At 37.9% G+C, this 72,089-nt stretch overlaps 1 protein-coding gene across 1 annotated transcript; it reads right to left on the minus strand.

Moving 5' to 3' along the window:
• Positions 1–30,294: 30,294 nt before the first annotated feature.
• SLC17A6 (solute carrier family 17 member 6) lies at positions 30,295–60,189 on the minus strand. Its single transcript, XM_032691177.1, has 12 exons — positions 59,703–60,189; positions 56,479–56,731; positions 55,207–55,325; positions 42,571–42,685; positions 40,460–40,547; positions 40,269–40,355; positions 39,202–39,344; positions 37,038–37,187; positions 34,870–35,002; positions 34,051–34,161; positions 32,745–32,872; positions 30,295–32,429 (listed from the first exon to the last, which is right to left on the minus strand). The coding sequence occupies exons 1-12, from the start codon at positions 59,786–59,788 to the stop codon at positions 32,097–32,099; spliced, it is 1,746 nt and encodes a 581-aa protein (XP_032547068.1). The 5' UTR covers positions 59,789–60,189; the 3' UTR covers positions 30,295–32,096.
• Positions 60,190–72,089: the final 11,900 nt, after the last annotated feature.

A 72,089-nucleotide genomic window follows, 5' to 3' on the forward strand; every position in this document is an offset into this window, starting at 1 on the left:
CTTACCTGTTGCTTCTATTGCATCTTTCTGGAAGAACTGTACTCAATCAGTTGTTCTTTTTACCTGTTGCCTTCCCTTGCTCCTTCCTCATCGAATCTACTTTTTTCACTTTTGAAGCACATTGAAATGAAAACATATTTTCTAATAGGTTTTTTTTTCCTGAACAAAAGAAAGAATGAGCTGAGAACGGAAGCATCCTGCTGTGCTTTTTGAGAGGATGTTGCAGATTGACATAATCTTCAAATTTTATATAAATTCTCATACCATTCACCTAATCTTATTTGTGCAACAATTAATAGATAGCTAAAAAAATTGGAAAGAGGGCTAAAATCTACCAAGAAACTATGTGGATATGGGAGTGGTTAAAATGAAAAGGTTGTGTAGGAAAATATGACAAAGACCACATCTGCCATCTCCTCAGTTTATATGCTATTTTCTGGATTACACTGCTTTTTCTTTGGTAACTGTTAATGATATTTAATAGATCTCAGCTATGTTTACTAGGTAGATCTTGCTTATTCATTACACATATGTAATACATCTTTGCAAGCTGAAGGATGTAGTGAAGAAATCACTTGATCTAGGGTTTAAGGTTAATATTTGAATATTTAGTAGAGTAAGAGTATTTTAAGAAGCAGCTGTATCATTTTTTAACACATTACTCATGTTTATTTAGAAAAAAATATTACAACCAAAATGGAAATAAGTTGGATATGACATAGGTATCAAAATGATATAAATGTCAAATAGAACAGATAAGAACTTAGTAACTTGTAAGGGAACAGATAAGAACTCAGTAACTTGATAAAGCTATCCTTTTATCTTGATAACTCGTGTTGGCTCCAAATCAAGTTTTGAGAAGTGTAGGAAAGCTTATATCATTATTTCAACCCCACTGTAGTCGATAATCCCCAAACTTAAAGCCAGAGAAATCCATAGTTCAGAAACATGCACAATATGAGACAAAACTGATAGAAAAAGTATTGTTTACAGTTGTAAAAACAATGATTGAAACAAAGCTGATGGTCATATCATATATCTGTGGTAGAACTAGACATTGAACTAGGGATGTAATCCAACATAATCATAGGAACATAGAATAATACAAACTGGAAGGGAGTTTTGGAGATCATTGGGTGCAACCCCTCTGCTCTCAAAGCAGGGTTAGTTTAGACCTGGCTTTGGTTGCTGAGAAGATGGTCCAGTCAGGTTATGAATGTCTCCCAGGGCAGAGATTTTGCAGTCTCTCTAAGCGACCTTTCTCAGTATTTAAGTACTTGTTTGGTGAAAACAAACTTCATAGTATGTGATGGCAATTCCCATTCTGACAACTTTTCCTGGTTTTCCACCAGTGTACATCCCTAAGGCTTTGATTCCATTCTCCTAACAGGCAGTTGAAGACAGCAATTGAATCCACCCTCAGCCTTCTCCCAAACCCATTTCTCTGAGTACATCTACCTTCTCCTAGAACCTCACATGTGTCAGTCCACTGCCCACACAGCTGGGGAAGCACAGAATTGGACACTGCTCCAGATGGCATCTTGTACATACTGAAAAGACAGGGAACATCCCTTCCCTCAGCCCTCTGGATGCACTCTCTGACACAGCCCAGTGTCGTCGACCTGTTTTGCTGGAGGAGCACGTGGCTGACTCACACCTTGTTTGCCCTCCAGGACCCCCATCTCTGCTTGTGCAAAGGTCCTTTCTAGCCAGTGGTGCCCAGCCTGGGTTGCCTGGGGTTTTTCAATCCCAGCAGCATAACTTTGGATTGGCATCAGATTCCTGCATCCCCCTCAGGAGAAGCCTGGTCTTCCCAGGTGTCTCCAACAGATAAAAAGGCTGATCCTGTGGCTTTTATTCATGTGTTCTTTACAACCACACCAAGCTATTGGCATTTTCATTATTAGGAGTGTCAAAGTGCGTGAAACTAATATGTCTAGTTTCAAGGAAAATAAATTATAGTTGAGGAAGCTGCTTGAACCAGGCCCTGATTTCAACTGCTCTGTATCAGCTTGATTAAATCAACACTGGATGGGACTACCAATAACACTGGATGGGTTTGATTGAATTGGAATGTTTCAGACAATTATGAAATACCTTTTGAGTAATGAAATGTTCTACTTTCTGTCCTCTGCTTCGCTTAGTTTCATCTATGGAAAGGGAAAATATTCTTTCCGTATCAAAACAAACGAAACAAGTCTGCAAATTCACTAAATCTGGTTGAGGGACAAGGAAAAACAATTAGAAATTGGAATTAGATGGATATTTTGATGTTTGGATATGGGTCTGTACCTACTTTTACAGTACAACAAGACTTGAAAATTAAAGAATTCTTTACTCATTGATTTTTTTGTCGGACAAAAAAGATATAAATATGTTCTCTAGCAAAAAATGATCAGAATCTGATCTTTCTGTTTCAGATGTGCTCTTTAATTCTATTATGTTTTCTTTATAATTAGGATGTTCATAGCCTTGTGTCTTTCTCTCAGCCTTCTCCCTGACATTCTTAGGCCAAATGCACAAGGTGCTTTTTCTGTGTGCCATAGACAGCTATGTGACTAGCATGAGAACAAATCTGCAATTGTAACATCATTTTGATCATGCTCAGGAGTCCCAGCAGTCAGTTTGGTTTTCTGTACCCTTTACTTGGAATGAATAGGAATAAAGATGTCTATCTCATTGACCTAAATATATTTCCAACGAGATTTATCCTGCAAAGGAGATTAGAGCATCTTAATGGTATGCTGCTGCTTTTCCTTCAGTGGAGAGAAGTGGTTGGTAAAATAGGTGTTTAAATCCTCATCACTCAGCACCTAGTAGCAGTTAGCAACCTAAATAAGTGTTCAAGCGTGTTACAGGTAGTGCTTGTGCCTCCTGCCAGCTCTCACCTCACTTGGTTTAGGGTTTCAGTATTTTCTTTAAAATGTCAGTAGCTAGATAAAATGCAGGATTTAATTTTGAAGCTTATAGTATAATCCAGTGTATTTATTGAAGCCAAATTTGTTCCAATCAATGGTCATTGGGTTTGGGTACTCTTTGAAATAAATGGAATTTCTGCCCTAACTCCAGACAGATTCAGGCATATCACAGAAATTAACTTTTTGATAACTTGAAACTTAAATCTGTGCCATCACATGCATATATATTTCCCCCTTTTCTACATGGCAACATCATTGTTGCTTGTAACAGTTGGGCCACTGAATTCAGGATCACTTCTAAGAATATCTTTCTGAGCAACTCCTACAAAATGTGTGGAGTTCCTTTCCTAGTGAATTTTCCATTAGTGATTAAACACAATTCACCTAAGGAAAATTAAAAAAACTCTTATATCTTCCATGGATGTGTTGTACAAATTAACTGATTTTTTTCAAAGGCAAACCAGTATTTTTAGTATAAACATTGAGCAAATACCTAATTTGTTGGTGTTTTTTTATTCACATAAACTAGGATTCTGCAACTCATGAACAGTTCTGTTGAAAAGAAAAAATATTTAGTATACAGTACAAACCAAATATGATTTTTTCCATCATATACCACATATTTTTAAGATTCTAATTAACAGAGAGTTCTGCCTTTTTAACTGGTTATTTAGATTTTTGTTGTTGTTGCTGTGTGAGAAATACTGTGCAATCTTATGAAAAGTCCTGTAAAAAGCTAATAAAGAATTTTGAAAATCTCTGTTTCTTTAAGAGACATGAGTCAGGGATCCTAGTGGGTATTGCTCTGTCTGAACAGGATTCCTGCCTTTAAGTATTGATTAATTCCTTGTGAACCAGAGCTGCTGCTCAGTCGGTCTTTTGGGCTGTTGGAGGTTCACAATGTGATGGTACACACAACACTCTCTGTGTTGAACTGTGTGTGGAGTGAATTAAAATTATTAACAAGTCTCCCCTCTAAAGACCATTAGCTAGGCAATAAATCAACAAGGGATACACAGCACGATGAAACTGTTACAGCCCAGGGTTATTACAACACATGGGGCACCGTCAGAGGACTTTAATCTCCCTCAGGAAAAATAATTTATTACACCAACATCCTCTGAACTTCCCTTATTGATACAAAAAAAAAAAAATTGCTATGAAGCATTTGGCAAAGCAATATTAGCATTGCTAAGCACGTTGCATATATTCACTTTTCCTTTATGAATTCACACAGGTATTTTCAGTAACGAATACAATTTTGAACTGAAGACACAGTGAATGAATAAGTCTTGTATTTGATGCAATTAGACAATAAACATATTTCCTCTTAACTTTAATGATAAAACAGTGGAAGTGTATACCTGAACCAAGTATAAAATTCTTTATTCAGCTTCAAGGACTTCCCCAGTAATCCCACCGTGTGCTTGAAATCATGCAGAATATGCTTCTGTGGGCAGAACACTTCCAAGGTTGGGCAGAAGATGTGAAACTGGGAGTCTGCTTGTGCCTCTGTCACACATGTATTTCTCTGGAAGCAGGTGGAAAGACTTCAGTGTCACCCAGTGCCCAGACATTGCACTGTGTTAAGCTGCCACTGGTGGTGGCTGTGTGCTGGTTTCCCACAGACACCGACAGAGGCTCGAGATGCCACTGCTGGGGAGAAGGAGGGACATCGATCTGTCGGGCCAGAGAGTATGTGGGTCACTGTATTTATTCCATCTGGGCTGGAATTGAGTGGCTGCTTTAACCAGAATGTAGTAGCTGAGAGCGGTTGTGTCAAGAAGTACTTTTACTGCCTGAGCAGTCAGGTTTCAAAGAGCATAAAAATGGCTTGGAGTGATATCTGCCCCGTATTATTTCCATATGTTGCCTCTCCTGAAGGGAAAAAGCAGAATATCTTCTAGGCCTTCGGACAAGGCTGGGGAAGGAAATTGGCTCAGAGATCTTTGCCACCTTCTTCAGTATTAGACAAAAAATTTAACCACACTTCCTGAGTGAGGGCTAGCCAAAGCTCAGATGTGGTGTGATTAGGCAAAACAAGTTAAATGTGGACAACAGAGAAATTATTTCTGTAATCTAAATATGCAGTCATTGAATGTATTGGGCTCTTTTTGGGGAGGGCTTTTTTTTTTTGCTGTTTTTTGGTGGGTGTGCAGCACCTTTCCTCCAAAAGCTGTACAGAAAATCAGACGGAAATTTTTTATCTCCTGTATAACTTAGGATTCCACAACTGAGAGGCACTGAGTCTTCACTGGAAGATTTTTGTCTTTTTTTTTTTTTTTCCAACTACTCCAGTTCTACCCAATCTTTAGAGTAAAAGAAAATGCCAAAAGTTACATGCCTACAAGAGTATCTGCTGTGTTGCCTGATGCAGACAGGTACCACCATGCAATGCATGTATACTGGGGCATGCAATAGCAAACACAGAATTATTTTCATAAATACATGGGGTAAAACATTCTCATTCAATGATGTGATCAGCACCTGTTCTGGTCAGGGATGTGGTACTTGATGACCCTTAAGGCTGGATAGGTTGTGCCTGAAGGGCTTTCTGGGAAGAGGGAATTGGAGATCAGGTATTGAACTACATTGGTGAGTCAGGTCCAGCCCAGGGTCAGAGTGTGGACATCCATATATTGCCAAATGTACTCGTAAATGTCGCACTACTCATTTAAGTAAAGTTACACAAATATACGTCTGAAGAGTCACATTATTTTTTTCTTTTTTTTCCTACAGTGGTCAACTTCTAAGAGTTTTATTTTCTTAAGTAAACATTTTAATAACCAGATGCCTCCTGCAACACCTAATTCTGTCTACAGAGGCACATATTTTTCAAATTCATAGCAAATTCATTTTTTTAGAGCTTCTAATTGCATAGACCATTAGAATTCTTGGCCCATACTCTCTAAAATAGACCCAGTTGGGCAAAAGCAGAGAAGCAATCATGCATGGATACACAATCAGATTTTTAAAGTATTGGCCAGGATATGCTTAACAGAAATACCATAAACCTGTAAAAGACTTACAGCTATTCCTGGTAGCAACAGTAAAACTTCAAAAGCCTTTAGTCTACCCTTGTCCTACTATTTCATCTTCTGTTTTTCCTTTGTGTATATTTCTCAGACAAAATGCTAACAGTGAAATCATTCCAGACATGTGTCTTCTATTAACTTGTTGAACTCAAGAAACTTATAACACTCCATTAGAATGATTTCCCCTCTCCCCAAGATGCCCTGCCACAAATCGTGGAGCAACTTTAAGCATTACTTGCTCATACACAAAAATACTGTAGTCCTGAAAAAAAAAACGTTGAAAATCCCTTTCTAAAAAGAGAAATTCAATTCTGAACTGCAGCCTGGAGGCATTGCAGGTTTCTGCTCCGAATTATGGCAGATGAATTCCATAGCCTGGGGTTGTGTTGGTTGTGAGTGATTGAAACATCAGTTGGGCTTAATCCTGCTGCTTGGGAGAAAGGAATATAAATTGCAAGCAGAATGGTAGCCCGGAATGAGATGATCAATACATAAGCTCTCCCAAAAATCTGAGGTATTACATTTCACATTAAATTATTTAATAGAATCTGTGCTAAAATTACTCTGATCCGTATCAGGAGGGAACGATTCATATTTTTATGACTTTTTATTAGAGTAAGTTCAAGTTCATTTTTCAGAACCACGATCACACTTGCTATTTTTACATGGCTCCTTGAAAGTGTTTCCTCAGAATGAACCCCATGAATTTTCTTTTGTGTGAATGGAAATGGGCCTTCTAGTTAAAAAATGATGAACAGTAATTAGAACATAAATTATTTAAAGGTCTTGTAGTTTAAGCAGACATAAAAACTGGCAGGCAATTAAATTCATGGCAAACTCTAGGGGATACTGGTGGAAACAGGTGGAAGCAAGTATTTTATGAGATCTCAGGACAAGCTTGAGGGCTCAGGAGATGGTGATGTGTGGATGAAAACTGGCATTTTTCAATCTAATGCTGGCTTAACAAGATGTATGGGAAACCTTATTGCACTGGTGTGAATGTCCCCTGTGGGTCAGAGCCAGGCTAAAAGCTCCACATTTCGAGCTCCAGATGGGAACAACCAGCCCCCCCCCCCCCCCCTTTGCAAGCTTTCCCTTGCTTCCATCCCTTTATATGCATAAATATCTGTGGTGTGCATAGGCTTTGGAGACCAGTTTCACAGCTACTGTGCAATCAAGCGGAGCAAGGAGCGCTCTGACAAACGAGCCAGGCTCACCAGCATCCAGGAATTTAGAAGAGTAGATGCTGAGGGCTCTAAGTCATTGTACCTACCCTGCCCCCACGGCAGCAGGAAACTTGGGATAGGTAAATATTGCCAAAATCTCTCTGTCTAATGGAAAACAAACCTAATTAAATTTTCAGCAACAGAAAAAGTTGTTTAGTATTCATTTACCTTTTTATGCTATAACCAGCTATTATTTATAGTTTTGTAGAAAATGTTTGCAGACCCAACCTATATTTCTTTTTAAGAAATGTGTGACCATTACGTTGAACCACAAATCTCTTTTTATTAGCTGTATGAACATGCAGTGTGTACAAATCTATATGTCTTTATTCTCCTTACATATGTTTTACGTTTGTAGTAAGTAGTATGAACTCATAGGTGTGGTCAGACAAGCTAGTTTAATAAATGTATATGTATTTAGTATTTTCTTTGTACATTGAGACAAAGATTTCCTTTCATCACCTTATGCTACCTGCCTAATGCTACCTGAGCAAGCTGAAGACACAGCAGAACTAACTACAGGGCTATCATGAGGCCATAAAATGATTCTTTTCAGGTTGCTGAGTCTGTCTTGTTATTTTAATATATCTCAAGACACCATTACTTGGTAGGTCTGTTTGTTTGTTTTTATTCTCTGAGCTTGGGCCTGCCAAACAGCAAGCAGTCATCTAATATAACATGGCAAAGATCTTATGGCTACCTAATGTGATAGCATTTTTTAAGCATTATCAAGACTCTATTGGATGTGTTACTGCCTTGATATTTTTTTTTTTTTCATTCTCCCAGGAGAGTGAAAATTGCAGCTCAATAATACAGGTTTTAATTGCTTCTCAGCACACCAATCCAGTGAGGCTGTAGACCAAAGATGTTCTTTTTTGAGAAGGTGGAACACTTTGAATGCACACAGAAGACAGAAAAAATAGGTAGAAAACCAAGAAGATTTCGGTAGTAATTCCTGTTCCATTTAAGGGAAAACCACCTAAAATTTGGATTTTCTAAAGTGAAAAACACGAGACACAGGTGTTTTGAAATGCTCTATTCTGCGTCCACTCTGTGTGTAAAAAAACTTACAGACTTTCAGTCCAGAACTGCCAAAACAGATTGCTTTATTCTTGACACCTCTTTTGATTTTCAACCGAATGATACATCAACAAAACCAGAGTGCTCCAGATTTTGGCAGAGAGAAATGCACTGTTATGCAGCATATTTCAATTTTTTTTCTTTTTCTAAAAAGCACTTTTGTGTTTATTTGGTTTAGTTGTCCTTGCCAAAAATTCCCTTCTCTTCAATGCCAGGACTCTGCTGCTAGAAGCAACCTGAAAAAGCTTTGGCTCCATGGAAGGCGTCTTCACTGGACAGCATTAATTTTTCTGTATTGCTTCTGCTTCCCTGCATACCCAGATCTGGAGTCCTGAATCATCTGTGAGTAACTCTTTGCAAAGAGTGAGCTTTTCCTTTGCAAAAACATTTTCCCAGCACGTCTACAGATTACTGTGTATCAGATATCCATACCAGGGGCAGACTTGATAGTACATCACAAGCTTTAGACTCAGCTCTGTGATCACCTCTGTGAGAATCGCAAACTTTTGTTGAAAACAAAACACCGACTTCAGGTCCTCCTACATCTGGAAGGAAGTTGGTCAACATCATGTAATAACGTTGTTATGATCCAGAAAATAAAAAGCAAACAATAAATAAAAGATGAAAATCTGATTAAACTAATCTTTGGTTCATGAAAATTATTACTTTTTTTTCCTTTTGCCTCCGAACTCCTGGTTTTTGAGGCTTGACTAATGCTCGTGAATGTTAAAGGGGAGGTATTAAATTCTTGATCCTCAGGTTCCACATGCTCAAACGTTGCACTAAAATAGAGTGATCCTTAATTTGGTGGGGGATTCTTGAAAGTAGTAATCCCTCACTTAGTAGAACGGCCCTGATTCACTTCCAGGAGGTCTCCACACCTCTGCAGCCGAAGGTACACTTGGCCCGTGTGAAAAACCTGCTCTGTTGCACAGAATATGCTAATACTGGACATGTCATTAAAGTATTCTGTAGCCTGAAAATTTTTACAATAGCTTTCTTTATGTTTTGAGCTATTTCAATAATGTTAAAATCAACGAGGACACATAGAAGGGCAGATTTTGGCACTCTGTTATGGAGTGTGCACACTGAATCGTACAATTTCATGATGTAAAATAATATTGGAAGCTATTAGGGCACTGTTTTCTGTTTATAATCCACATCAGATTTCTGTACTACAGAAACAGACCTAAAAGCTCCAGAACTCCCTTTAGAATTGATTACTTTTAGGTCTTTGGAGGGTTCGTGCTCTTTAAATCCAGCCATGTTTCTTTAACTAAATCTGGTTGTGTGTAACTGTTAGTAATACAGAACTATTTTAAATACCTAAAAAAAGCTTTTAGCTTGCATTACAGCTTAGCACAGAATCCACAGCATATAGCTGAGCAAAAGTAGTTCTACCACTAATGAAAACAATCCTATATTTGACAGGAATGCTAAAAGATGAAGTCCCCAGGCTTACCAGTATTTTTTTCTATGCTGAAGAATGAAAATACAGCTAAATACAGAGATAAATAATGCATATTATTGCTGGGGGAAGCAATTTCCTTTTCAGCTTTTTGGACATTGTCATAAATCTTAAGATACACTTTTCAGAGTTGCGCAGGGTATTTGACTATTTCCTTTTTATTTATTATGGGAAATGAACATATAAATGCCACAGGCCTGGATTTTCAAAGCACCTTGAGGGACTGCTGATTTTATTCATGTTTCTTCTTCCCATTTGTGGAAGAAAATATTTGAAGTGAGTATGCTAGCAGTGGCCTCCAGAAATGCCACAATTTAAAAGTAAGACAGAAAAACATCATAAAAATGGTGGTGACTAAAAAGGCTCATATGTAGATAAAACAGGTGGTCATTACATTGCCAATGTTTCTACAGCCCATAACCATGATTAGGACCCCACTACAGTAATTGCACATACAGTGCAAAATAATCCATATCCCCCAAAAAAGCATAAAATCCACACAGAAATGCAGCATGAATGAAAGCATCACCATAATAAACTATACATGTGGGAAAACTGTGTGGAGACTCTTAAAACACTATATATTAGAAGTACTTATTAGGACTTCATCCTTTTTTCCAGTATTTACTTCATTTGGAAATTTGCCATGTTAAAAAATTATTTCCTTTAAAAATAATGAGCCATTTTATTTCTGTTTAGTAAGAGTCTAATAATTCTGACTTCTCTGTTCAACCATAATCCATAGGATTTTCAGTTCTATTTAGAGACTGCAGAGGCAAGGGGACTTTGGGTCTCCTAATGCCACACCTGGCAGATCAAACTCATTTGCTTTGCCACTGTGGGGACACCAAGTCCCTTGGGCCTGGCACAACACAAACAAAGCCAGGCTTAGTGATGATATGTTGAGCAAAGGCAGGAGTTCTGACCAGGGAACTGTAAAAAGCCAAAAGGAAATCATTATGAGAAAGGCATAGCTTGAACTCATCTCCTTTGCAGGAATCAAAAAGCTGACAGTCACACTGATCCATTGCTTCTTTCAGTTCAGTCCCAAACTCTCCCTGGCAATCAAGCATTTCCGCTTTTTTTTCTGAGGTGAGGCCAATCTTCTTTCAAAAGAGAGCAGGAGCAGGTGCTCCAAAATTTATCTAATAACTTAGTAGTACAAAGACTAATGTGAGCTTACAGACTTTAATTCAGCTCCCTCTTTTGACTAATAAATATTAATTTCTCCCTTCTTTTCCTATTCCCTCCCTCCCTTCCCTCCCCGCCTCTCCTGCCCCCTTTTTGTTTCTTTCTCCCTCCTTTCCTTCTGGTTTTAGTCATCAGTCAGTAAAATACTGTAGAATAACACATTGTCAGTCCCTCCTGCCTAAGCTGCCCCACACTGTGTTAACAATTAAATATTCATGAAGGTCTGCAAAAGAGAAGGTATGTTTGAGACAAGGGACAGAGCCTACAGCCTGGGGAGAGCATTCACTCAGGAAGGGTGAGGTATGCTTCTTCTTTCCAATCAATAAGTAATATAAGAATTGAATTATTTAGTGAAGTAGGTATTTGGAATCTGATCTCTCTCCTCCACGTGACACCCATGTGTTACTATTTCTGGTTCTCGTTTCTGGGGTAAATTATTTATATATAAACTATGTGTGAGATTTTGAGTTTATTTGTGTGTAATGGGTTGCAGAGGGGAAGATTGTCCTACCTTCATATATAGTATGATGAGCTATGAGATGAGCATTATTATTTAGGAAACAGGCATTGAAATCATAGCATAGAGATGTATGCTAGGTCCAGCACTCAGCAAAGGTCAAAAAGAAAATAAAACATTAGGAATCACCAGAATAGGAAAAGATAATGAAAGAAAACTGCATTATATCATTGAATACATCCATAATTCGCTGACACCAGAAATGTCAGGGACAGTTATGGTTCTCTGACCTCACAAAATATATATAGTGGAACTAGAAAACTTTCAGAGATAAGGAATTCAAAAGAATGGAATGACTGTTACACAGAGAAAGATGGCATAGGCTACCAATCTTCAACATGGAATTAGAGACAAGTTAATCAAGAAGAAGTCTTGATCATCAGTAGGACAGTGAGCAGTCGTTTGTCTTACCCAGCACAAGAAATCAGGACTATCAAATTAGGGTAGTAGGGGCTGACAGAAAAAAACCAAAAACAAATAAAAAATCAACCCAACAAAAAAAAAACTTCACTCAAAACCAAACCATAAAAAACAAAAGGGAAGTTGTGTTAGGCCTGTGAAATTCGTTGCTTCAAGGCATCTGGGAATCTCGGATGACAAAATATATTGTGCCAAGAGGGGACTAGCAAACATTTGGAAGAGAGATTCATCAATTATTACTTAGCAGACAAATACCAGAAGGCTTTGGGAATTTTCCAAGCTGAAAATTGTTGGAAGCTTGAAGTGTTAACAGGAAACTCCGCATATTTCTACCTTGTCTGTGCTCTTCCATAGGTGCTCGCTTTTTTTCATTGTTGCAGTCAAAGCAGTAAGCTGTGGTCTGACAAGTGTGGTGATTCTGTCATCCTTCCTTGCACGTGGAAGTGCTTCAGCTGTAAAGATGAGAAAACTGGAAACAAATATCCTCATACAGAGGAGAAAGCACAGATTTCCTGCATCATATTTGAATGGTTTTTCTGAACACGCACAAGAACACACAAGAAGCCTGTATGATAACATGGGCCTCAATTTCAACCTTTCAAATCTCAGAATAATTCTTTAATCACTGTCCAACACAGTTTGTTAGTGAAACTTCTGTGAAATCAAGGACATAATGTTGTTACCTGCTAATTTCGTAGCCATGAAAGTTAACAGCAGTGAAACTTCCTGGCATCCACCCACGTGTTCATTGAAATATGTGTGTGTGTGTCAAATGATTCATCTTGATCCTCACAGACCTTTTGATATTCTTGAAAGTTAGAAGATGCATTTGGCTATTTAGAGAATAAAACCTTTCTTTTTTCCCCACAACCAGAAAACGTACGGGGGAAGAAGAGAACAGATAATGTTGTACCTGTCAGCCTGGAACAGCAGTTATGGAAAGCTGCCTGGTGTTACCACACTTGATCTAGAGCTGAAATCCAAATAGACACATATATGTTACCTCCAAAGCACTAGCAGACACACTTAACAGCATTTTAATTATGGTCAGTAATGTTTAGAGCAAGCCTTATTCAATCTGAAGATTAATTTTTATCAATTCTGCCTCAGAAATTTGTTATCTCTATAACAGAATCCAGCTTACTAAAGAAAATAATAATAGCATCATATTGTGGATATCAAGTGCTGTTTAGGCCTGCGTTAAGAATATTTCCCAAAGGCATCTTTTTCCCTTTAAAAGTAATCTTACACGTTGTAGCAAGGACCAGAGACACACTTGTGAATCTAAATATGTACTCTGCTGCTATTCAGGCAAACACACTGCATATACATTTCCATAACATGATCAAGCTTCATCTTAAAAGTATTAAGGTTTCTTCCCCTCAACAACTGTGCAGAAAGTTGTTTTAGGATCTTGTTGGTCAGATAGTTGGACAACTGGTACTCTAAATTTTATAAATTACGAGTTTGTAATTAGTCTTTATCTTACATTGTCCCAGGCTTTGGACATTCCCTGGATTCTGGTTATCTCACTTGGGGATATTGAAATAAGACAGATTTTCAGGTTTCTACAACAATAGAGTATATTCCTAAACATCAGTAAGTGCTGAATGGAGAGTCCCATTTATGCTCATTTTTAACATAAATATTTCACCACTTTTCCCTCACAGTCTTTAGCACCTTAATGTTCACTGTGGCTCATTTTAATGTCTTCATATGATAGTTTTATCATATAGTTTAATCTAGAGGGTCTTTAGAACATCTGTAGAGATTCCCAGATGTATCTCTGTAGAGTTCTGGCTGATATATGGAGTTTTTTTCCCATTCTTTAAGTTTTAATTTTGCTTTAGGCGTAAACCAGTTAGTGTCAACATAGAGAATCAACAGGCAATTTAAAAAAGAAAATATTTCAAACTTTCTGACATGCCTTCTGTTAGTTTTTATCACTTTCCCACTAGCTTGTAGCTTAATCATAACCTTACTTTTTATTCTGGTAAACTGTGGCTCTCTATCTTTCAAAGAGCTAGAATGAAGTACTGATTATATCTGACAGATCAGTGGCTTTTCCTCTTTCTGCAGGGTTCTCAGTATTGGAGTTCACAATGGAGAACCTCACAAGCTTTTTTTTAGATTCTGCTCAGGTTTTAGACCCACCATATATTCTAATATCTTCAAAATTATCCTGGAACATGTCATTACAATAATAAATACTTTACGCTGTCTTCATCAACATTATTATATTCTGTTTCTTTCACAAACTCCTTTGTGGTAAAGAAAGAAAGGGGTAAATCCCCTCCCCCCCCCCCCCAGTGGTTGATTTTTGGTGTTTTTCAGGAGTAAAGCTGGTTTTCCACATTGTCAACTGGCGCTGACATTATGCAGTGCTTTAGGAGGTGTTCTTTTTATGGACAATCCCCTGGTGACACACCCCAGCAGCAGCAGAAGCAGCTGAGGTGGTAGCACGTTTTTTAGTGGATGAAACAGAAGAACTTGCCAAACCTGTGAGAATGTGACCCGTAGGAGAACTTGTTGCCAGCTTTCTCCCTTTTTTACAACTTATCCTCTTTCTTTCTCATTATATTTGACATTTTCCTGTAGTCTAAATTCTGTAACTCCAAGTACCTTATGGCAACTAACAGGAGAAATGGGACCTGCTCTGATATGGAAAGTAGAAAAAGAAAATATGCCCCAAAAAAAGTTTCAATTGTTGGAAAAAGCATTTGTGAGGTGCTTATGGCCCCTCCTTGTCTTTAGATGCTGGTAGAAGCTGAAGTTCCCCATTCCTCCCACAGTTGCTTGTACAAAGAATCAAATGTCATTAATTTCTATCCCTAACTTTTTTGGTTTTCTCTCTCAACCCTTGCTTGACAAAGTGTGTCAAATCAGTGTTGGCTTTGAAATTACCTGCACTCTTTCAGCTGGACTCCCCTGATTTGTAGGTATTTTTCCTTAAAATTAACTAAAAGTTCTGGAAAAGTGAAAAAAGTTAATTACTGAGCAGTGCTTTTACACCAAACCTGTGTTCATTACATGTGCTGGCTTAAATCCAGGTGCTAATTTTTGCTTAAGTGGCCCTGAAGAGTCTAAAGGGGGATGTCTAACAGACTGGGTATGTAATATTAGTTCCCCTTTGGGAGAAAACCAAAGTTTTTGTAGTCTTTTATGGTGATGGGATCTGATCGACAGCAGTAGATTCATGTGGAATGCACAAATGCAGTCTATAGTGTTGTGTGTAAGATTTTAGTGGCTTTGAAAATAATTTTAATAATTTTCCTTCTTAAAATATGTTCCAAAGTGTTATACAGATGCTGCTAGATCTTGAGATGCTCTAGGATGCAGATTAAGAGGTGGGTTCAGACATCGGATGCAGAGAAGTGATATATTTAGATTATTTGACTGAGGAGCCAATATCTTTGGGATTAAAAGGCAACCACTGGATCATCAGGAGATCAGAGATCATTTAGTACTTTTAAAATTGTGATAAATCCTGGTGGCAGATGATAGTGGCAATACCACTTGAGCTGTTTTGTATTAAATTGTTTCTGTATGATTTGTAACTGAGAAGAGGCCAGACCTTTCTACCAAGGACATCTCTCTACTCTTTTTTCTGTGTCTGGCCCAATGTGCAGAAAGATTCTGGGAAATATCACAGTCACAGGTTGTAATTGATGTGAAGTAGAAAAAAGAAGAAGCCCTGTTTGTCTCTATACTGCAGAGAACAGCAACGAGGCTGCCTAATGGGCTTTGCTGCTCTCCATGTTGTGAGTCACACAGAAATCCAGTATTTGCATTAGTGAAACAGAAAAAGGATAAATCCGTGGCCTCCTTCATCTTCTCCCGTTGTTACCCCCACAGATGTAAGCAAAACTTATAAAGAAGCCTTTTGTATTTTTTCCATTCTTTTGTGTCTTTCCCTGGTCACACACCAAGCATTGCCTCAGATGAACCCAAATGAGAATTTCAGAGTTGCTTCAAAAGCAACAAGAGCTCTGTTCTCAGATGTTGAAGATAAGGTAAGAACATAATTCTCAGCTTGAAATGCTTTTTTCTGATTGAGTAACTGGGATATTTTCTTCACCCATTGCCCTTAAGGTTGTACCCAAAGACTAAAACACGTATTAATTAATGGAAATTATTACTTTCATATTTGAAAAAATTTCCCAGAATTTCAAAATCAGATTTATTCTGCTTCTTCTCCATGACTGAATGAGTTTAATTTAACACATGCAGATACCTTCCTACCATGTCTATCAAGTGCTTTCAGGACTTTTTTACAAAGGAAATAATAGGTTAGTTTTGTTACATTTATTTTCAAGGTATATGCAACACTGTTTGTGGTGTTGAAGAAAAATTTTCTGTCCTAAAGTTATAAAATCTAATCATTCATCTGTGCCCAGTGAACTAGTTATGGGCAAATGTGTTTTCACTGTTACAGCTGTATAGCTTGGGAAATCTCAACATGATTTTTTTCTGTGGTAACATTTTCACATCTGATCTAATTTAAGGTGTGTTATACAAAAATGTTTACCTGAAGATTTTTATCTGTTACCTATGTGCACTTATGCATGCTTCTTTAAGAAGATGCTCTATATCTCTGCAACAGTTTATGACTATCATGTGATGCAGGAATTGCCATGGTAACTACCTGTGTGCATTTTTTATTGAACAGCACAAGGAGAGGGTAAGAAGAGCTGTGAAAGTTGTTGGCAACACAAGTTACCCTCAATTTGTGTAGCTCAGTCACTCATTGTGATAAAAGCATTGTCATTGTCTTAGGATTGAATGTTTGTATTTTAGACGTTAAATCCAAAGGAGGCACATTTTATTAGAAAACTCATTTGATTCTTTGTATATTTGGGACTTACGGGACAGAGAAATACATTTGCTCACATTTAGGACAGAAAGTAAAGAAGCCTTTTGCTCATTTTTCTCAAGAATAAACTATTGGGCATTCTGTATTCTTCTTGTGCAGAAAGGAACATATTTCTCAAAGAAAGAAATTCACAGACTGACACTCCTTGAGAAAAATATATAATTCGTGTTTAATGCTTTTTAAGGAGTATGAATGCAGAAAATTCAGTAAAAATGCATTTCCTCACATAGGATTACTGTGCTTGTTAATGCTTTTTTCTTTGAAATGCTACATTTTGAGAGGTGGAGGACCTGAAATGCAGATGTTGGTTTGTAGGAATAATAGTTGTATTTAGAAATGTACATGACCTTAGTAATATAATTCTAATATCTTCCTCTAAACTTCCTCTGTTTGAGTGCTACCAAGACAGACAGCAGCAGTCTGTGGCATGTACTCTCATTCCCTGGCATTGGCTCTTATCCTTCAAGGAGCATTTGTTACTCATTCACTGCATGTCTGCAAAGCTAAGAAGCTCAGAGTGGTTTATTGAAGTGCCCAGTAAAGTTTTGTTTCTTGCAATTCACTGCTTCAAGGGGAACAATAGAAAATAAGTAGAAAAACAAGTCTGTGCCCTTGAAGGGAACCTTCAAAAGCGAGATAGAGAAACATTTTTCCCCATCAAATTATTTAGAACTAGTTTTAAATCCTGTGAGCTGCTGAACATCGTCAGCACTCACAGCTTGATGTTATAGAAGTCCCATTTGCAGAAACAAGGGTAGAGAATTGTTGTGTAATTCCCAGCAGTTCAGCCACAATTTCCAGACTCTGATGAGTAAAGATCAGAATCAATGATTAAATTGTGCTGAAATTAATCAATCCAATTAATCCAAGTAGGTGTCTATTTTTAATTCTTCACCAAAAAGGAGCAGAGTTCAACAGTGCATTGGAGGTAGAAACTGGGTTCTGTTCCTAGCTCTGCCAGGAGCAAACATGTCCTGCTCTTTTCAATTTGCTGTCCTTGGATTTTCCTACCTGTAAGAGAGCACAATGCTTTCTGTTCTTTGTGAAGATCTCTCTGAGATCACTCAGGTAACACATAAACAATCAGTAGATTTGCTGACATCCTGAAAAAAAAATATTAGATCAGCTGTATTGCAGCCCCATCTTTCTTCTTTGCTCTCTGCACTTCTGCTCACCATCGTGGACCCAAAGGGGTGAATCAGCCATTCTGCACGGTCACAGAAGTGAGATTGCTGGACCTTTGGTGATCTCCCTGCCCAGCACATTCCACATCCTATCTCCAAAATGTGTGCCAAGTGACCAGCCATTTCACATAATGGGAGAGGTGCCAAAGGAACGTGTTCCAAAAGCGTAAAGAAAAACATAAAGAAATAACAATTGTTTATATTTTTTCCAATATTCCTTTGAGGAAAAATACCATGAGAAGTGCTGCATTCACAGTGATTTGTGCTTGTACTGGTGGGTTTTTTCTCAGGTTTATCACAATTTCATGTCTGCAACTTGAAAGAAATTATAACAATAAAATTTGAATATCCCAGGTTCCAGAGCTGCCACACCTGAACCTAGAACAATTGCCTCCATGTAAATTCCAAACTGGCTGAGGGCAAAGGAAACAAAATAAGAAAATTTTACATCTCCCTGAATTTGAACAGAGAATTCTGACTTTAAAAATAAACTAGCTTTTTCTTCTAGTCTTTCTCCTTGTCAACATGCCAGTCTGCCACCTGCTAGATTTAAAAGGTTGCATTATTTTCCAGAACTGAGACATGGTCTGATGTTACTCCTTATATAAGACCACAATCAAATGAGTTTTCTTGAGGTAGTTCCACTGTAGCTGTGCTGACAGTGCCCACTGCACACAGAAGCTGTCTCTACTCAGGAATCTCTAACGTATTTCTTTCTATGTATTTCTCTAACAAGTATTTCTTTTTCCAAACCTGCATTGAATTTTATTTAGAGAAAAAGATATTACTACTAATTAATTATTATTATTTATCTTCTCCACCCACTCAAGAATTGGCAGAAATCGTGACATTGTGGGAATTTTTCAAGCATCAGGTTACATACACCATGTGCTAGTGCTTTAAGGAGAAGAAACAAGTGAGATGTGTCTGATGTTTTCTACAGTATTGATCATCCTCTGAGTGCTGCAGGGACCTCTTGGCAGGCTCAGAGTGATAAAAGCATGTTTCTCTGGATGAAAAAACTTTTACTGAATATCAATATAAAATATTGCAAAAAAAATCATGGAAAAATGTATTAAAAATGCTGTTTAAGTAGGGAGTAAGTTAAGTCTTCAAATATTTTAAAAAGCAGAATTTGAAACAGCTTTTGAGCTCTTAGCAATGTTGTCCTTCTGTACATTTTTTGTATAAAATAAATGCAAAATGTGTCAACTGATCCTTGAAAAATGTTACTATACATGTACAGAAAGATACACAAATCAAAAATTTCAGAAGCATCTATAACTCATGTACTTCCCAAATGTCAAGTTCTCAGTTAAAATGTTCTTTCAAGAATATTTCCATTATATATTTACTTGGTATTGGGTACCTTTAAGAGGAAATAGTAAAACTCAATTATATTGTGTGAGATTTTAGCAGACCTTGGGCGGGGTCAGGGGTGTGTAAATCCTTGCTGCCACTAAAAATTATATGTACTACTACTACTTTCAGATTGCCATCCTGAAAGGGGCTCAGCCTGAGCAAAGAGAGACTCGGCTTTTTTCTTCTCTTGCTAAAGGAACTGTGTTCTGCTGGGCATAATGGAATTGTTTCTTGGTGATATCACAGCATATCCCATTTCCCACTCTTGACAGAGGCTTCCAGCAGTTTCCACAGGTTCTATGTATCCGATGCTGCTGGAATGAGAGTGTATATCTATTCCTAGGCTGTCCGTGTAGTAAAATTAGTTGGCTAATTATTACTGGTGGTTGCCAATGTTTGACTACAGCAGAAAAATTAAGATTTTATAGCAGCGTGTGATTTGGGTAAATATGAAAATAATTTATGAACAGAAGAAAGAAAACTTGTCTAAAGATTTTCCTCTCCATGTAGTTAATCCACCACTGAATTATAATACTTAATATTAATGGCATTTTCTTTATTATGTTTCATAATCTTTTCTAAAGACTGCTAAATGCTATTTCAGGTCTATCACATATATAATGACTATGTTATCTACATTTTTATATATATTCTGCACTAAAGAGCACCCAACTCCAGAACTAAATCAGTGATGTTCACATAACAGCACTAGCTATGTGGTAAAGATCTGTGAATATACGTTTTGGAGACACATCTCAAGCTAATAACCTTTCACTTCTCCCCATTTCATCTGCATTTTGGCCTCTCATCTGCCTCCCCTGGGACCAGTATTCATATTCCAAACCACGGGGCAGCTGTCAGAGAGGCCCTATTATTATAATTTTGTCTTTAAAAAGGCAACTTGCCATTAAACATGCCAAGTATTTTTGAATCCTCATGTGAAGGGAGTGATGAGTAGCAGACACAAGGTTTGAAGGCACTTCTTTTCTGAGGAATCCTTAGTTCTCCCTCGCTGCTCCAGTGACTAATCCTTTCCCTTCCAAATGCCAAATTTGTTAGCAGAGCATATGATTGGTGGGATGGAGAGGAAGTCAAGCATGCATACTTAATTTTGATGGTGAAGATTAAAAAATAGGTTGCTATCTATTTGCAAGGTCTTCTTATGCCAGTCCTGACAGTAAGATTTTGAAATGGAGAAAAGGGAGAAAGATTTAGTTTCACGAATTTTTACAATACAGGGGAAACAAATGCTTGTGAGAGAATAAAAGTGAAACTCAACACACTTGCCATATTTGATGTTGAATGGTGTTTAAAATTTTTGGTTAAGCAATTATTTCTCTTCATAGCAATGTAGCCTATCTGAAAATCTTAAGAGTAATTAATCTTGCTGAAAGGAACATCTGAACAGTTGTCACATCAAGCTCCTACCATAGAATCATGGAGTGGTTTGGATTGGAAGGGACCTTAAGTATCAACCAGTTCCAAGCCCCCTCCCATGGTGCTTGTTCTTGGTGCATATGATTCTATATCTTATCAACTTGACATAGGGTGGGTGGACTGGCCACTTCCAGGGATGAGAGATACAGGGTGTGGGACACATGTCAGAAGTGTGCAACAGTAGGAGGAGGTAGAAGTTGAAGAGTTTGGCATATCATGTTGCCAGCTCATTTTTGCTGTTATCTAATACAGTAGCCACACTGCTAATTTTTTGTATACTCAAGAAATGGAGCTAATTTTCTCTTTAAAAGTAGTTGTTTGGAGAAACAGATATTATTAACCAAAAGACAGGGAAGCAACTCAGAAATACCAAGGACAGATAGATGACATAATTCAAGCCTCTAGCAAGCATTTCATTCTCTATGTAAATAAAGGACTACATCTTCAAACTGTGTACTTCACCACTAGATTGGCAGCTGCGAGATAGAAAATTATTTTTGTATTCTCAGTTGCTATTTATTTTATATTCAGTATTTTTCTCAGTATTTGGATGCCAAAGTGTTCTTTGCCAGTTGTACAGTTTGTACAATTTCTCCCTTTTGCTCAGAACCATTCATTGCCTGGATTTGACTAACTATATTTCTCATGAATTTACCAATAACTGAAATTTCTTATACTCTAGTGGCTCCTTGTGGAGTTGCCTTTTTCAGACTGAACTGCAAATGATTCACTGTTTGTTCAAGGGGGTTTTTCCTACATTTGCTTTAATGTGCATAAAGGTTTTGATTTCTAAGTAAATAGCTAGGAAAATTCTCCCAAATATTTGAAGATAGAAGTCTTTTATAAAGTAGTTTGGCAGTTTCATTATATGCATTTTCAAACTGATTTGTTACTTGGTTTTTTGCCTGACCTTTTATTCAATGTGTGTTAACTCATAAAAAATGGTCATAAATGAAATCTTCCAAAATTTAAATGGCAGATGTACAGGGGACACACTTACTTTTATTGAACTGGTCTGAATCACCTGATAGACAGCAGAGCTGCTCTCCCAGATTTGTATGACTATCTCCTTGCAACCCTGTTACTTTGTTTCTATCAATATGTCCCATCCTGTTTTGACTGTGTCTGCAATACACATGAAAAAATGAAAATATTCTTTCACAGATTAAGAAACAAACCTCTCAGAAATTGGTAATTACTTATTTAGACAATTAAATCGATATGCAATACTTAAAACCTTGAAGCTTTTGAAAGTATGCTTTGAAATATTTGGGCTCCAGAGAAGGATGTGCAATCACTTGCCTACTGAAATTCAGGAAAAGATGCCCCACTTCATTGTACTCAAACACAGGAGTATTTATCTGCTTGCAGAGTTCCAGCTCATGGGGAATCCCTGTAAAAAAGATTCCATGGGTGATGTAGACCTTTATGGCTGCTCTGACCAACCACATGGAAAGATTGGGTAGATAAGAGACAACAATTTTCTGTCCTTAACCTCTGGGTTAAGGAATCAAATGAAATTAAGATCGTAGATTTGCACTGGTCATTGCAGTTTGCAGATTTGGGCAGATGGATGGTGAGTCAAGGAACACAGGCTGGGTGTTGGGCACTGCTGTTCTCATAAGATCATTGCTTGATTGATTACACAGAAAATGGTTTCTGTAGGTGAAAAAAAAGCAACTTGTTGCAGTAGTTGAAAAGCGTGTGGTGACTGAGGCAGAGGATTGTCAGACACTTACTAGGAAAGGGAGATGATGTTTTACTTGTGGCTGTTGAATGCCACTCCAATGAAGTGATTTCCTTCTTTCTTATTCCAAAACTTCTAGACTGAAAATAAACAAGCTATTAAACAAAAAGAAGCAGAACATATTATAGATATTAAATATTCGAGGAGGATAGAGAAGAAACAGTCTGATTATGCTCAGATGATGCATCTGATTGATGGCATCAGAGAATTTGTAACTGCAGATGATATGGAGGCTATATTATAAATTTTGGTAGTTTTATTTATCACTAATTGCTCTTAAAAATCAGGATTAAAAGCTCTCCAATTAGTGCCCTATACATTAATTATAATTTTCAGGGTTTGATCTTGTTTCCTATTAAGTATGCAGTCAAAGCCCTCCATATTACACAGGTGCTGAGGACATGGGGATCAATGTCTGAAGCACCAGGACACTGCAATGATGAGTCCTACTGAAGAGTAATCAAGGAAAATAATCATTCTGTCTTCAAATCAGGATTTAAATGGGGTGACAACACTGAAGAAGGAGGAGAAAACAGCATATTCAATAGCTGCTAATTAGATTATGTTATTAATTTGTGTATTGACATGGAGATCTCATGGAAAAATACATTAGTCCATTGTGCATTGTTTCACAATGTATGTGGAGAAGGATTGTACATGCAGATTTTAATTATGATGTCTCCTAACTGCTAGTACTTGTTTTTGCAATGTTCAGACTTCACACACACACACACACACACACACACATATATATACAAATATATAAACATACAGTGTAGCAACCAGAATTTTTGGAGAGTGTTTGTTGCACATGCTCGGTTTGAGGTCTGAGCATTGTCTGGAGGCAGCAGAAGGCAGGAGGAATAACAAGGCAGGTTTATTCTTCTGTCTGTGGACTTAAATCTGCTTTAAAGCCTCAAGAGAAAAAGGAGAGATGATTTTCTGATTTTCTGTTCTTTAAGTTATAATAAATCCAACAACATTAATTAGCGAGGTAATAATGAATGTTAATGCAAAAACCATGAGATGAATTTAATTAGCATTAATAGAACTTTAACAGTTGCAAAGAAATTAGGACTGTTATTTCATGACAACCTCCATTTCTTCTGTTTAATGCGTAGATTATTCCACATTTTGGGTGTCATATCAGAGTGGAGGATCATCTAAAATACATTGCTTTTAAAAATAATATATAAATAAATTACAGAATCACAGAATCAATTCAGCTGGAAAAGATCTCTGAGATCATTGAGTCCAACCTTGGACTGAGCAGCACCATGTCAACTTTTTAGACCATGGCACTTGGTGCCACATCCAGTCTTTCCTTAAGCACCTCCATGGAGATTTAGGATTAAGATTGGTAAGAGAGGATCCTGCTGACAGATGACTCGCTGTAAAATCTAGGTTTGCTTGCTTGGTAATGTGGCACTGATACAGGTTACTCAACACTCGAGATCAAATCCTAATGGTAAAGTGTGACTGTATTTTCTTAGTAAAGCTTTTTATCTACTGCAAATCTAATATTAGTATATTGCTAAATTTACCCCAAACCCTGCATACTGTCAAAGTTGTTATGGACAACCTTTACTCTTTTTACAGATACAGACAAAGGAGGATACCTGCAATCCAAAATGCCCATTCATAAATGCCTTATTAGGAATATGATGCTCATTTGTTGTCATACATTCAATAAATCACAAGAACAACAGAAGACTAATTAAATTTGTTTTTCTTATTGCATGCAAGACAAAGAGTGCTTTAGAGATTAACTGTAAACCTGTTCTAATTAGTGCCCAAAAGCAGATCAATAATTCATCTCCATTTCTTCCTGGACTTTGTTATTAATCTCAAATTAATGGCCACACACAGCAAATGAAATTATGGACTCCAGCATTTTTCCCTGGGAGATCAACACCATTTCCCTTTAGATGACACAGGGTCTCTGTGGCTCCTGCACTGTCTATTCAGGCAACAGAAGCAAAGCCACACTTAATGGAATGTCAGGCTTCAAGCCACTCCGTAAACACTTTTTGTCCATATAAACTCTAACATATTTACTGAAAAAAAAAACTTTTTAAGGAAATCCTAACTCCTAAAGAAAATTACATAGACCTTTTATTTTGAAAGCGAATGAGGTTGCCCAAAAGTGTTTGAAGACATAACATGTTTATACTCCATTATTAAGATAGTTAACTTCCACACATCAGCAATTTTCTAATTGATTTTATTGTGTTTTCTGATGTTTGGTTTTGCAGCCCATGTTGATTGTGACCTTTAAATGTCTCCCCATAGTCAGCTGCAGGATTCTCTTCCGTCTCGTTCTTTCTCACACCTTTCTTTTTCTGTATGCCTTTGGGATTATTTTTGTGAGATTATTCCAGGATGAATCATGTGTTTTGTGATTTCATTGCAGAGCAAAGAAAGCCAAAATTGCTCCAAATGAAAGAAGCAAGAGAGGAAATAGCAATCCCACAGGGAATGGTTGAACCATGCTACCAATATACTGCTGTAAATCAACCTACATATGATACACTGTTTTATTTTTATAACACAATTGAAAGTGATATATTCACAAGATTAAATCAATCAATAGCTAAAAAGAAAATAAGCATTTCCAAGCAGTGCCTCCAGGTTTGCTTATTAGTCATCTCAGGGGTTTTTTTCCTCACATGCCTCTAGGCTGTTTAATTAGTTATTTCATGGGATTGTCTTTCTTGTGTGACTTACCTTTTTCACGACTGACAGCAACTTAGGTGAGCATTAAGGTGTATTACTTAACTGATGCTGGAGCCAAAACATCTGGAACATCTGCTGTGTGGGCACCAAGGCAGGCAGACAGGGATACATCCCTTGGTGAGCAGGAACCACGCCTTGCCCTGTCTGCCCTGTGTCACAAAGACTTCTTTTTTCTTTGCTTCAAATACTCTCACCAGCTCATGCTAAGTAAACAGCAGAGATCAGGAGATTATAGAAGATCAATCCAGTGGCAGAAGGATTTGAACATATTGCTGGGATGTGAGAGACTCGTTCCCTGCAGCCTCAGCCGTGGCCCAGGACTCCTCCCAGGCTGACCCGCTTCACTGTGAAGTCCTGTGCAGGTGCAGCTTTCATTCTGACAGAGAACTAACAAATGCCAGGACCTCTGAGTTTGAGGAAAATACAGCAAGGGCCTTCCCTCTGCTTCAGCCCTTCCATACTTTGAAATGGGGATATAGGCTGAAATCCAGAGAGAAGAAGCACTGTGGGTAAGGTCCTGCCTGGTGGTGACTGTTCCAGAGCAGAATTGCAGTGCTTGCAGAGTGGCTGTCACACAGCAGTGATCAGCCACAGGCATGACAGTGACAATTTTGAGGAACTTGGTTTGTCTTCATTGAGTGACATCAGTGTCTTCCCAACACACTGCCTCCCAGGGAGCAGAACTGGGTGTTTTCATAGAGGATAGCACACGATTCTCCAAAGTATCACGGTCTGTGCATCGAAGTATCGCTTAGGGAATAGATCTTAAAAGAGTGCCAGTTGTTAAATGCTAAATAGTACTGGTATTTCAACACCATGAAAATTATTTCAGCTTGTATATTTTCTGCCAAGTCGTTTTTGGGTCCTCTCACGTCAAATTGATGCACAAGAACAAATAAACCATAGATAATCCCAAAGGATTTTATTCTAAATAAAACATGGAGTACTTACATTTAGTGATACAAAGAGTAAATGATGGTCTGGAATTGTATAAACAAGTTTCTAGGCTAATAAAGATATTCCAAGCCAAGAAAATAAATGAACTAGAAAATGCTTTAAAAAAAAAAAACCGACCTTTTATTTTTACTCATATGAAACACAGACACATACAAAATGTCCTTTGAAGAAATTGGGCCAATGAGGTTATTCTGATTTTCTAGATTTTAATTTGTCTCATTCATTGCTGAATGTGTTTGGTATATAAAAATGAGAGAGAAATGGTTTTAATTGGGAAGTATGATTGAGTTATACGAGAAATGTGGGAAGAAATCAAAAGTATGTTTCCTGAAACACATATTTTAAAATGACATTTAATGTATGCAATTAATTTTTTAATGTATTTCATTTTCAGGTTCTTTAAAATGAGCTGAAAAATTTTTGGAGGATGTATACAAACATGTTATATGAATTGGCCCTTTTTTAGACTTTTTGCTGAGATTATTATTATTCTTTTGTTATTAAAGGGCATATTTCAATAGTAACTGGGATTTGCATGTTCATGCAATGGAGAATACTGACTCACAAAGCACAGACAATCCACTTCATCACAGTCCCATCACATTTCTAGTCAAGAAGTAACCATTGTGAACCATCATCTTCAGGACTCCTAAGGTAGAGTTAGATGGGCAGTGCTGCCTTGTGATTTGCTCTGTGAGACTTGTGCATGCCAACAAACATCTTTTCCAACACCACTTTTAATTTGGTGCTTCACCTGTGCAGGGTAAACAGTTTGTGCTTTGTTGACCCTACGCCAGACATAATTGCACAGAAAACACAACTGAGAAAAAAGGTTGACGTTTTCTTTATCTGATTCAATTTTAATTCCACAAAGCAACATTTACAAAAAAGAAGATGACATGGGAACTCTCCAGATTAAAACTGAAAGCACTTAACAGTTTTGTTGGTTGTTCTGATGTTTACCTTGAAGAAAATTATCATACCTTCCTCACAGATTCATTTAGTCAGGGCCATTGGTGGCATCTAGCCAGGGCTGGCACATTTAATTGATTATACAACACAAACTCTAATTAAAAGGCAGCCTTCCAATTTTAACAATGCAGTGCTTTATTGTTTAAATGCTTTCTTATCTAGTTCATTTTCTGCTTCCAAGTATCATTTCTGTTGGGGGTACAAGTGGGTGTCCCAGAGCAGGAGGTTCAGGGCAGTGAAGGCCTGTAAGTGTTTTTCTGTTCTCACTGTCCCTTCCAATCCAAACCTCACTACATGGAAAAGTGACATTTATCATCTCTTCTGTAAGCTTTTCCTTAGATTTCCTAAAATGCTTTTATTTCCTGTAATTTCTAACTTAGCCATATATTTTATGTCTGACATTACATCTCTTTCATACTTATTCTCTACCCACTTTCCTACAGATAAGAGCCTTCCAGAGATTGAATTCTTACTCAAAAGCTGATTTTTTTATTGTTTTCTTATGTCTCACCTATGGTGTTTGAGAGAACGTAGCTTCATCTAAAACAAAAATTGCAAGGATTATATGTTTCTAATGTTAAAAGTCCTACCAAGGAGGCATTTGACAACAATCATTTTGTGGCATTAATTCCCAAACATGAAAGATGCTGCCTAAGCACTTGACATCAGTATAAGTAAGTACACAAGCTTCTGTAGTGGTTCATAAGCAAATATATAATACCTTTCATTCTTTGCTGTGGTTCACTCAGCTGAGTGAGGAGGTGTTAAGCAAAGCTAGAATAGTGACATCTGACACACTAGCTGGATAGAGAGGATATACATAGATATCTAATTAAAATATCTGACTTTAGTTCTAGGTCCTTTGATTATTTACTCTTAAATCTCCCAGTGCAGTGAAAATTGTTCAACCAAAAAACACAGACAAGTTCCAAATAAGTACAAAAGAAGCTGCTGCTAAGTAGTTAATCTAAACTGAGACTAGCCTTTAAATTCTTTCACAGCTTATCATGAAAGGAACAAAACATTTCATCTTTCAGAGGCAGCAACTGAGACTGTGATGTTATCTTTCTTACAGTACAGCTTTGAACTGTGACATTTATTCTGACTTCCACCTTCATTTCTATTCCTAGCTTCATGCTGAAACAGAATTTCATTCATATTTGCAGATATTCTTTTGTAACTTTTATTCAGCCTTTACCTTGAGGTTTTCTTTTTCCCCATAGAAAAGTGTTTTTATGAAATTTGGTCGATTGAATTTCATGATCACCTCTGAAAGAAAAGAGCACTTTGTGATGGCTTTATCTCTGCAACAAAGAGTATGTGTTAACAGAAGGGATCCCACTGATGGAGGTTCTAATATTTTAAAAATTGTCACAATTTCACTGGTCCTGTCTATATGGAATCATTTGAGGACATAGAGGTGAACATCTGAGGTGTTATTCTAGCCCATCTGACTGCAAAGCTTTTCTAACAGTTTTAGTGGAGCCTGGATTCAGCTCCTTCCTTTTACTTATGGTTCTTCACTGAAAAGATAAGTAATCAATAAATAAAAATATGAGTAACAATTCTCTTCCTTTTTTTTCAACATAGTAAGCGAGCAGGGAGTACCAGATAGTGGAACAGGACAGAAATCAGTGGCAGGACAAAACCACCAAGTGCCTGTGAGCACAGTCCAATAAACGGAGGTGATTTGAACTGCTGAGAGTCCCAAAAAGGGAACATGACACTGTACGAGTGCAACACACCTGCAGAGCAAGTCTTTGGATTTGAGTGCAGAAGAGAAACCTCTGACCAGAAAGGGTACAGCTCAGAAGAGGCTGAACAGGTGTATTTTAGCAATGCTACTTTATAAAACTGAAGAAGCAAGGCAGAATCATAAACCTCTTTACTGAGAAGAAGTATAGGAGTTTAGATGAAGGGTCATGTCCCCTCAACTCTCCTTTTCCCTAAAGCAGATCCAGCTTTTGCTTCTTGTCTTTGAAGAACCCAATTATTTTCTTCATTTCCCCCTTCTTTCTCAGTCATGTTCCTAATGATTGCTTGCTGTATTTTCACACAAATAGTTGGTGAAAAAGTAAAAATCTTAAAACCTATCATGCTCCTATTCCTTCCCAAAAGAATGGATTCTTCTGCTCTGCCATTGAAAGAGGAAGTGAAAGAGTAAAAGCAGAAGCAGAGAGTTAAAAAGAGGATGTGGAGGTTCCTAGAGTAGTGTAGCATTTACAGGCAAGTGTTGAGTTTTCACTGAGTGGCAGATGCTGAACAGTGCAGTGTCTGATGCCTGGGTTAAAGTCTCTCCTTTGTTCTAAGTGATTAAAAGGTGTCAGGCTAATAAGAAAAAAAACATTACCTACACTTAATGAAAGGAAATTATTGAAACAATTCTAAAATTAACATTAATTAATTCCAAGACTCTAAGATTAGACTGAAAATTAAGACGAATGGATTTTAATTTAGTTTGCATTTTCTGAGCTGTCCACTCACCACAATAAATACAAGAGTAATTTTACAGCCCCTATTTATCCCACTTTTGAATCTTTCAGCAATCTCCATGGCAACGTGACACCAGCCCAGCAAAAGAATTAGCAGTAACTTTGCCTGTTAACTGACTCAGCCTCTCCTGATAATCAGCCTACGGGTGAAAAACGCTGGGCCTGGCTTTGGTTGGTGTTTTGAAGCCTTCTGTTCAGTTTGGTGTTTTTACATTATTCTACTTGGTGAAAGAAAATCATTGAAAAGTAGAAATTTTAGTAGAAAAACACTTACTTTTGCTACAGGATTTCTTAGTCACTGAGTGCTGTAGACTCTGTCTAAAAATGGATGGAAAGTAACACATTTCAGTTAAGGAGTCTTGTTACACGATCAAGAAAAGGGAAAAATTCCAGGAGCAGTGGTCTGTGTTGGTTTTCTTTTTCTTTAGAGAGTGCTGATCTATGCCAGCTCTTTAGCTAACACAGATTAGTCTGTCTTTCCCAGTTTCGTTGCACTGTCTGTCACACTGATCCTCTTGCTCCTTTCTCTTCCACACCTACGCCAAGCCTTCCTCACAAGAGGAGGAACAAGCAGAATTTGATATTTGATAGAATCTGATAGCAGAATTTGTTCTGCAGTGACTATCACTTTGATCATCTATATTAAAATGCATTTAAAAATTACAAGAAACCATGGTGGTCCTTTTTATATAAAAGGATAAATAGAGCATTTTATTAACACTTTTTGCAGCAACGAAAGTGACACAGTCCACATCTTTTTCATTAAACACAGCAAAAGCTATGGTCACGTTTTACATCACTTTGAGGCACAAAGCAAAATACTTTTTTTTTTTTCTTAAGGTCAAGGTATGGTTTGCATTTAAAAAAAAAAAAAAAAGGAGAAGAAACAATCCTCAAGTTGTATATTGCGGTAGCAGGGTTTCCAATCACTAGCACAATACAATGAACAGACCAAGAATCCAGAATGGATTATTACATACAATAATAATCATTTGATTGAATTAAGAAATGGATCATTGTTGTCATTTTAGAGTATTAAGAAGTGGTCTGGTGTTGCTAACTTCAGTTGGTTCAGTTTGGTTCAATCCCAACAACCCCAAATATATACAACAAGCTAAATGAAGGTTAATATATAGTCTAGAAGATTATGCACTTCATTATGCATTGCACTTATTGCTTGGTACACTAATGTTGCAGTCACTGTTGAGTTATGGTAAAAAGACAAGCATGATGCTTGTTGGCTTCTTTCAACCCAACACTAGTTATTTACCACTTTGGTTTATTGTGAGTTTATAGGTTACTCATATTCAGTGTCCATTATTATTAGGTTTAATCGAAAGACAAATACATCTTTTATTTCAGGGATTTCTAAAATAACAACATTTTCTATAATTACAGTATCTTCAATAAACTTATATCTATGTATACAACTGTGGCACGATGTGTAAAAATATGAAAGCTATTAAGGGAAGGATAAGGGTTAAATTATTCTCTGTTTCTTCTATTGGCTTCAAAATATTCTGCAAAACAAATGCATCCATAGGGCTACTTGCTCATAGTAAATTTCTCTTTGGAATTTTTTAAAAGACTATATTTTTTTCTATGTTATATTGATTTTTTTTCTCTCTCTAAAGACACCAGTACAAATTTGGAATATACTGCAAAGAATAGAATCATAAAGCTTGTTTTTTGATAGAGGGATTTGACGGTCTGCCTGAAAAGTCAGACTTAATATTATATATTGTTTTTATATTAGTTGATAAATGCAGGGAAGAACATGACAATATCTATAATTTCACAAGGTTCTGTAAACAACAGAAATAAGAATTTGTGCCCAAACATTCAGTAGAAAACTCCTAAATAATTCCTTTATTCATCACAGAGTAGCCTGCAGCATGTAATCACGATAAACATACAATATGCCCTATTTGTTCTTTAGGCTTGATACAATCACCACGAAGGGAACTGGATCAACCCTTGTAAATGCCTAGGATTCAACCTTTCTTCTTTGAGAAAGCTCTTGTCCCAGGCTAAACACACAATTCCTACATTGCACTGAGTAAATGTGTGTCTTTAACACAATCTCTTTCAATACAGTGTAACAAATATATAAGTGCATTTTTAATGGTCAAGTAATTTTGGCTTGCTAAAAGAGCATTAGATGTGCCAACTTGGTTGCTTAGTTGTGCTTTAATCTTTAGTTATGAGTTTTAGCTCTTGTATACTGTAAGTATCTAATTGCCTCTATAGTTTTGACCAGTAAACCCTTAAAACTCTAATGTTTATAGAACAAATATAACCTAATGAAAGTGATAACATGTCACAACTCATACAGATTGCACTTTGATGTATTTTTTTTACAGTAAGACCTTCCTGTTTGATATGTGTTTACATGTTTATACCACATTTTATTTCCGTGTGCAAACAATCACAATGAATTTAATCACAAACACTACAAAATATACCAAATATTTAGGTTTGTTATGAATAATCTCCTTCCTTGTAGTTGTATGAGTCTTGTACTTCCTCTTGTACAAATTCCTCCTTCTTCTCCCAACCATTAGGCCAGCCACCGTTGACTTGGGTTGTAGCACCATAAGACTTGGTGGTACCATAATTTACATAATTCTGGGTAATGTCCCCTGTCTCTTCAGCAAGTTCATCTTCATGAATAAAGCCACATTTCTCCTCACTTGTCTGTTCAGGGTCTGCCCAGGGTTGTTTCTCTCCTGAAGCAAATATGCCATAGAAGATTACACCTCCATAATGAACTAAAGCAGCGATGAGGAAGACATACTGCCACTCTTCACGTGTCTGTAAAGAGGAAATTTGCTCCATTAGATCAGCACATAGATCTATCTAATTCTTCTGAGTCAAAAGATTTAAATTAGGGATTGAGACTGTGCTAGTCAGCACAGCTAAAGCATTTGAGTGTCTGGATCCAATATTTATATCCGCCTTTTTTTGAAAAATTTATTACTCCATCGTCCTGCATGCTTCAAATTTGCATCCCTGGATACAAGTCCCAGGCTCTAATATGGATATCCTGGCGAGCTGAATTATAGAAAGGTCTTTTTCTTAAAGCAATGGTATTAAGCTGGAAGATTTGAAAACTGTATTTCCATTTACCTTGTTCTTTGTCATTGCTCCAACAATTATAGGGCAAACCATTCCAGACAAGGTCCCGACTCCATTAGAAATCCCCATTAAGATGCTGGCATACCTTGGGGCAATGTCTAAATGGTTGACATTGAATCCTGCAATAGAAAGGTCAGTGAACATTCATACCAAGAGCAGAGCATTACTTCAGTTGTGGAACGTAGTGCTATCACTTCACAATTTTACTATGACATATTTGGGCAGCTCTAATTGCATTTCTTTTTCTTTAGAAGACTTACAATACTTAAATATTCCTATAGAGTCACACAGACCAGCAGAAGGGAGTTCCCTTCTGTTCTTCAGTGGTAAAATGCATGGAGTAAAAAGACAGTATCTACAAATGAATTATTAATTAATTTTTATAAATGTTTGTTTGTTCTCTTTCATCTCCAACAGCATAATTCTGTTGAAAACGTAAGCAGTAACTTTTTAAATAAGCTTAAGAGACAGAACCAATTGTTCCCAAAATAAGCACCAAAGCAAGAGAAAACAGAAAACAAATCTTTGGACACAGAAAGACAGTAAAAGGGAAAAGGCAGGCAGTATGATATGGACAACTTGGAGAAACAGTGAAACACACTTCCCAAGTTGTGAAAAACAGGAACGATACCTTGAAGAATACGTGGGATTAAGGACAGATTTGATTAAGGAGAGTTTAGATGTTTGGCACAAAATGAAAGAGAGTCCATTTGAGACATAAGGAACCAGCATGGGAGAGGATACTAAGATCACAGTGGGAAAACAACGGAAGGTCAGGTGACTTGTGTTTGGGAAAGGCAAAGGCAAAGGGATGATGAATCAGCAGGAAAGGGGAATAGCTGAATTTTAATTCAGAAAAAAAATCCAGTAATTAGGCCACAAATTAGTAAAATAATACAAAACTAACGAGGTATTAACAATGGAAATATACATACACAATGGAAAAAATGGTGAAAGACCTATGTTTAAACAAAGATGTGTAAATTCAGGTATCACTGTGTAGTACCAGTCCATTTGTCTTCTATATTTGATTTCAAGAAAAATCTATAGCACACATTAGCATCTTAATTAGAAGAAAGTCTAATTTGCTGCAATGAATATGAAAAAGACTGAAGTACTTGTACAGAAATAATCTAATGTAAAAGATGTAATGTACTTTCTTTTGTAGGGACCACAAATAATATCCTTTGGGAATTCCAAAGCGAAGGGGCCTTATAATCACTATCCATAAATAAAAACAAAGAGGTTCTATTTCTTAGGATAAAATAATTTAGTAATAACAGTGATAAAATCTTACCAGATATGGCAAATCCACTAAAGCCTACAGCAAGAACTAAGAATGAAATAGCCACTCCTTTGCTGTGTGAATATCCCACCACAAGAAGAAGAGTTGCTTCCATACCAAAACCTAGGGAAATAATAAATAAACACATGCATCAGATTTAATTCCCTTTCTAATACTGAAGGCCTTAGGATATGGTGATATTTCACAGGAACACAACAAAATGTTACCTCAGAGTAGAATATAATCAGGTATTTCTTTCATCCCTAAAAAACATGTGTCCTTCCTATTTCGAATAATCCTTATTTTACTCTTTGTATGCTAATTTATTGTTACTTCCTGTCAGTTTTGAAATGAAAATAAATACTTGTGATGTGGTTAGGTCATTCCAGCCACCTCTCATGGGAATATACACTGAACCTGCTCATGAATTTTCCAGCCCTTGTCACAGCAAGGATACAGCTCATGTGACTTTAACATCTCAGAAGTCAGGGATGTAACCTCAGGTAGGCTGGGCTGTTTTAGTGCAGAGGGTGTTTAGATGAGGAGCTAAGACTGAGTAAATAGCTGAGGGTAGACAAATTACCCTCCCAAAGCTCATCTGCTTCTTTAAACAACCTAAATGTCTTTCCACTACCAAAAAATTATATTGAAACTGGGAATGAGAACAACTATGTTTTCCTTTGTTTAGTAACAGCATCTGCCCTACATAAAAAAATGCAGAAAGTATTGCCTTCCTCAGTACATAAAACTGTGCAGTTTGTTTGTTTATTCTCTACAGAACACAATATGGACACCAAATCTATAGAACTTTAATAAAATAGGAAGACTCACCTCCACAGTTCATTATCTTTCTCACATTAGTGGGTTGAAAGAATCTGCTTGTTCTTAAAAAGTCTGCAATTTGTCCCCCAATAGGAACAATAATTGTCATCACTAAATGTGGCACAGCAGATAAGATACCCACCTAAATAATAATTAGAATTAGCAAAGTATAAAGCATAAGAAAACATTGATTCTTCATTTCCTGAAGCATTCAGCAACTAATTAATTATTATTTTTTTATTAATGTCAGCCTATGTGCTAAAAAAAGTTTTAACTTACTTTATCAACTGAACAACACTGGTGACCTGAAATAATTTTATTTTATGAACCACAGTGAGTGATTTTAAGAACATCTGATGACGTGACACTTCTTGTTTATAGGTTGTTCTCACAGTTTATATTTAAGTTAAAGCCTTTTCCCTCCCTCACTTACAGTTCCTCTGTCCTTTCATTTCAGAAAATTTATGATCAAACGTGTTAAACTGAATTGCTACATTTCTGCTGGTGTTCAGCACAGCTTTGCAGTAAACCTCACATGCTTAGACAGATTCCTTATGGATCATCATCACATGCACAGTTGCCATTTGCTGTTGATTTGTGACCATTCCTCAAGCTCCAAAGTTCACACGGGCAAAATGTATGTCTGAAAAACTGTACGTAGTGAAAGATGAAATACTAAATATCCGCTGCTGATACTCAAAGTGCTATACATACTAACAAAATGAGACCTAGTAATTTTGTGATGGCTGTTCCAATATATAATAATAGATTTATAGACCATATTTTGTTCTAATAGGGAATTCATTGTGTATACCTGCAGAAGTGCTTCAGCACAGGGGATTTTGCATGATTCCTGTCTGAACAGTGCATCAGCTGGCCTGACACCTCACTTGAGCTGCACCAGCGTGCAGAGCAGACAGACTCCACAAGAACAAAAAGAAAACAAGTTTTCTCTACTCTCCAATTAAAGTTGTGAAATTGTGTATTTCACAGCAGTTATATATGGCATATATATATATGTGTGGGAGCTTCCTTCATCTGAATAAATGCTTCTCTGAATAAGCCAGATATTAACTATGAAGAAACTGTGGTACTACAATTACTGAGGTGTTGCTGGCTAAATTATAACTACTCAGTTATGAGCATCCATATCCACAGCAGATGTCAGAAAACTGACTTTACTCTCATTGTTTACAAAGCTTCAGCTTTGAATCCACTCCAAGAAAAACCTTCTGGAACAAAATGATCGAATTAATTCTACAGAATGAGACCATTCCTATTGCATGCAGGACAGATGATATTTCAAGCATAGCAAAGCTTTTTAAAGTAACTCCAGCTAAAAAGGGAAGCCCATCTTTAAATACAGGATGGTATTATGTGATTTCAACAGTGTTCCATAATACAGCAATACTTAAGAAGATACTCTTCTCACTGTCACTTGAACCTCATGGAACAACATCAAAAGAATAGAGTTCTCCCAAAGGCACAAGCCCCCAGCACTTTCACAAGTGGGAAATCTGTGTTACTGGAAAGCTTATTGTACATGCTGAAGGCTTGTTTGCATGTATTCATATTTACCTTACAGGTCTGAGCCAAACTTCATATGAATCATGTGGAACCTTTGATCATCCCTGTATCTCATATTTTTTCACTGTCTCTTCTGCTTTCCAAGTGAAAAAAGGGGAGCAGTTCTCAACACATTAAAGGGGAATATAGAAAAGTGATAAATTGTACTATCCTTCCTAGAATTAGATGGCCCTGCTTTTTAAAGTGCAAGAAAAAAACACTTGTCAGTGCTTTCTTTAGTTTCACAACTTCAATGGGACTCTGCAACCCCTGGGGCACCAGGGACAGAAGTGCAATGGGTCTCTTGATACCTTTCTAACACCTGTCTAATCAAGTGTGGTCTGGGTTTGAGCACTTAACTCACAATGTAGCCCCAAGTGGATCATCACTAAATCTCATCCTGCCTCCACCTTCCCCTATCTCATCCTTCATCCTTGTTACTTCACTTATTTGTGCTGGTCAAGGAAACAGGAACTGGGAGGAATAAGGTTTAAGGCTTAAATCCGTAATAAAAATGCAGAACACTTTTTTTCCTGCCCCTAATAAATACCACAGATGCAGCTCTGGTATTTACTCAGTTCAGATAAAAGCTTCATATTCTTTTTACATACCTTGCTTATTTCAAATCCAAACACTTCCTCAAAGTAAGCAGGCTGACTAATGAGCAGCAAGTAAAAAGTCCAGCTTCTACAGAAGTTTGCAACTATTATTGCATAGACTGGCATAGATGTAAAAAATTTTCTCCATGGAGTTTTGTATTTCTGAAACATAGAAAGGGGGATCCAGTTATTATGTTGATCATTACCAACTACCCATCTTCCCTTTTCTTACCCTTGTTTTACCTACACTCCAACAAGTGCACATAAGCACAGCTTTATGCCTCTGAATTCCAATGACTTCATTTACCATAAAGGGCAAGCATTTATATTTAAAAACATAAGTAAAAATTACTACAAAATTAACTCAATATTTAATTTTATCACAACCCTCATGTACAAGTGCTATTATCTCAGTCATGTAAACATGAACATACTAAGCCCAAAACAGTAATAATATGTCTTCAAAAGACAATGTTGCTCTATCTAAGGCAACAGTACAGAACTAAGATTTTACACTGTAACTATACAATTTCATCCCCATGTTTTATAAGCATGTACTTTAGCATTTAAATTCTAATTCCAGCATTCTAAGTAATTTTTTTTAAAGCCTCAGCTGAAACTGCTTGCTCAATATATTTTTTTATTTTATTTTTAAAATGAATTGCATAATGACCAAAAAAAAAAAAAAGACAGATGGGCAGAAGTACAATCCTGCTGAGTCCCAGCACCTCTCCAGGAGTTCAGGGTTCTGCCCATCTGTGTTGATGCAAATACAGGATCCAGACCCAGATAAGTGCTTGAATATCACTTCACGCTGAATTTAGATTACTATTGATTTGAATAATGGCTTTTCTTCAAAGAAAAACAGCCCATAGATGGGTATATGCAACACCTTGTACATCTATTAAGCTACACTTAAGTCAGAGCTAAGAATTAAGTGGGGCTTAAATAATGAGAAGCCAGCCAGCAAATCTAACTTGATGCTATGGGGAAAATTTTGGATTAAATATTTTAGAAGCAAATGAATTATTGATACAAGATCATAGCTTCCAAAAAAATGTTTAATTAAAAAGCAACAATGAAAAATAGACAGAAATTATACAGCCCAAATTAGAATTGTATGGACATCCTTTGAAGTAACTCATTTCACATCAGATTTTTAAAACCATGAATGCTACTGAATACTATTGAATATCAGCTCAGACAGTCCCTCAAGAACACCTAAAAACATCAGCTATCAAAGAAATTACTTTGTAATATTTTCAGTTCCTTATTTGATCTGGAACAAAGTCCTTTTTACTAAGACAAAAATTATCTATCTCGGAGTAAAATCAAGAACCAGTGTTCTGACCAAACAGAAAAAGTAATGAAGAGCAGTAGTGAGGGTTTACTGGGAATGGATGGTGTAAAAATTGGAGCAGATGAAGTGAGGTTTAAAACAATTTTTTTTAATTTTCTTGAGTGAGTAACACTCTAAAGCTTTCAGCAGTTACAGAAATAAGAAAAATTCTTATTTAGCATGATAGGAGTATTAAGTGGCTGGAAAATTCTCAGAATTTTAGCAGTTCTTGAGAACTAAAGCAGTACAGAACTAAGATTATGAGAAGCTTGATAACATGTGTGCAGCAATATTATCACAATAATGGGGAATGTTCTTAAGGGTCTCCCAGCACACACTGTTGCAACTCACAGTCTTTCTGGCAAACAAAACACAGAGTAGTCAAGATTGTATTTTCTCATGTTCTGGAGACCTTAAAAAGACACTCAGTAGTGCTTTTCCCTCAGTTCACTTTTAGGAAGAGAAAAACCCTTCCAGAAATAACTGTACAGGAAGGAAACTAACTGCCTGAACTCAAGATACTGTAAAAGTCTAAATAAAGCTGCGATTTCAAATGTAGCTGCATCTCTTTTTTATACTTTGGAGTAGAAAAAGAGGCATAAACTCCATCAGTCACCTGCTCAGAGATGGAACCTGTGTTCTCTTAGTGCAAAAGCAGTATCTACTTAGAAGTCCACTAGCAGATTTCGGATCTTCCCACCCCCCAAAAAATGTCCTTTTGTGTCTTATAGGAGAGTGTTTGAATTTTTTGTTGTAGTCTTCATTTGGGTGGTAGTGGGGGGTGTTTGTTTTTCTTACTATCTCGTAGGAAAACCAGTGTGTGAGTAATATTCTTACTTCCATTGCACCTAGGAGGTTGGCACTCTCTCCAATGCTTTCTTCTATGTATCTCCTTTCTTCATCTGTGATCGTAGGATGCTTTGCAGGACTCTCATATGAAACCAAAAGCCAAAACATGTACCAGACTATACCAAAGCTCCCTTTGGAATGGAAAGAAAGACTTTAAAAAGAAATGCACAGTAAAGCAGCAAACAAGGAAAAAAAAAATCTGTGAAGAATTATAACAAATTTAAATGGCAATTGTTGTTAGTGCTTCTTTACTGAGTTATCTCAGTAGAGATAACTCTCCAACAGAAAGTTGGATTCTGTAAATAATATTTGTGCAAAATACATGCAGAGCTGGAGCACAATGAAGTAGTCTTTGCTTCATTTACAGAATGCTTTCACTGTAAGTGAATATTCACTGATCTTAACATCAATTTGTACAATGCAATGCAATGAAACAGCTCCCATTTCATTTCACCAAACTGCAAATGAAGTTCCATTCTGCTTTAAGCCACTGCTGTTTGACTACTGCACCAAATCTTTTACCTGCAAAATGGGGCACTTTTTTCAACATAACAATGCACTTCCTGAGTAGTTTATAAAATTTCTCTAAGGTTTCCCCATAATCCACATCAATGTGGACATACTTTTCCATCAGTGTAAGATAACGTGGCACAACTAGTGTGAATAAAGTTTTCCAGGTCTTCAGATAAAAATCAGGACAACTTATTCAGGGCAGGTACTCTAAATTTGCAGTTTTATAAATGTAAGGGACACGTTATTGTGAGCAGAGATTCTATAGATCTGCATAGCAGTTTGCACTGCTTGTGCTAAAAGTGATGAAGGTTTCACTATGAACTAGCTTGTCTTCTTATTGAGAATGTTACTTTCCTACTTATTCTTCCCTTTAAATTCTATTCTTTCCTTGTTCTGTTCTTTCATTGTTAAAAATCTGTATTTTTAGATTTACAGTCCCACTTGCCTGGGTTTTTTTGGCCTCTTAACAGTATCTTTGACATTTTTAGAAAGGGTAGAGTAAGGTCATACCATACTGGAGTGAAAGGAGCAAAAATGCCTACCATACACATAGAACACAGAAGACCACCCAGTATATTGCACTAGAATCCCAGCTAAAGGCATTGCAATGACAGCTCCTGCATAGGAACCTACAAAACAAGACACGTGGGGATGAAAAGGGGAGAAAAATTCAGTTTTAAAACACTTGTAACACGACAAATGAAAAGAAGACAAAGATGCAAAAGTTACTTACCACAAAAGGAAGTGGTTGCTAACCTACTTCTTTCTAATGGGGGGGCCCACTTGCTCCAAATGCCGTGGCAGGCAGGGTAGGTGACCCCCTGGGGAATGGGGGTGCCACAAGTTAGCTGATGCTGATCAGTCACTCAGTTAATTGTCTGTTATGAGTTTTTACTTTTAATTGCTATAAACAAGACGTTAAGAATGCTTTGCATTTCTACAGCAAAGTAGAAAGCACAGCCACAGAAAAAACTTCAACATCTATTCTGGCTGAAATGGGTTTTGTATATCACTCCAAATCATTAAAGAGGCTTTATGGAACAGACACAAAACATGTTTCCTTTTGCTCCCCCTCCCCCTTCCAGAACAGAAGTGCAATTAAAGAGGAAAATTATTAGTGCTCAAGAACCAAAGCCAAAGGAAGGATGAAAACACACACTCTCTGGAGTCTTTCAAATGCTGGGTTGCTCACTTTTTTATCAAACATTTAAAATATAATTTAGGAAGTACAGATTAAAAGTTCCACTGCTTTAAAACTAGAAAATAAGAGCTTAGAAATATAATTTTAAGAGAGAAGTTTTTCACTCTCTTTGTCTTTAATGAACCTTCTTGAGCATGTGAAGAAAATCAGTGAATGATATTATTTGACTTGATTTTAAACCAGCTACCTTTTAGGTCTCTCTTCAAAATCACCCTTTAACTAGCAATAGAAAAGCTAAATTTGCAGTGTTGAAATTTTAGAAAATGTATTATGAAATGTACAATAATTATCTATGAAATTCCTGATTAAGAATTATTATGTATGCATAGTTATATATATATATATATATACGTATGAGTCACTTTTCTCTTAATCTGGTATTTTATTTCCTATGCAAAAATTAGAAAAAAATTTAATAACTATTTGCAAATATCGAGGCAATCATAAATGTTGAGATGATCTGCTGCAATATGTAGAAGGTTATAAAACACCTTCTGTTTTGGAAGAAGATCCTGTAACCAGTTTCATGCTCATTTCAGTATTTTATCCAGGAAAGAAAAGAAAGAAAGAGAGAAAGAAAGAGAGAAAGAAAGAGAAAGAAAAGAAAGAAAGAAAGAAAGAAAGAAAGAAGAAAGAAAGAAAGAAAGAAAGAAAGAAAGAAAGAAAGAAAGAAAGAAGAAAGAAAGAAGAAAGAAAGAAAGAAAGAAAGAAAGAAAGAAAGAAAGAAAGAAAGAAAAAGGAAAAACGAAAGAAAGAACAAAAAAAAAGAAAAAGAAAAGAAAAAGAAAAAAGGAAAAGAGAAGGGAAAAAAGACAGAAAAGAAGGAAAGAGGAAAGAAAGAAAAAAAAAAAAGAAAAAAACAAGAGAAGAAAAAAAAGGAAAAAGAAAAGGAAAAAAAAGAAAGAAAAGAAAGAAGAAAGAAAGAAAGAAAGAAAAGAAAGAAAAAAAAGAAGGAAAGAAAGAAAAAAAAAAAAAAAAAAAAAGAAAGAGAAGAAAAAAAAGAAAAAGAAAGAAAAGAAAGAAAAAGGAAAGAAAGAAAAAAAGGAAAAAAAAGAAAGAAAAAAAAAAGAAAAAAAAAGAAAAGAAAAGAAAAAAAAAAGAAAAAAGAGGAAAGGAAAAGGAGAAAAAGAAAAAAAGAAGAAGAAGAAAGAAAGAAAGAAAGAAAGAAGAAAGAAAGAAAGAAAGAAAAAGAAGAAAGACAAGAAGAAAGAAAGAAGAAAGGAAAAGGCAGGCTACTATTTTTCTTTTTTAAATTACAGTAAATGTCTCATTCATTCCAATAAAAGTATGGTCAGGACTTATGATAGAACCTTAGTTTTTTATTATATATTTATTCTGTGAGGCTGGCCAGCAACTAGCTGTTGGGAATTACACCAGTATAAGCCTTATTCAGGATAAGGGTTTAATGAAACTTCAGTGCTAAATACATATCCCAGTGACTTCTTAGCCAGAAAAAACATTGCTGTGTACTTTTATAGCTGAAGGAAAATCAAATGGCTGTAATTCACATTTTGAAATCTTTTACGCTCAAAATCAGTACTAAATTGAAAAAAGCTTTTATTTTCCTTCTAAAGCCACGATTGCTAGTTAAAGGCTAACAACCACCTATCACATTTACTAGTTATTTTATATTTTTTCCATACCTCTACAAGGCCCTGCAAGATCCTAACGAAGATGACACATCCATAGTGCACCCTGGCTGCAGAGGGTATTAGCATGTTGAGGGAGGATGTCAGCAGTATAGCAGCACCAAATACTCTGCAAAGGTGGGACAGAAAAAGGGAAAGTAAGTAACTTCAGTGTTTTCCAACTGAATTATTCCACATATGCTTATATATCAATACAGATGTTCCCTCCACGTGTTCTTTAGGTAAGGATTGTACTAACTGCTGGACTGCACCAATGTCTCCCTCCATCTAGTGTAATAACCTGTCTGATAAGACCTAAGCCAAACATGGATGTTTGTGTCTATTTAGCATGATTTCCTAAGGAAATAAATCTTATTCAAGCCCAGGTATAGATCTTTCTTTCCCTATAACACCACACTTTCCTTTAATTTTTGCATTTATTTCACCCAAATCTGATTGAATTCTCACCCCCTGGAAACAAAGTCAGAAATTGTCTCCAAATGGTTTGCTCAAACAGGTGGCCAATAAAGACAGTTTCTCATTAGTGCTTAAATTTTAAGACAGTGACACCATACACTCACTCCTTATAAAGCAGAAGTGAATCCACATTTATTGATGCCAAAAGCAGCAGAAAGAATTTTAAACAGAGTTGGGATTTTCTTAGGCACAAAAGTTAATCAATCTGGAAACACAACTCCATAGAAAACAGATCATTCTTTCTGCTGTTTTTTCAGAGGCTACTCATGGAACATTGCTCATTTTGATTCCACAGCATCCTAGGAAGTGCTTCAAATAAAGTACATTTCAAAGTCTAAATAAGTGTGTGAAGTGGTGATTCATTTTCAAAATTCCCCTGCTTTGACTGAATTTTGATTTGATTCAATTAATATCCAACCCTTGTAGGAGGAACCCTTTTCTCTAATATTGTTATGTCTTATTTTTATGTTCATTCATTCCTTTATTGTGGAAACAATCCTTTCTTCCTCCCGTTTTCCTTTCAGTGGAACTATGCAAAGGAATGAAGCCAGCAGCAACGACTGACCACTTTGTAAAAAGCCACGTAGTGCAAAGAGAAATCCTGGAGATGTCTTAACATAGGACATCACAGCATCTGCTGTGGAACTGATCTGTCAGAAACCTTTGACCTTAGCAGGTGTTCTTCAAAAATTGGTACAGTGCCATAAGCTGGAGAGAAGCAGACCTTGGGCCAAAGATGCAGGATGCTTGGGCTAAAGCAGCAGGGTGAAAACTCTCCTCAAAGACATTCTGTTCCACATTCTGTATTTAGAATTGCAGCCTGAAGCAAATCTTTAAACAGCAAACTGAGTATGCACCACTTCTATTTGACAGACATTAAAGAGCACGATAAGGGAGCTTTGTTAAATAGCTCCAGATCTGGTCTCCTCATTGTGTTCCCCATGATCTCCATCTCAAGTAAACATGTTGTAACTGCCTGTGCAGCACTTTTTGGGCTTTACTTTGTCAGCATGTTCAAAGCACTCGCTGGGACTGACTGAAGCACAAGTTTGTGTTGCACTGTGGGGACTATTTTGACCTGAGTTCTGTCTTTACTCCCTATTTTTTTTGTGTATGTTTCTACTCCAAAAGTACATTCAGTTCATTTCCTTACAGTCTAATACCTCCTAAAATAATACCTTTATGCTCACATAAACCTCAGTGGTGTCTTAGATTTCATTTGATTTTTTTTCTTTCTTTATTAATGAGAAGAGTTTGGGATCTATAGGAGTTTTGCTTGTGATTTTTACAAATTCTTTCTAAAAAGTTAGATCTTCCTGTTAGCAGTTTTTGAAGCTCCATGATCTGTAACTCTTCTAAAGGTTCATTGAGAAAATCCCTATTTGCTTGTAAGGGGGAAGAAAGGACTGTTTGGTTTTTAGCCCTCCCTTTATTTTCTGAATAGCTATTTAACTGAATGCCTAATGCAGTGATATGTTTTCAAATTTTTTGATTGTTCACAGACTTACTGGAGCAGATTCTTAGCAAGTGTGAAAGTGTGAATCAGTGCAACCATTCTAAATTAACATTCTATTGATTTGTCAATTGAATTTATTCCATTGATAATCAAAATCATGCTAAGATAGAACATTAAAAAATTCTGTCTCTGGATAAGGATGAGATTTGCAAAACTGTTACGGTAGGCAACTGTTTCTTCAGGGAAATTTATTCTAGTTTGTTAATTCTGTGTCTGAAATCAGCTTCTGTTTGCCACAACTGAAAGCTGCATTTCCTAGATTTGCCTCTCTTCTCATGTTCACTAAAGAGAAGCTGTTTCCTTGAGTCTATTCCTTCTAGAAGAGAAAGGAAGATGTCATGGAAGGAATGATCAGAGACATGCTTCTTCCAGATTAAACTCTTGCCTGTATTTAGACATACAAGTACCAGTGAATATTTAGTTACATCAGGGAACAGAGGATGAAATAATTCCACAGTGTCACTTGTGAGTCAGTTCTCTGAACTATGCTTTATAGAAAACATCCTTTTCAAAAATAGAAATATTTCTCCAAACCCCATGCCAAAAAAGAAAATAAATCTAAGTATTTAAAGGTAGAATAAATTCAAGTTAAATTATGATTCTTCCAAGCAATGTCTTTTTTATCCTTTTTCTTCAATACATATTAAAAGTGGCACCATGTACTTAGTGCACAGCTATTTTAGTGAGTTCATTTCCTCTATAACTCTTAATCAAGAGCAAATAAATCTTCCTACATTTGCTTTGCATCCTTCAATGCACGTTCACAAACATCATCAATATTTTTCCTTTGTGCACTTTTATCTTGTTATACTTATATCACCTCCATAAATACTAAATTCTACCTAACAGAATATTCTGATATAGTGCTGGTTTTTGTATAAACTTACTGTTTAATTGCTTTAAATATCTCAGCCAACAGTATTTATTACAACTTAGATCAAATAAGAATGATTTTGAGATACGGTCAGTCAAAATATTTGAATATTTGAATGCAGCATGCATTTGAATACATTTAATTGGGAAATGGAACATTCTGATTGTTCCTAAGGCATTTCTGAAGCATTTAACTGACCTGCACATCAAACCCTCAAATTGCATAATTCTTTCTTTTGTGCTTACATTTTTGTTCTGTTTATTAAGCTATTGATTTTATGATCCATTATGTTCAATCTCTACCTCTCAAACAATTCTTTTTTGCTCAACTTTGCTACAATGTTAACTCCAACAGATGGGATGGAAAGCCTGTTTTTCTTGAAGATCCTCATGTTTTCATGCCAAATTCACAGCGTGTGGTGCTCCAGAGTGGTATTTATTGTATTCATTGTAACCATTTCATGCTGGGCACACTCCAAACACCACAGAACATATTCTAATACCGTGCCAAAAATTAAGAACTTTAGCAGATAGAAGGTAAACTCTGGAGAAACTACAGTATATCACAGAGACCAAGCAGGAGAGGCCAATGACACTGCCATCAATCCTGGCCCTGACATTAGGATGGAATTAAAATGCTCTGACATGCCTTCAAGACCCCTAGTCTTGAGGGAAAATTCGTTTCTGACCCAAAATCAGCAACTGTGCAACTATGTCTAGAATAAAATAACCATATACAGAAGAAGACAAATCAATAAACAGTAGTATGCCAAGGGGGGAGGGGGGAAGGATAAATCCTGTCTGGTCCTCATAAGTGACCAGAAGCAGTCCTGAAAAAAAGAATTATGCTTTACTTATCTATTTCTATTTCTAAACTCGACAGACTCAGTCCCAAAAGGCAGAATCTAACACTGATCTTCACTGTTTTACTGACATTGGCCTTACATGAAGGTCATGAACTGTGACTTAGTCCTCCTGTAGTACAAGTAGTAATGACAGCAAAATCATATTTGACTGTGAGGAGCTTGGGATGGGAGCAGAGGAAGAAAATTACTCTGAAAATTCAGGAAAAATGCTTAGAATGGAATGAGGTTGCAGGGGGAATTAATCTGTTTGGGTTTCAAGCCAACTGGCTCATTCTTCTCTTTGGGGAAAAAGTAAAGAGAAAGGAATTTATTTATTTTTCATCTCTGGATCTCTAATCTCTACATCTGTGCAGCAGCACCATTCCCATCTACCTTTGCCAGGCAATGCACGTGACACGAACATTCTGCACGGGGTGTGTTACAGAGATTATCACCCAGCTGGAAGCAGGGGCAGCTCAGAAAGTGAGCTGAGCACAGTGGGAGCACAGATGCAGGTCAGACACCCAGTGCCAGATGGGTGACATATTGAGTTACAGAGAGGATGTCTGAAAGCAAGGGATCACCTGTGTATTTATGTGAATTTTTAATATAATTGACAAATTCCACGATTATTTATGTCTCTATTCCCTGAATAAGTGATCCCATCTTGAGAAAATGAAACTGTTATGGATACCAAATAACATGGCTTTTCTAAATACCTTAACTAAATTTGTCCTGTAATAAAAAAAAAATAAAATTAACAAGTAACTCTCTATGTTCAAAATAGGATTTTTTAATACTTACTTAAACAAGAAAATGCTGAGGTTTTAAGATGCTTCAAAATAGGATTTTTTAATACTTACTTAAACAAGAAAATGCTGAGGTTTTAAGATGCTGTATCAGTGAATTATGAATGCCATTTAATTAAAATCCCAAATAATTAAAAAATAATGAGTCCTAGTCACCGACAGCTACAATATTGCATATATTGTAATGGATTTACATTAAGAAATATGAAGGCAGAGAAAATATTCAATGCCTTGCATAGAAAATTCATTCAGAACTCTAACTGAACAGTTTTTACCTCCAAAATGCCACTGATCATCAATTCACGGAAGATTTATTTACTGAATAGGAAAGTTTGGGGGTTTTACTATTTTTCTAGGAAATCATAGTGGGTGTGGGTGTATGAAAGCATTTCACACTGCTACAGTAAATTAAATCAAAATATTATAAGGTTGTTTATTCCGACTGTAAAGAGGAACCTATGGAAAATGTAGCTCACATCCTTTTCTGAGATATAGAATCTCTGGGTTTGACAATTTTCCAGTAATACTGATCATATTCTAGAGAACATTATTTTCATTGGATAAAGTATGGGTATGGAACAGGTACTTTTTTTTTAAGTAGTGATAAAACATTTTTCCTAGTCTTAGATAACAGTCTGTTAAGTAAGGGTGGAAACCAAAGACAAGGGAAAACATGAGTTTTCTTGTGAAGTTTTCCCAACTTAGTTCGAGTTTAAGGACAGAAAAAATTCTGTCATTATAAAAAAATTAAATTTATTTGGATTCCAGTTGATGGGCTGGTTTGCTACTCCTTTTCCTTACAGCAATCACATAAAATATTTTGAACAAAGACTTATTTTATCAAATATATATAAAAAAATTAAACTGGGTTTTGACTCTCCTTTGGTGTTCTTTCTTGAACATGTATTGCATAATGTGACTTTTTAGACCATTCTGTCACGGTAAGTTTTCTAAAATTTATTATCTTTGACTCTACCTACTATCTTTCATCTCTGACACACCTGCTCCTGCAAAGGACCAGCAACACAACATAGAATTGATTATGACATATTTTTATACAACCTAAAAAATTCCTTGCCTGAGAGCTGCAAGGCTCAATGCTGGATTAAATGTTTATTTTTTCCAATAAGACATAATGTCTAGGAAGAAACAGGGCAGGAGCTAGCTGGGATGTCTGTGGTCATACAGCAGCTTTTCAGAATCCTTTTTTCAGCGAAAGTTCCTGGCAATGACAGTTTGTGACCAAGTTTTTAACTTAGTTTTTTCTTTGGATATGTAGACATTTCAGAGGTTTAGCTGCTGGTTAACAATTCCCTTCTTACAAACACATGTGTTCCCTTCTTACACACCAAGTGTGATGAGGGCCTTCTAAGACTTTGATACAGAAAACATTTTAACAACCTGAACTTGCTGTGATTCGATCTGCCACGTTTGAAGATAAATAAATTCCAAATATCCCTGAGCCTTTTAGCAAAACAGACCATGCAAGGTCTGGATCAAGCACCAGTGTGAAATTCCAAGCAGAGGCTAATTCAATGTGTATCAGTAACTCCAAGTCCCTTGAGCTTTCTGCCCTCTTCGAACCCCACTAATGCCACTGATTCATACCAGGACCCCAAACAGTTTTCAGGCTGCACCTTCCATTTCTTGTTCACATCCCTATTTGTGGTGTGTCAGTCTGTATTTCATGAAGACCTTGGGCACTTCTGGATATCAATATCATTGTAAATGATGCCGAATGCAAAAGACTCCTGGGTCATTAAATTCAGATTGTTGCTCTTACCAGCAAGTGCATTACATCATCCTTTCACGAGCAGATCAAGTTCCATCTCAGAAGTAATAAGCATTTGCCCTACTTAGCAGCAGTTTTGCCTTTCCAGCTTTTCACTTCATATATCCCATATATGTCTTCTACCCATGTTTTATTTTAAGGGTTTTAATCTCTGCAGTTTACCCCAACAGGAATCCTAACTTTCTTTTGCATCATTAAGCAACCCAGGGCCTCTTCACCTTGTCTGCTTTTTTTTTCTTCATTCATTAGCTCACTCTGCCAGTCCTCCCTCTTTCCTGTTTGAATTCAGCTGGGGAATCTCTCAAACCTGCGGTTTCGTTTTACAACTCATTATATCCATATATGTCTAGATAAAGCTCTGACTCATTCCTTCTAGCTCATTAGCTCTGGGACAGCTTGCTCTTTAAATATGTAATCTGCGAGATAATGTTTCAAACCAAGACTGTCTCATTCAAATTACCTTACCAACATCCAGGGCTTCAATGTGATTCCACTGTCTCTGTTGATTTAGAGATATATAATACACTTATCAGAGGAATCATCTGTGGTTTTAATTTTAAAATGTTTTGTGGAGCTGTTTGGGAGGATAACTGCTGTGTGTTGGACTCAAAAGCTGCAGCTGTACTGCTTTTTTGGAGTGTTTTCTGACATATGGGCCACATGTTACAACTGATTGTATCAGGACTGCTCAGAGCAAAGGCAGATTCCTTCAGAGCAAAATGACAGTGGCATTAGTGGGTTTATGCAACCAACCTGAACAGCATTTTGTTGCAATAAATCCACTGCACAAATTGCTTTGGGGTGAAGTATGGAGGCAGGCAGAGGTGATTAAGGATACCTGTTGGATACAGTGCCTGTAATTAATCATGTCAGAAGCACACATGGGTTTTGTTTCAGAGAGGGTTTTTTTTTTTTAGATATCACTGCTCATGTAGGAAGGATTCCTGGAAGCTTAGGAGTAGGAGAGAACTGGGAGCAAAGATGTTTGAGCATTGAGATATCTGGATGATATAATCCCAATAAATAATAATTTTCTTTATCAGCTTGTTCTGAAAGGGGTGTCATGGCAGGGTTGGAACTAGATGATCTTTAAGGTCTCTTCCAAACCAGACCAGTATAGGATTCTATGAAAGCAGTGTAATTTTATGTTAACTGTGTAGCAAATTTGCTACAGATACTGATTTAAAGGATTTGGATCAATGGAGGATGGAATGCAAAAATAAGTCCAAATTTCAGACATAACACTACTCTTGAAGTTATATCTGAACAAGCAGGGCCAAATTCTGAATTTTTTTATATTTAGTCCTAAAATAATTTGTCATAATAAATCTAGTTCTCTGCATTTAGTACCTTGAAGATTACTGCCATTCTGTATTCAAGTATTTCCAAAATTCTGTGTTTGTCAATGTAGAGTTATACAGCCACTTCTCAGTAACAGAGAAAACAGTATTTTCCCCTAAAATATTCTTGCCTGAGGTGCCTTGGAAGATAAAAATTAAACACCATTAATGATGGTTTGCTTGCTCCCAATTTATGTCAATATAAACAAACAGTGCTCTTACTGACTCTAGAAAGATTATTTTTGCTCAGTAATATAGTGTGACTTTTTTTTTAATTTTTCAGCTGTTCTCCATGTTCACCTACAAACTGTGACTTGCCACTCATTTTGAATATTTACATTACCTATACTGATATTTTTTTTAATTATATACCTATCATGTCAGTTGGTCATCTCCTTTGTAACCTAAACACTCCTATTTGTCTTAGTGTCTTTTCAATCTGCAATTGCACTGATAACCCTTCTTAAGATAGCTTTTATTTATGTTTCTGTATTAATGGACTGGAAATGAACCCAGTATGGGGAGACACTGCTTAGCTATTCAGTGACATATATAATCATTCTGACTTTTATCTAGCACAGGCTAGTTTCCTGATGACCCTGTTGACCCCTCTACTGTAAATATATTGCTGTGAAATGCTGGCCCTGACAATTTATGGCTTCATAAATGATTGACAGAATGTAGTGTTTTTTTCTAAATTGGGTCCTTAATTTTCATGACATGGTATAGGGCTAACAAAGCTGGGATTATGCCATGAATATTAGAGTGGTAGATGAACTCATCTGCCCAACAAAACAGAGAGAATAATCTACCTTTGCCATTAGAGAAGAACACTTATTCCCAAACACTATCTTAGGGTGAACGTGCTTCATGACAGAATTGCCTAAGCCCAATCCTATTTAGTAATAGTCTGTGGCCAGAAGCTGTAGTATAACAGCTTTATTTGGCTTTTTTAAATCGTGATAAAACAGGTTATTTTCATTCATATGTGCATAAGGGAGGAGGGGGATGTGTCTCTGTGCTCTTCATACTAAATCCTATTATAAGCCCTTCATGAAGCATTAATATGTAAAAGTCGACCTCCCGCCACCTAATCTAGTTTAATAAGGGCTTGGGTACATTATTAATTTTTGTCACACATCTGAGGCCCCCTTTTATCAGCCAAAACCCCCATGTAAATCCCTTGTTGCATCATTAAATTGCAAAAACAGCTTCATCATTCATGACAGAAAAATGGAAGGAGCCTGAGCCATATGGCAGAGGGAGCAGCAGTACCAGCCACCAGCTTCTCCAGTCCCTTTCTTGTAGTGACTGGTACTTCAAAGAACCTGCAGTGCAGTAGGGTGACAAAATCATCTTGGGGTTTTTTGTGCAATAGTGGCTTCTTTGCCCGGAGACAGACGAGCCCAACACCAGTGCCTGGGATCAGAGCCCAGTTCAACCTGCAGGATTTTGAATTGAACATGAAAGGTGTGGATGGCAAAGTGCAACCTCAGGGGCTGCTCCCTCAGTGCAAGGTCAGCTCATGTTCGCAGAAGTTCAGAAGTTGGCTCTTGTCTAAACATCCACAAATCCCCTGCTCGTGCTGTGAATTAATAATTGTTTGCAAATCAGAAAACTCAGTGTGTCTGCCTGCTAAAGGAATGGAACAATTTCTCATTTGAAAACAGAAAAACGTAAAGATGTAAACTTGTAGGAAATCTTTCTTCTTGTATTTCTAACCCAATCCTTTACCTTACATCTCTGTGTTTGTTGTCATTAAGGCTGAATTACAGAGAAGTGTTCTGATTTCACTGACAGTTTCAGTGAAAATCTGTGGGACTCTGCGACAAGATGCACTGACAGACAGTTGTCTGAAATATCATTCAATTTATTCATGCAAATAATCCTATTGGATTACTTGCTAGGAAGAAGGATTTAGCCCTTAATAACAAGAAGAATGGCACTCGAAAAACAAAGATGGATTTGAAGTGAAAGGTTGATTTGTATATTTTCATTCAGATTAGAATGACAATGACAAAGAGTTCAACACAGATGAGAGATAATTGCATTGTAGAGAAATGTTATATAGTTATGTAGTTCCAATTTTTAATGTGAATAGTGCCAGGATTTGAGGTTTCAGAGAAATAGGAAATATTACCCTAGAATTGTAAGGTGGCTTTAATATTTTAAAAATTGTCACTCTGTTCTGCCCTTTGTGTTTCTTTGTGTAAGAAAGTTCTAATGTTTGAATATACACACTTGAGCTAAAATAGTCACTCAGTTTTGTTTTATAAAAAAAAAGTCTCTGATTATTGCAGATCTATTTTTGAAACACTGCTTGGCACATACAGTCAAAACCTGCATTTCTGTTTTAAATATTTAAGTGCAAAACTGTGAATTAATTCCCTGTTGTGTAAACTAAAAATACCCTATTAATTTCAAATAATTTTTCCTGATTTACAGTAAATATTTAAACTGTTCACTTAGGAAATCAGTGAGGAAATACTGCCACAGCATCTTGGTAATGCTTTTGGTAGGGGAAGGGCTTTTTTATGGGTTTCCAACATAAAGAATATTTAAAGAGTGTGTCAGAAGTTTAAAGGGTGTATCAGAAGTTTAAAATATAACGACATTTAAATTATCTTGAGATGAGGTGGTAAAAACAATACAGTTTCACACCTTTCCATATGTGTGTGACAGCACAGCAGGAAGTTTATTCAGAGACAGCTGCAGTAGCATGAATGTGGAAAAGAGAATAATAATTTGAATAAAATTATTATATTTCTAGATTAAAACCAAAATGTGCTTAGTTATAGGGCCACCCAGCCTGAAATTCACTATGGCATTAACCCTTAACACTTGATTATGGCTTATATTTTGTTCAATTATCCCTCTACTGCAAACATTTCACAATGGCTAAGATATAACTTCCAATATAGGAATTTAAAACCCAATGAAAAAGAATCTACCAGTATTTCTCAGACTGGACTAGTGGTAGGTAGTCAGTATTGTTAATATTTAAGCTTTTTAGCTGATTCTTGTTCTAGCTTTCCAGAGGACTAAAGCATACCCTTACACCCAGCATTTTTTTTTCAGTGGAATTCTGTGCATACTTAGTAATCAGATTGCCTCCTAGTAATCATTTTATAGACTAATATCCTAAATACATAGTTCTTCCTATTTCTTTCCCTAAACATCATTTTACACTATCCTTTCTGAAGCAATCAAAGATCTCTAAATCAATCTCTAATTTTTCAACACTCATATTAATATACGTATGTCCAAATTGACCATAACAATCCTAAGTCTATGTCATTGACCTAAATAAACTAACTGCACTAAATAAAGGAAAATAAATATCCTAGGGTTACACCAACTTCCCTAGTAGAGCATCATGTTGGAAGCTTGTGATGTTTTTCTAGTCCTACATGGCTTAAGATTCCTCTCAGTGTGACTGATTTCCAGAGTGGGGAACCACTCTCTGATGTTACTTTGCACTTAATTGTCATATATATTGGACAGAATTCAGTCTACCAAATATTCAATATACCATCTGACTGACTGGACCTTTTTGTACCCACAAGTTTATCAGCACTTATACATATTCCCAAAATGGCTGGCTTCATCACACTATGTGATGACCAGGGTGAATACCCGGGCAGAGATTAATATTCTGGGAATGACACCTGAGGTATGAAGTGCTTCCACAGGAGTAGTAACTAAAATACGCTCAGCTTAACTACGACTAGTCCTCATTTGCTGCCATAAATGAGGATGTTCGTGAAGAGGAGGAAAATTTCACTCACATATGCCAGCTTGTGTGTTTCTACTACTGAGTTTTCTTGGCAATGTCCTTGCCATTGTCTTGCAAATCTTTGTAGTTGCATCACTTTAAATCTGAATTGGTTCAATTGGCTTTACTGATGTTTTTTGATTCTCTGGGTCAAATTCTGCAGCCTTTACTCAAGCAATACTCCAGTTAATCCTGAGGAGTTACAGACTGTGTAGATGCAAAAATGATCAAAAGAAGAAGGAAAGGTAATCTTTTAAATGGCTGTTAATTGTTATTTCAAATAACCTTTTACATTTCTAAACCGTTATCAGAAAGATGGCACTTGTAAACAGAGACATGAATACCTCAATTTAAAAAATGTTGTATTTTGATTTATCTGCCCTAAAGTGTGGAATTTTAGTGTCTTCTCAGTTACAGAGCATCTCTCCATTCGTAAATACTCATCATTTCTAGTGTAGGTCTCTGTCTAAAAGGTATATACCTTGAGGAGAGCATTTCTGCAGTAGCTCCCCTCTCTTTCACACACAAGTCAGCTTGCTCGACAGGCAAAGCCTTTCTGGCCATCCAGCCCTGCCTTTGATGTTACCCACTCCTGAGAGGAGTTAAAGGTATATATTGCTGAGTTTAGGATCCATTTGCACTTAGTATGGTACTGGTTTGAAGAGTGGCACTAGGACCTTTGCTCCTGCTAACGATGAGCCCTCTGGCATTAAGCGCGGATGTGAAAGCCTCATGTGTCTCCAATACTCAGTGGATCTAATTAACAGGTAGAATCGCACCCTGGGTGCTTGAAAAATTGCCAGACACCATAGAAACGAGTCCTTAAGTCCCTGGACCATCTGCACTTTCTTTTCATTGTGGAAGTCTCATTGAAACATGTTTTTCGACCATTCTAAATTCATTTGTGCAGTAATGAAAAATCCCTGCTGATGGTTTTCCTTTCCATTAAAAAAAATCATAAGATTCTTCTGTTCAGTCACGGGAAAAAAAAAATCTCTCAAGCTTTAATGAAATAATGAATCTTTGAATATGTCTCTGAATACGTGTTGTTTGAGTATCATTGCCACAACCTCCCAAGCGACTGTTTAAAGGAAAAGGAGACCAGCATGGGATACCCCCCCCGCAAAACCTGAGGGTAGCTCGGAGGAGGGTGAGCAATGCACCGTCACAGCCGCGTTCGCGGGTCGCGTACAGGCGGTCCTTCCTTTTTTGAGGCGCTGTTACCTGTTCGCTGCCAGCCGGGATGAGATGTACCCGCCGGGGATTTGGGTGATTATGTATCCCCAGAAAAAGGAGCCGTGGATCATGCCAACTGTTTCGGGATCCCAGTTAAACTTCGCTTTCTTCCAATGCAAGGGACGGGGAGAGAAGGAGATAAAGAGAAGAGGAAGGCTGTAATTGTGCCACTTTAGAGCTTTCACCCGCAGCAGCTTCACACGGGGCAATTGAGGGGGTTCTATTGCCGGCGTCGGCGCCGGGCTCTGCCCTCCGCGCTCCGCGGCAAACGCTCCGCCCGCCCGCCGGATGAATAAACAGCAAAGCAAAACCAATAACAGCGATGGAAATAGCACCGCCCGTGCCTCCCAGGGACACGAGAGGGGCAAGGTCTCCCTGAATGACCGGAGCCTCGTGTGCCCTGAGCTGCTCGACCGAGGCACGGGCCTCCTGCGGGACCCCCGGGCAGGGCAGACCCGGGGACCCGGGACCGCCGGACCCCGGAGCTCAGACACCCGGGGACCTGGGACCCCCCTACCCGGGGACCTGGGACCTCGGGACCCCCGAGCAGAGCAGATCCGGGGACCTGGGACCATGTCTGGGACCCTCGGCTCACGGACACAGCCCTGCGCGGTCCGGGGGCCGGAGGCGTGGCCCGCCATCCCTGCCCGCACTTACCTCTTGCCTGTGCAAAGACCAAGCCGTAAGAGGTTTGCCTCTCGACTTGTATATTCAACACTCATCTCTATTCATCGTTCGCCTCTTTCTCTCCACATTACAACTCGCTTTAAAACGGCTTTTATAGTTTAACGCCCTTTATCCAAGCAAATCCACTCTGGTGTTTTCAAACCTTCCTGCCAAACCTTCCCGCCTCCTTCACTGCGAGGGGCACCCGCTGACAGCTCCTTATTTGACGCCCTCCTTCCCCTACGTTTATTTTACGAGATATCTGCGTTTTTCAAGGTTGTGTGGAAAAGGATGGGGGGGGGGAGTGGGTGTGAAGTGTCCGCAAATTAGCACCGCAAACTGGGGCTGGGAATCGAAAAGAAATAATAGAAATAATTGGTAGAAAATGTTTCTGCTTCGAGAACGGGATTTCCGTCCTACGAAGGGCAGTGGCCGGGCCGGGCAGGGCGAGGGGGCCGCCCGCCCCGGGACCGGGGAGCGTCGGGGCTCGAGAAATGCCGTGGAAGCGTCGGGAGCCCGTCCCGCCTGCGCTGAGGTGCGTGACCTGGGAGCTGTACTGGGAGGACATGGGATCAACGAGGGAAGGGTTCCCACCTCTTTAATAATTTTTCCTCCTCGGTGTATGGTGCTGTTATTGACCATATCCACGATGGCCACTCCCAAGTTACATCGGATTCCGAAGGAAATGCAGAAACCCAGTCCACTCATGATGGCAATGATGTACCTCCGGGGCAGCCCGAAGCAGGTACAGTCGCACAGCGGAGCTTTCTTTTCGTGCACTTCCATGGGCTTCCCATCTTCCGTCAGCTCGATGGTGTCCCCGGGCTTCTGCCTCTTCTCTAGGACTCTGCCCGACACAAGAAGGGAAAATCAAGCCCTGGCCGCCTGAAGGCACAACCATTTCGGATAGCTGGAAGGCTTAAACTGACCGCTCCCCCCGCTCCTTTGGCTTGGTTTGGGTTGGTTTGAGGATTTATTCCTTGTTTTCCATTCACCTTCAACTGTTCTTTAGCAATGACCTGTGGGAGTCACGATTAGTCATCCCCAACTCCCCCCGCCACCCCGCCGCAGCAGCCCAGGGAGGAGCTCTAGCTGAGAATTGCTCATCTATCATTAAAGACTTCTGCTTAAATATGTAGGACGCACCAAGAAGACATCATCTGTAACCACTGCAGAGGCGCCATGTTGGGCAGCCCAAGGCGCGTAGTGTGGAAACAGAGATGGTCTTTTGGAGGTGTTTATTCCCTCCTTGCTGTATTAGAAACACCAAGGGGGATGATCTTGGTGTGCATCTCGCTTAAGGTCTGGGAACAAAAGAAATGTTAACAGAAAGGGAGGGGGAGTTGGGGGGTGGGGAAGGAGGAGGAGAAGGAGGAGAGGGCGATATTGCTACTTATTTTAGATTTGCAAAATGGCTGTCACATGCAGTGAAAGAAAACATGACCGTCTTCAGAGAACTGGCATCTCCGGAGAAGGCTTTCCCAAAGATCTCAGCTGCTCAGCTACACGTTGTGAGCGTGTGATCGCTTAGCAGGTTCAACCCAGAGCAGCTTTAAACCCTGTCTCACTGCCTCCACTCGCTTGGTTTTAGGTTTTCCGTGAAAACCCTGTCTCTCCTAGAAAACAATCTGCAGGAATCTGAAAAGAAATAATTATTTGTAGCTACTTCGAATCAACAGAAAAATACCACGAAAGGTGATTTGGAACTTTTTTTTTTTTTTTTTTTTTTATGGAAAAGCTTTTAAAACGCTGTGTTGGTATTAAGAAAAATCAGGTTTATCAAGCAAATGTCCCACGCTGAATCCCTAAATCTTCTTCTGTAGTCACTGAGATTTTTTAAAGACAGGAAAACTAACCAATTATATCGTCTTGAGAAGAAAATATGCGACCATTTCCCAACACTCTGGACTCTCCTACCGCTGCCCTCACCTCTGCTCTAGGAGTGTTTTCTCAAGTCGGGAATTCTCCTCGGAGGAGCATCTCTTTCAGATTAATTCATCCGGTTGATGGGGCAGTAACAATTAGCAGAATAAGGCTCAAAAGATTACCCGTGTTTTGGGGAAAATACAGGGATTTTTTCCAAAAGCTGTTCAGCTGAAATTCTCCTGATTTTTCCTTTCGTGTTTTTGTTTTTTGTTTTTGTTTTTTTTTTTTTGGATGAAGTATTTCCATGCTTAAAGACAGCTGCACTTAGAAATGTTTTAAAGTTGTGAATAAAATAAACCACCGTTGTTTTATGTTAAAAATTCGTTCGTGCGGATAAAGGATAATGTAGAAGTGTTTTCTCCCTGAATGGGTGCCTTGTCTTCGGGAAGAACTGGAAATCAATGTGTAAGGGACAAGAAAAGTGTTTTAATTCTAAGAATAGGAAACAAAGTACTTAATTCCCCTGCGCTGAAAAAGATTAGCAAAACGTGCGTTTGTTAATAGAGGTGTGAATTGAAACGGAGTTTTGCTGGAAAATACAAACACCGTTTCTCAATTATTCACCATGTGACTATATAAAAAGGAGTAGAAATAACCGTTTTATTTATATATTGTGGACTCTTTTAGGACGAAAAGACAAAAAAGAGGTTTATTTCCTTAATTATATTGCAGCGGTTATTCTGGATTATCCTTTATTAAAAAACTGTTATTATTTTTCTACCATTGAAAATTACTTAAACATGACCAATAACTGCAGGAAATTCGTTGTGTTGTTGATGACTTTAATTTTGCGTTTGGCTTTTCTTAATGGTACGTTTCCTGCGAAAATTGAAATCTTCATCTTGTCTTTATCACTTCATTGGTATGTCCCCTTTCCTTAAAATGGCAGCAGAAGTTGTGACTCATGCTGTGAAACAGCCTTGTGCCTGTGCCCAGCACTGCCGCATAGGTATGGAAAAAAAGACTTTTACGTGACCTACCCTGGGCAGACAAATCCGCAGTTACCTTACAACTGTAATTCGGAAAAAAAAAAAAAAGAAAAAAAGCAACACCAAAGCAAACAAACCAAAAGCAACACTTCGGGGTAATTTCTAGCAGACGGTACAATTGAAAATATATTGGAATTTCGCAGATTATTCTCAAACGTTCTGGAGGTCACTAAAGTCGCTAGATTGGATGGAGCACTTGTGTGAACTTTAGTGCATACACATCTTAGGTATGCAAGAATTTGGGCTTGGTTATCTGGCTGCACAGGGCTCGAAGACGGTAGAAGTGTTCTTTACACGCAGAAACATACAGGAGTGATGCTTCTGAGTTTAGCAATTGCAATTCTGTATCACTTATAGGACAAGCAGATGCTTCTCAAGGCAGATGGATAAATAATTAAACACGTTCTTCTATATGTTTCAGCTTCAGGAGGAAAAAAATCGTTCAGATATCAATTATTTATATATCTCCATCTTCCTCTGACGACGAATTACACAAAAGACAATATTAATCAAAACCAGAATTGTTTTTGTTTTAAGCTTTGTTAAGTGCAGGGGGAAAGATCCTGTGACCGCACTGCAAAATTAAGACAGAACAAAAATACAGGTTGCTACCGTCTCCTGATTATGATTTCAAGATGGGATCCTGTTTTTGTGGGAGAAAGATGGGGTAATCTTTCGCTACATATTTACTGACACATCTACGAATCAGATCGAGAAGTTACGAGGGTGCCATATTGAGCAGCTTCAGCACTAGTTTCCAGGATCCAGATTATATCCAGCAGTATCTCAGCAGCTCCCACCCTAACCTCCCCAAACCATTCGACCTCCTTCAGCAGCGGGCAGTTAAGAAAAGCTTCCAGTTTTCTCTAGGAAGTAGAGTCCTTTAAGAGATCTCAGGCTTACCTGTAGAGTTGACCAAGCGATTTACCAGCAAAATTCTTCAATCCCTCCTTGCCAGGGGTCAAAATCCTTTGTTTTACCGACTCCATTCCTGCGGGGATGCTCGCTGGATTCTGCTCTGCTCTGTGTAGGGCACCGCTACGAGCAACGATGGTTCATACTGGTTTAATCCCTCAACTTTTCTCCCTCATTCGGCGGCTATCGGTGCGGCTACGGGAGAAGGCGGAATGAGAGGCAACGTGCGCGCGTGTGTGAGCGGGGGGAGCCGGGGGGGCGAGGGCGAGGGAGCGCGCCCGTGTGCGCGGAGCAGGAGCGCGCCGCAGACAGCGCGGGGGTGCCGGGAGCGGTCACAAAGTCTCCCCGACCCCGCAGGGTCCGGGGGTGGCGGGCGGAGGCAGAGCCATGCCCGGCTGGGAGGGGACGGAGCGGGGACTCTGCGGAGCGCTCGGCGGCGGTGCGGGCTCTGCGCTGGCGGCGTCCCCGCGGCTGCGGCGCTGGCGGGGGCGGGGTGCGCGGAGCCGCCGCGGGCACACACGGGGCCGAGTCCCGAGAGCCGCCGGGAGAACCCCACGGGCGGAGCGGAGCCCCGGCGTGTCCGCGCTGCTGCTGCCCCCGGCGCGGCGGCGGCTCCCGGGGCGAGTCGGCCCTTCAGCACCGCGGCCAGCGCCGCGCCCTCAGCACCGACCGGCGGCGCCCTCAGCACGGGGGGGCCTCGCCCTCAGCCCCGGGGGGGCCTCGCCCTCCACCCGGGGGGGCTTCCCCATAAGCCCCGGGGGCCGAACCCTCGGGCTCCGTCCCGGCGCGGTGCCGCCGTCCCGCGGGTGCTGCCGGTGCGGGAGGAAGGACGAGGCCCCGGAGCAGCCAGTCCCGCTTCCTGGTGAAACAGGGCATAGCTGCAAACAATGCTGCTGCAGCGCTTATGAACAGATAACACCTATTACAGGGGTGTATTTATCCTCTATGTCCATGTTTACCCGCAAAGCTTACTTTGTGTCATGTTAAGAATCCATGTTAAGCCGCTTTCTCTCAAGCATTTAATGTTTTCCATCTCTTTCGTGCCCTCTGTTGTCATGCCTCTGAGTAGGCCAGTGTGATACTCAGCCTTGATTTGTGGTATTTACAGAACTGCAATGAACGTAATTTTCCACCTTTTATCACATCGAAGCAAATTGAAGATGCAAAATGTGGTAGTTCTTTTTTAAGTCATAACCATTATATTTCTCTTAGGTTTCCTGTTAATCTTGAAGTTCCTGTGTTACTTAAAATTATAACTTGTGCTCTAAACAAATGGTTCTAAAATTATTGAGATCCTTCACTTGCCCAGTTGGTGACTAAATGTAAATGATGAATTTTCAAAGTAAGACTCCCTAATGAAAAGGTGTGTTGTAGCTGCAATAGCCTAAAAGCAACTGCTCTTTGGATTTATATAAATATTTTTTTCACATGTTGCCCTCTGCTGGAGGGTTAATGAAGCTTTACAGCGTCAGAGCACATCTATGCAAGACCAACTATTTTAATCTTGAAATTCCCTAATGACTGATCCATGTAGAATTTCAATGTTTCCTTTCAAAGTCGTAAAAGAACTACAAATAGAAAATAAATTAAAACAATAGGTAATTGAAATGTTGCTAATTAGCATCATATCACAGACCTGATTTATAAATCATGGTAAGCTCTGAACGTGGTTTACAACATCTTCACTACCATCACAAATCTGAAAGGGATTTTTCCCAGAAGAAGAAAAGCTGCACAGTTATATAAGCCCGTCTTCCCAGTGTTTCATGGCTCCAGTGTGCCATTGCAGATGCTCAAAGGAAACCCATATTAATAGATTTTTCTGAGAGGCAGCAGGAACAGAATATTGTTTTGCAGGGATGGATGAAATGGGATTGGATTCTGTAACTCAAGCCTTTCAGAAAGGTACTGAGCTCTTTTCTGAGCTGGAATTTGAGACTGTAAAGCCTGCAGGGCAAGGGTGCCTTGTTTATCTAAACACTCTGTGCAGGGAGCTCTGGTCTCTTTTTTAGAAAGCTCAGCACTGATGCTACGTCCACTAAGTAGCAGCAACAATTATTAGCAAAATAATGGCATTTGAGAAATAAATGGTGATTGATTTGGGAAAGATAAATAATTTATCGTATCATGTCATACAAAAATGATCTGAAAGTCCAGGTGAGACATTCCTGTAGGTTCTTACTAGAAGAGAATTAGTTAGTCCTTAATTGGATAAAATATGCAAAAGAGCAAACAACCCTGGTACAGTAAAATCCTACAGTGACTAAGCTGCTGCTGTAGCTATCTGAAATAGAAATTTTATGTCTATCAAATGTTCTATCCAGACATTACTGAGTCACACCCTGATCAAGCTCAGCTGTCTTGGTTTCGCATGAGGCACTAATAAGAGCAGTAGAATGCGAATCTCATTAGTATTACAAAATATGTACAGTCTTGTAAGCTTTTTTAACATAACGTATTAAGTACTTAACGTTGGTAGAATGAGCCACTTCTAGAAGAAACAACACATAACAGTAATTAAAATGATCAATAATTATTTTTATAATAAATACCCGTCACAGACAGACTTCACTCATGGAAGGCCTAATTCAAACTTCAGTGAAATCATTGTGAGCTCTTTCACTGGTGTCAGTGGAAATAGGAAGTTATGCAGAACATTCTAGCCCAGATAATCACTGCTAAAGGTATTGATCAGGGGGAAAGAGGAGATTCAGCCCAAAGTTGCCCAGTAAAAAATGCAGCTCTGAAAAGGCTCTAACAATACCTGGGGGATGATATGGTGTGATGCAGGATGCTGCAGATGACTCTGGTTTTTTTCACACAGAGCAGAAATCTTATCGTTTCATCCTGAAATCTTGCCATTAAATACCATTCTCTTCACCTCATAAGATTTTCTTTTCCTTTTGCTCATGTGCAGGCTTAAGGATTGAGTCCTTACCTGCCCTTTTATTTCTATAAATAGCTCCTTTCTACAAATCTCTAATTGAGATATTTCAAATAGTAATTTCTTTCAGAGATGAAGAATTACAGATGTGGTTCTTAGGTCATTTTTTTATTATTGCTAAATATCTAATCTCAAAATCTTCCACAATTACCCTCAGAATAGTGCCTAAATACACCATCATTTTTTTAAAGGACTACAGAGTCAATACACCAATATAAATTTCTTTTTCTCTAAGTTTTAGTCTTTCTGAAGAAAACTACACCTCAGTCTAAAATTTTTGCTATGATACATACCGGTGGTTTAAAAATGCTAATTATTTAAATTCCTTTTTTGATCTTATCTTTGCTTCTGATACACTGCAAAATGGATTTTCTCCTTCCCAAGTGTCATGCATTCAGAACTTATAAATGAATATATATTTTGTGATCCATTTTGAAACTTTATGTAACTTTAAACTCATATGATCATACATATAAAATGTAAGACATTTTATTATCCCTGTCTACTCAAAGGTGACAAAATACTACTCTTAATGTTCTTAATCATCTTCATAAAAAGAAATATGTGTGCTTAAAATCTTAGTTATACCATGAAATGCACGTCTGTAATACAGAGTGTTTTGGGACTGAGGATAGCATAAATATGCCACAAAAATTATTATCTAATTCTCACTCCTATTTATGGTAACTGTCCATTAAATCCAAAGTAATTTGGTGTCCCCTTAAGAACAAAGCAATCTTTTACCTTTTTTGGGACTATGAAAGTTCAAAATCACATAGCAATACCAAAATAATGATCGTCCTTGCCAAGCCACCAGGAAGAAGGCTGTCTGGAAGAAGCAATGGCTTTGTAAACTCTTTTTTTTTAGTAAACTATTGAAAAAATTATTCAGTAATAAAAATTATTGAAATAAACCCTTGTACCATACCTTGACTTAAGAGGCAGAAATATGTGACAAACAAATTGTTTCAAAACAGGAGCTTCCCCATTCTCCCTGAGAGTTTGCAAGGATCACTTCCTGAAAAGCTTAGGTTGGCTTTTGATTTATTCTCCAGAGTTGTGATGATTCACAGCAACAACTCAACAAGTCTCCTGAAAAATCACACAATCCATCAATTTAAGGATTTAGATGTAGTGTCCATGTGTAGACACGTCAAAGATCTCTCTACGCCAAATTCTGCACACCAACCTGTAAAGATTCTTCAGTCCCAGTTAAAACTACATGAGGCTGGGTTGACAGTATTTTATAGATTATTTTGCCTTTTGAAGGTCTGTCCAGCAGTGTCCAAACGTGTTTTGTGAACTGGCCTTGCTTTTTTCTGTGCACATATCTCCCGACAGGTTGTGTGCCCCGTGTGGTTGTTATGTCCAGTTGAGAAGTGTTATTCCACACTGGTGGTGAAGGGAATAGCTGTAATGTGCTGCAATGCTAGATGTTCACACAATTTCTTGCTGCTTCCTCATGACCTGTGACACATCTTGAGTGCTATTTTAATTTCCTGAACCGTGGCCCAGATGGGTAATTTATATGTTATAAAACAAACATGGCAGAAGTTGAACTGTTGGATCAGATCTTGGCTCTGTGTCTCTACAACAACACAAAACCTGTTCATCCTTCTTCTTTTGTGTCCCCAAGAGAACATGCTCCAACTGAAGAATGCATCTCTCAGGGCAGGACATACACATTCAAATGATCCCTCTCAACCAGCTAAGTGGGATATACGGCAGCTTAGAGCTTGTAAATTGGGCTACTCTTCCAGATGCCCTTATTCAGTTGCTAGAATGTTATTACATTGCTTTGCCAACAGCCTGATAAGCACAAGGAATGAAATGTGGATGAGTACAGAGGTTGCACACTCATTTTTCAGGGTGATTTCTAATTTTAAGCTGAACTGGAGGTAATTTGCTCAGGGATCTCTCCACTAACATATATGATGGAATACTCTGAAGACTTGCTACAGACTCCAGTATTTGCAAGTTGCTATTGCTTTTCAAGAGGGTAATAAGAGTAATTTAAAAAACAAAACCAAACCAAACAAAACAGCATAGAATTATTTGAAAACTGCACCTTTTTTTTGTATTAAGGAATATCTTCTTTTTAAGCATGTAAATTCTTATTATTGACTCTGATGTCAATGACTAATTTTCAGATAATCCAGCTCCCGTTGAAGTCGTTCCTTCAGCCCTCTAGTGGTAAAAGCCATTAAAGCACAGTTAATTTTTATGTTCTGTTCATATTGCGGATTTCACTGTGAAAACAGCCCCAATCACTAGATGATTTGCAGTTACTGTATAGGACTACTCCACGGCTGGAAATGTTCCTGTTATGTTACAGAAAGATTTATTTATTTCTTCCATCCTCCCCTTCCTGTCTAAAACCTAGTTTGTTCTTAATATTAGCAGATAGATTAAATAAAACCACAAACCAAATAGTAAAAATAGTAAAAATCCACCCAATGGCAAATGCCTTTTAAATCATGTAAGCAATGATATTAATTTATTTTTTTTAATATCTCTGGGGAAATTTAACAGCCTTGAATACATTTATCTTAGAAGTAAATGGAGAAGTAAATGGAGATGCTTATATTCTTCCCAGATATTACAGGAACATCTGTTCCTTTGAATTCCAGTACTGCTCCACGAGTTACATGCAAAGTGTCCCAGAGGACTTGAAGCCATCTGTCATGTTACACAGGCAGAAATGCACCTACCTCTGGGGCTGTGACACAGTGACAATTCTCTCAGTACCCAGGACAGCCATGCAACACTTGGTGAGTGGGATACAATTATCCATAACGAAATTTAGCCAAGGATTTGTGGCTGCAGCACATTATCTTATCTTTTATTAATACGATGATTAATTATCTTTTCTATATCATTAATCTGTCATTACTTTATTATTCCAGGATGTCCATCACTGGATTGTTTAACAGCTTAGAAAAGGCTTTTACACAAGAGGTGGTTTGGTCTTAGTGACAGTCAGGTCTCTTTTCACTGCGTGAGAAACCTTGTGAGAAACACAGAAATTGAAGACTGTGCTGTGGTGCCTTTTTATTGTTGGAATTAGAAAATTGGAAGCTGATTTTATGAAGCTGCGGTGGTCATTTCTTTTCTGTTGACTTGTCTCTTAGCATTATTTTGAAATGTTTTAAGAGAAGTTCGGGGAGGAATTTCTGTTGTTTCAGATCACAAGTTGCACTGATTTGAAGAGGGCTGAAATCTATTGCAGGCATTCATTTGCTAGGAGAACACTTAAAGAGGGACCAAATGTAATATCAAATATGTCATTTGATCAGGGAACTATTCCTGATGGGGAGAAACAACACAACGCAACTCATAACAGATATTTGGAAAATAGTTGTTCTTAGCACAACAGCAAACTGACATCTGAATTGGTGATTTGGGCCCTTGGACCATGGTGTCAGGTCTGGGATTGACGTTACAGCCTGAATTTGTCACTCAGTTTTAATATGCCTCAGGTTTTTGGTTATGCATGAGGGAGAATTATCCACCTTTAGGGCAAATGTTGACTTTTCAATAGACCAAATTAACACAAAATACATTAAATACTGCATGTAGATTCTATTACATGTCAAGTGGTTTCTCTAAGGAGAAAAATACACATAAAACTGTAATTAGAATCTACCTCCATGAAGTATAATTTGCTAGTGATACAAAGACCTGAGACATTGTGCCTTCACCACTACTCTGCCAGGACAGGTTCCAGTTATCTAAGGGTACTTGTGCATTTTCAAGTGCTGTACCATAACTTTTCTATGTAGGAGGATATGGAGACAATGAGTATATCTGTAGCCAAAAGTAAATAAGGAGGAAGCCTTATTTGGTTGATGTTTGGGGTTAGGGGAGTCTGTAGATGTGATTCTTGTGCTTTCCCAAGGAAGAACCATGCTTTGCACTGGGGGAGGCTCCCATTCATCCCATAGCCCATAGTTTCATTTCTTGACAAGCTGACAAGCATCATGTGAATTCAAGATTAAAAGTAATCCATTTAATATCTTAAATTTCCTTGGAATTAGCCTAATAGCGTTGTCTCCAGTGTGGATCCAAAATAAGAAACTAAGGAATCTGGGCAGGTTTCTTATGTCATACATTTGTATCTGCATCAGGTGACACTAATCCAAGCTAGCAATGCTGGTATGTCCTCAAAAGACAAGTATTTCAATCAAAATACTCCCAGAATTCTATTTATAGTATAAAATCAAATATTACTTGTTCTGTGAGGATCAGATATAGATGATATAGATATAGAATGATAGAATCATTAAGATTGGAAAAGACCTCTAAGGTAATTGAGTCCAACTGTTAATGAATGCATCTGACTCTCCGAGGCTTCCTGACCTCAGCAACCCTAGTTTTCTACTACCCTCTCCTTACACCAGGCCCTGGTCAGGACCCATGAGAAATCAAGTCCTCCCTTACATGTTGTCTTATGCTTTCCTGTCAGCATCCTTAGTTCCTGTCATCTCTTTTTCCTTCTCCCTTACTGTACCTCTTTTATTTTCTTTTACAAAACTGGTAAACTATTTTTCTGAAAATTTTAGGGAACTCGTAACTCCAGAAAATTTAGGTTTCCATCAAATTGGACCAAAATGGGTTCAAAATTGATTGTAAAGGGAAATGAACACACACACAAAAAGAAACATAAGTCTCATTTTGTTAGAAAACACCAAAACAATCAGTGTTAGATGTTGTTGGTTTCATTAATTGAAGAAGTTATCTTTAATACTACTGTATCTTTTGAGAAACAATTTCTCTGCCTTTTATCAACCACAAAGGTCTTACTTCTTTTATAAATGCTTAAGAAGTGCTAGATACCTTCTTTGGAGAACATGTCCATGGATTTGAAGGTAGAAAAGTATTCTTGTTCTTACCACAAGATGCAAAGGAAAGTCAAAGACTGTAGAAGGTTTTGAGGGAATCAAAAGACAGAAATGCTATTCTTGTTGATTTGTGGAATACATTAGATGTTCTTTCTCCTATTATACTAGAGCAGCACATAATTTAAGATGACAGGAGAATCTGCTTTAATTTAGGGCACTGCTAATGATCTCGATGGTGATTGTGCTCTGTTCCACAGGAGAGGGGGGAAGATCAGGGTATCACATAGATAGATCACTTCAGGCCAAAGCACTCAACCTGTCCATTTAAAAATATCTGTGATCTCTAAATGCAAATAAAAATATCAAGTTATTGATTCAGATCCCTTTTCTGTTCCACAGGGAGCATCCTTTGAGCTTAGGCTTCACACACATTTTGTTTACGTGGTGCTTACGTGTAAATATTTTATATCTATTTTTTCTTATGGTTTGTTATAAATAAATCATCACAGATCTGGTGGATCAACTGATTGGTTCCACTAGAGGAAACTGTGCTCCAGATGCATTGTGTGTCGCCATGGGATGATACAGTGCCATGTAGTGTAGCTTGTCAGGAATGTATCTGGCTTACTCAGTTCCATCTGGGTCAATCTGAGTAAGTGCCTGACTCAGTCTCTGTGTGGCCAGTTCTGAAGTCTTTAGCTATTCCAGGGTTTCTCTTGTGGGGGGAGGTGAATTTTAATTACATAATTGGTGGTCTCTTTGCAAGACTTGGAAGTTCAAAGAGTTCAAAAGACTTACGCTGAACCTTCTGCCCTTACCAGGCTCAGGGTTTCCTTGTCCATTTCTTAAATTGGCATTTTTGTCATGAAAACCAGGACAACCTTTTCTGTCTTTTAGTTTTCTTTCCAACAGCCCTCATCATAATAGTTGACACCTTCACCATGGACTTTTATGGATTATGTCTGATGATTACAACTCATTCTGTAGTTGAGTAACTTTTGGCTCCCCTTGTGGTCAAGATTTGCTGGCTGTTTCCTTTTTATACCCAAAGGACGATGTTTTATGAGCAGTTTTACCTGGATTTTTTTTCCAGAGCTGGAGAAGTGATCAGTATTACTGCTAGTGCTGTCTCTGTGTGCTGTGAGAAGTGATCAGTATTACCATCAGTGCTGTCTCTGCATGCTGTGGTATATGATCTAGGAATCCCACTCTGTTTGCCAAAGCCAAATACTAAGGTGTAGATAGAAAGCTCTTGTAAGACAATGCTATTTATTCTGTTTTACTGCTAAAGAAACTTCTCAATCTATCAGAAAAATAACAGCTGAAAGGAGGAAAGAGACAAATGCCAAAGTCTCTACTTGGGCTGTATTCCTACCTAACTCAGCAAGAGGCAAATCTCTGCAGAACATCAAGAAAGGAATTCAGGATTTACCCTTCTGTATGGAACTAATTTTAATGTGCACACGGCATTTTAGCAGCTGAGAATCATTCCATAAACATTTCACATCCTCTGTACTCTCCTTTCAGAAGTGATGCTACTTTCTCAAAAATCGTCTTACTGTTTGTTCTGAAGCCCTGTTGAGAAACAGGCATTTCTTAGCTATTAAGCCTGCTTTGTCCATGAAAAATATCCATTATGCTACAGCCAAGCAAAGATTAAAGACTGAGATATGTGTAAATATGTAAGAAAAGGGAGGCTACAAGCACACTTCTGTTGCTGTTTGCCAGATGTCCTGAGCTCACACTCTGGGGGCTGCAGCAAGGTAATTATTGTCTGCAACACATAACTTGTTAAATTTAGTTGTTTGTTTTCTAGTTCTCTCTCACCTAATATTTTCCTACAGTTCCACACTGTAGGTCTTTCTTTGTATATCATTCCAATGAAATCACTGGGCCTATTCCCATAAAAAAGGACCTAAATTTTCTTACAGTGATCTGAATGGGTTTTTTTATGCAGATCCTTTTTTCTCCTTACCATTGTAGATTGAAATTTAATTTAATAAGGAAGGTACTAGTTGTCCCTACTTTTGTTTTGTTTTGTTTTAATGTGTCCAGTTATTGGTCTGAGACTGTCAATCCATTCATACCTACCATGATGTCACATATACCTTTTTTTTTTATTTTGGATACCTTCTGCCTTCTAAAGGACTGAACACATCAGAAGCATTACAGAGGCTAAATTTGGTGCCTTTAGAACAACAGGGTTCATGAGTTTTTGACTTTCTGTTAGGAATAATCATATAATAATCAAAGCTCTGAAATAAGTACAAGTTCCCAAACTGAGTGGCTGGAAAGCAAGCGGTTTCTAAAAATTCATTCTGTCAGTCATGTCTTCTTCACATCCAAATTCTTCTTTACTATGAGGCCTCCCTGGCTTATGGAAACACCTTTCCCTGGAGGAATCTTATCTTTAATAAAAATCTCCACCGACTCCATGTGTTCAATCAGTCTCATATTACTGAGTCACTCCTGGTGCATTGAATTGTTCTTCTGCTTTCACAGACAAATTTCTCTGGCAGGCTGCCCATTTCTTTCCATTTATGACAAGAATATTAATCACCCTCTGATTGGTGTGTGCTCCATCATCGGGGCACACCATAAATCACCGAGAGGTCCTTTCACAGCTGGTTAACATCACACCTCAGGGCTGAGCCCAGCACAGGCTTTCCCAATATATGTGGGCATCTTTCCTTCACTCCTGTCTTGTACATTTAGTAGCGTTCTCCAAAAGGCTGCATAAATCTTGTCTTTCAAAAGCTGCCCTATACTCTCCAACACTTCCAATAGATTTCAAAATGATCCTCATTAATCCTTCTTCACTGAAAGGATGGGTGACCAGTCCTACAGCCTGAAGGAGATGGAAAAATATGACCAGTGGGGGAAAGAGAGGGCAGGATTCTCTCTTAAATCCATGTGGGGCACAGAGGTTGTCAGATAGGACAAAAATCAGCCCAGGTTTCTCTCCTTGAACCCAATCTCAAGGAATATGATTTAAATACAACAGGAGTTTCTCATGAGTGCCAGCATTTTTTCAGAAAATCTTACAACTATTCATGTTCTGGAATTCCTTTCCCATACCACAGGCAGGTTATCAGCCTGAGAGCAGACACTAACTAGGTCTTTGGGGAGGGGCTGAAGGCAGTTTCTGTTTCACATTTATATTCCCTGTTTTCCAAAATACTCCGTGCCTCACCAACCCATTTCCCTGCAGTAGGACAACAGGCAGTTTACAGATACAGTGGTTCCAACCATTTGAAGGAATGTTCCTTTATCAGCAGAATTGGGATGGCAGGTGTACAGGACAGCTGTATCACCTTCTTCTCCATGATTTTTCTGGTTTTGATCCTCATTATTTCACAAAAGGTTAGGGAGACATAAAGAGAAAAATATAATCTTCAAAATTAAAGTAATTCTAAACAGTTGATAATGTTGCTAAACATTTGGGCCCAATTCTAAACCCCTTAATAAGTACTCGAACAAAGTGTAACTTAATTCATTTTTTTGCTAGCAGCTGCTCCAAGAGAAATCAGGTTCAGAAGTTCTTTGTTGTCTGTGTATCGGGAGGAAAGACTGTGCAAACTGAGCTTGTGCAGGAACTTTTTCTTGTATTCAAATACCAGATACTTCTCAGGAATCTATTTGTGAATTAGTCTGAGATTAGTTCTCCAGCTAACATGAATAGGCCCCTAATAATATATAATCTGTCTGATGTTATGGTCACACAAGAACTCGCACACGCAAGCATCTGAAATGCAACTTGAGTGTGCGAACTGGTAACTCAAACTTGCAGAACCAGATGGAAAATTGAGAACTGCAAGACGTAGAAAACTTTTTGCCTTTGATAGTAACAAAAAATAGTGAAAATTCTCGTTCTTAGTATCTTAAAATACTTCCCAAACATACTTAATAAACCATTTGGAAAATTTTGTGTAATTTAAAGGTTTTTCAGTTTGAAATTTTTCCACATAGAGATTTGGTTTTAATGAAAAATCCTACAGTGGAAAAATTTGTTAATTATCAGGAAATGAAATTAAGGGAATCATTCCATTTGCAAAAATGGTGGGTGAAAATGTGCTAACTTCTTTCACTGACATTTTTAATTGTGCACGTTAAATCAGTAAAAGAAAGAAACAAATTAATCCTGACAGAGATCAATCTAAAAACCAAAATTGAAAGCATAATTTCTGTCAAGGTTTTAGTTTTTCTGCCAGCTCTGTTCATTGCCCACTTTGCTTCGTTTGAAAGAAGAGAATATTCAGGGTTGGAGGTTGACTCTGGCAGTCCTGAAGACGTTTTATGTGATCCCTGTAGCTGCCCAAATTAGTGGTCCAGAATATAAGCATGGGTGTCAGCATATTTCCCACATGTATGGTATAATCCCATCTTGGGAAGCTGATGTGTCCTTGCTATTGATTTTGTAGGATCATGGAGTGGTTTGGGTTGGAAAGGACTGGTCAGGGTAGTCATTGTCCATATGGGGAGGTGGATCATGACCCATCTCTGTCTAACAGCCTCAAAGATGTCCCTGGGTGCCTCAGGACCAGATAGTGATCCACACTGTGACATGTGACAAAAGATGTTACTGTAGCA

This window comes from Chiroxiphia lanceolata, chromosome 6 (assembly GCF_009829145.1).
Source record: "Chiroxiphia lanceolata isolate bChiLan1 chromosome 6, bChiLan1.pri, whole genome shotgun sequence".
Lineage (NCBI taxonomy): Eukaryota > Metazoa > Chordata > Aves > Passeriformes > Pipridae > Chiroxiphia > Chiroxiphia lanceolata.

Coding starts and splice junctions, on each gene's coding strand:
- SLC17A6 (XM_032691177.1), bottom strand. CDS start 59,788: ATGGAGTCGGTAAAACAAAGGATTTTGACCCCTGGCAAGGAGGGATTG. Junction 55,326..56,478: donor GAGGAAAAATTATTAAAGAG/GTGGGAACCCTT, acceptor TTGCATTGGAAG/AAAGCGAAGTTTAACTGGGA. Junction 40,356..40,459: donor AGCAACCACTTCCTTTTGTG/GTAAGTAACTTT, acceptor CTTGTTTTGTAG/GTTCCTATGCAGGAGCTGTC.